We start from the raw sequence: 71,508 nt of genomic DNA on the forward strand, positions 1-71,508 counted from the left end.
GGGCCATGTTACCCTGGGCAGAGCTCCTTGGGGTCTGGGGTGGCTCCAGGCTCAGCCCCCACGTGCACTCCCCACCCCGTGCCCCTTCTCAGAGGTCTCCCTCTGGACTGTGCCCTTGTGGGCAATGCTGATATTGAAAAGGGACAGGCAGGGGACGGGGATGCTGTGCAGAGGGGACCCAGGTCAGGGTCGCTGCCACAGGTGCCAGCAGGAAGGTCACTGGCTACTAGGCTGGGAGGTTGGAGACAGAATGTGAGTAGAACACAGGGTGCTGTAAGCCCACATGGAGGTCAGGGCACTGTGGAGGAATGCAGAGGACAGGCTGGTGGTCAGCACCTGCCTCACCAAGGGGTCTCCCTGCTGCCTCGACCTGTCAGTACAGACAGGAATCCCAAGCCTTCCTGGTTTCCACAGAAAACCCCTTCATGGCAAGCAGTTCATGAATTCCAGGAATTTACTGGAGCCTTGGGAAGTCTGAGAGGGGCTTTCTGGCCTGGTCTCTCTCCTCCTCCCATCCCTTCTCCCCCACACCTCGCCCTGACTGTCCCTGGGAGCCCCTGATGGCCTGGACAGTGCAGTACCCGATAGCACCACCCACAGGCCCCCACAGCCCCACCCACACCCTCCTCAGCCCCCCACAGTCCCTTCCCACAGCCCTCTCTCAGTGTCCCACACCCCCCTCAGAGTCACCACACTCCCCTCTTAGTGTCCCATAGCCACCCACCCCATAGAGAAGGGCCATGCAGCTGGGAATGGTACATCCTTTCCTGTCTAAGCAGCCTAGTAAAGGTCAGGACAAGATACCATGGCTGAGGGGGCCACCGACCGACACTGCCTGGGGACAGAGACACCAGGAAAAGTGGAACAGGACATGACATGTAGCCCAGGTCTTAGAGGATGTGTGAGATGTGGGTAAAAAAGCCTGTTCCAGCCTGGGGGGCGGGGGACAGCAGAGTTGGGAGGGGGAAATAAACACAGAGCTGACCCCAGCAGAAGAGACGAGAGACGCACAGGCTGAGTCCGTGAGTCCACGTCCCACTAGTACAACTCCCAGAGAGGAGAGAACGTGGAGGGAGGAAAATCAGCAATAAAACATAAGAAAACCTTCTGGACTTAAGAGCCCTGCGTCTTCAGATGGGGCGGTGGGTGGAGTGCAGGGTACAGGGAACGGACCCGCCCTGAGCACTGTCTGCATGAGCCTGCCCAGTCATGGGGACTGTGCCCAGGTGACTGATGTCAAGGGGGGTGAAAATGAAATGTCTCCATAAAGGCTGAGAGCTGCAGCACGGTGGATGTCCCATCGGTAGTAATGGTGTGAGAAGATGATTGGGAAGTAATTTTGAACCTAGTTTTCTAGACTGGGCCAAATTATCAATCGAGTATGGGGCATAATATAAATATTCTAGGACCTTCAAGGACTCAAAAAAGCAAAAACCCAACTTTGCTTGCATCCTTTCTTGGACAGTTACTCGAGGATGTGCGCCAGCAAAGCGAGAGAGAAAACCAAGCAATGGAGAGACGAGGGATCTGGGCTACCAGGTGCCCACCAGTGGGTCGTAAAGGGACTCCCAGGCATCAGGTGCAAGCCCAGGCCAAGGAGCCAGGTGGGGCGTGAGTGGCGGGGGAGGTCTTGGGAACCAAAAGGAGGGGAAACTGAAGCCATGGCAGAGGCCTGCTGGTATTCTGTTCACAAGAAGGAACACAAGCAGTTAGAAGCTACAGAGGCAGACATGTGTGTAACAAAATTAAGCTCCACCTGTATAGTAAACCGAAGTGTGATAGGATCTTCAGTACCGATGGAGTGTGAAATGAGCTCGTCTCATTTGTTCCTGATGCAAAGAATATCCTCCTTGAGTGGTCCGAAGTAGAGACGATGACTTTAGGCCCACAGAGAAGAAAATGTCCTTCTGGCCAGGGATTAGCCGTGCAGTGAGTCACATGTGACACTGACACGCTTAGCCCTGGGTATGTAGAGGCCCTGCTGCTGTGCCACTGGAACCCACCCTCACTCTAGACAAAGCTGCAACAGGAATCAGCTGAGCAGGCTGGGGGAGGGGCTAGAAAGAGGGGGTGGCAGGGGTGTCCTACCCTCACCTTCTGTGAGGTGTGACAAGGCACAGACCGACAGGGTAGGAGCAGATATAAGCGAGTAGCAACCACTAAGCAAAGTTTCAGAGAGAACCTACAGAGTTAACCCTCTCCTGATGTAAAGGTGGGGGGAGGGGGAGGTGATTATTCATCTTTCATATCAGGAAACCAGGATATTTTGTCAAATACTTGTAAGTCACAAAACAGGAGGACATGCATTTTATTAAGGCTTAGGGCAGTAACCAACAAAATATTTAAAAACAGACATGATAAAAAAGGTTTAACCCTAGGGTGGTGGAAGAGGTCAGGGGTGGGAGGGGGTGAAGAAAGACATTTTATTGATAGGATTTTTTGTATTATTTGATTTTTTTAAACTTTATTCATATGTATTACTCTGATTCGAATTACTACCTTTAAAAATAAAAGCAATAATCAAATTACTTCCAAAGTCCTTGAACACCATGACTTAACACTAAAATAAACAACATATTTTGCTGTATAACTTTTTAAAGCATTTTCACTGGCACTTTCTCACATTAGTTTTACAACCACTACCAAAGGTATACAGAGTGTGTGTTCTTTACCTTGTTATATACATGAAGGAAAAAAACACCCTGTTGCCAGTGCTTGCTTACCCACAGGCACAGCATCAGCTGGTGAGAATAACAATAACTGCACACCCCCACCTCCAGGTACCAGTGCAGGTGACTTCAATACCTCTCTGAAGCATCCTTCAATAGTCTCAGACCAATGAAATACCTTGTTTTAGAACCTTTCCAGCAAGGAGCTCAGTCCCCTCTTCTCTCTGGCTGAAGTAGTTCTATTTTTATTTAATGTTGTTGGATGGCTTGTGTTCAAACCAGTGGCTGTGCTCCAGGTGTCAGACTCCCTGGCATGCCCATATTTTGGGGCAAAACTCTGCCCAGTGCAGGGAGCAGCCTGGTCACAGCCCAGTCACAGCCATCTGTGCACACCCCAGTTTACACATGGTAGGACAGCTTGCTGGCCTGCCTGGACGAGCCTAGATGACACACAGGAGCCACATCCCTGGACCATGCCACAGATTGTCAAATTGCCAAACATTTCACATCTGGAGCAAATGCGGAGAGAGAAAGGACAAACCCCTCTCCCCCAACCATCCAGTTCTAATAAATCCCAAATAATGGGATGTAATGTTGCAGGCACAGCTGAAACCCCCTGGGGCCCTCTGAGCCCCCTCATCCTGACTTTGCGGTTAACCTTCCCTACATAGTTTCATTCTGTGTCTGCAGGTATTAGTCAGCTCAGGTTGCTAAAATAAACTACTAGGTGACAACAGACATTTACTTCTATGGTTCTGGAGGCTGTAAGTACAAGTTCAGGGTGCTGGCAGATCCGGGGCCTGGGGAGGGCCTTCTTGCATCTCCCATGGCTGAGAGATCATCTCTTTCGTGTCTCTTATGAAGGCACTAATCCTATTCACGAGGATTATGAAATCATGAGATCCACCCTCTGGACCTGAGCCCTCCCCAAATCCCTACCTCCTAATACCAGGCCATTGGGAGTTAGATTTCAGCACAGGAGTTTGTGGGGTCCATGGCAGGTGGATGCGAGAGCAGCACCCGGCACTGTCCAGTGTGTTCTGGGCTCCTTTTGCAGCCCGCTTTCTTGAGCAGCACTGCTTTTGGATGACTGTGGATGACACACTCAGCTCCATATCACGGCCCCGCACTGCTGTGCAGGCGGCCACTGGGGGTGTCCATCCCGTGGACACACGCTGGGGCATGCGAGGCGTGTCCAGGTTCGCTCACCTCAAGGGCGAGGCCCTGAATGCTGGTGGACGCCTCCTGGGAGTGGGGTGGAGGTGGAGGTGGGGCACTGCACTGGCTCACCTTGGCAAGGTCTGAGCCTCACAAAAGTGCTACTGTGGGTTTTGGTGACAATAGTTATACCTGAGTAGCTTTGAAATTTTAGAAAACAAACAAAAATAAGTAAATAAAAGTCATCTGTGCTTTCCACGAGCAGAAGATAACAGCTGCTTGAGTTTATGTCTCTTACCTGCCTTTTTCCTGGGCATATGCATAAGTAAACATAATTATATAGCTATAGAGAAAATGCTTTTATACAGCGTGATGATACTTGTACACTGTTTTGTAACCTGCTTTTTTCACTTAATAATATATTGGGTATTCATGATATTAGATATTACATAGCTCATTGAACTAATCCCCTATTCCTGGACATTTAAGCTATTTTAAACATCTTGGTAAGTTTAACAGATAACTTTCTTTTAAATTCTTTATTATTTAATACTTGCTGCATTCACAAAAATATATGTAATGGAAGTGTGGGTTCTGACACCCCCAGCACCAACCTGTGGTCATGCTCACTGTATATGACTCCCCCAGCCCTGTGTCCCCCACTGCAGAGGCACCACTCTCCTGGATTTGGGGTTCGTTTTCATTAAAATCCAGGTTCTGTGAGCTGGCAGCTGCTTGTTCCAGAGGGAAGGTTCGTGTGAGAAGCTCACAGGACTGTGGTGGGAGAGTGCTGCAGAGCCCAGGAAGGAGGCCATCCTCACAGCTCAGAGAGTCTGTCCCAGGTTCCTGGGGGAATGAGTGAATAGATGCAGCACCCAGACCACTGACCAGCAGCCTGGGCATGGGAGTCACAGCCACGCAGGGGAAAGGGCTCTGCTTGGCTGCCTGGAGGGCCCTGAGGGAGGCCCGGGTCTCATGGTGCCTGAGATTGGGTGCCTGTGGGGACAGCTTGCTCATCATCTGAAGGGCACTGAGCTGGACACACGAGGCTGCCAGGTGCAGGACCCCCACATTAGCTGGTGTCCTGGCTGCAGAAGTGGGGCAGTCAGAAGAAAGCTAAGCAACGCATCCTGCATCGTGGGGGTGACAGCCTTCCCAGCCAGCCCCACAATGCCAGAGAACAGACATGGGTACCCCCAGACAGGCTAGAATAATCCTTTAATTAACCCAGAGCTTAAGGCAGCTGTGGCCAGTGGACCAATCAGACCAGGCTCCCTCTCTGACTTTTGTCAGCTGTGTGACCTTGGGAAGGCCACTCTACCTCTCTGAGCTTATATTCTCTGTGCCCTAAATTGGGTCTACTCATACCTCCCTCTGAGAGTGCTCAAAGGGCATGCATCAGCGAGCAATGTCCTTACACAGTATCTGGCCCGGGGAGGGCAGACACGCGACAGATGTCGGTGGAAAGTGTGGAAGCCCAGCTGTTGCTGCCTTGCAGCTATCCGGAGAGGGGCTGCAGGGTGGGCCAGCCTGCCTCTGCGTCCCAGGTCAGTCGTGGTCCCCATCCATGCTGAGATAGTCTAGTAGGGCTGGCCCCCCAGTGACCCGTTTCTGAGGGGGCTGAGTGTCTGGGCCTGGTCACAATTCAGGCTAACGCAGCACATGACATCCTGTGCCTTGCTGCCAACTTCACAGTGACCGTCTACAGACCATTGCCCAGCCTGCTTCCCCAACAAGGAAGGCGTGGCTCAGAGAAGGACTTCTCAAAGGCTGCACAGGCAGTCACTGGTTCACAGCTGAAAGCCCAGGCTGGTTGAGACTGACGCCAAGACCCAAGTCCTTTCTTCAGCACCATGGCCACTGCCATGAGCAACAGTGGCAGGTCAACCAAAGTGCAGGTCTGTGAGAATTAATCAGTTTTTAAGAACAAAAGTGTAGAGTGACTAATATTTTCATTGTTATTTCTACTTTTCAGGGCTGATTGACTGAAGGAAAATACTGCTAAGGACTGCAAAACACAGGTGGAAGAAATGCTCAGGCCAGGTTAATTCAACCACATTTTGCTGCCCTGTTGGGGGACACCCACCCACGCGGGCTTCATCAGGCCCTGCATTTCTCTCATTGTAGCCTGAGCAGTCGCTGTGCTCCCCCTGGCTTGGGGGGTGTAGGAAGTACATGAAAGCTGGAACAGGTGGGGAGATTGTCCTGGATTCTCCCAGCAGGGAGGCAAGAGGTCAGAGAGAAGATGCAACCCTGCTGGCTTTGAAGGTGGAGGAAGGGGCCACACACCAAGGAATGTAGGTGGCCTCTACAGGCTGGAAAGGGAAAGAGACTCCAGAAGCACCAGCCTTGTTGACACCTTGATTTTACCCCTGTATGACTCATTTTGGACTTCTGACCTCTGGAGCTCGAAGAGAATAAGTATTCATTGCTTTAAGCCACTGTTTGTGGTAATTTGTTACAGCAGCAACAGGGAATTAATATAGATCCTATGCTTCCAATGCTATCTTCTGTGCCCACCTGCCTGTCCTGTGTGACACTGCTGTGGAATCCTGGTCTCTTCTCCTTGATGGGGGAGGACAGTTGGTGCAGACAGTGCCCCTGCCAAGAGCACCAGGGTGACTTTACTGGGCTGGACTGCTTTGCACTTAGAAGACCTTAGGAGGGTTGCCAACAGCAGTAATTTTATCATGGCATAGGTGAGGCTTGATTCAGGGGACCAAGCCACCCATGATCCCAGAATAAATTACACACTTCCTAACCTGTTATTCAAGGCCCTCTGCAGTTGAATCCAAACCACCAAAGGCCAGTCCACACCCCAACAAGGCTGGAAAGAGAAAGTTTTGGAGGGTCTGGATGATTGTGCCACAGTGAGCCCCCTTGGGACATATGGTGGCCTTCCTTTGCGTACTAACCAGGCTCCCTCCCAGAATGCAAATCCCTTTGTGGCAGGCATTCATGGTGGGTAGTATTTCAGCCTCTGTTGAATGCCTCCAGCAATAGGGTGCTCTTGCCTGTAGGCCAGCGCCAGGTAAAGGTCAGTTGTTCTTTAGGGAGGCAGACATAGTTTGTGAGCCTTGGCCAGGCTGTGCCCTCTGGGATGATGGGAGGGCACCCCTCCCTCCGCCTGATGCCACCCCTCACCTGGTCAGTATGCAGCCAGCACTTTACCTAACTGCCACAGTTTTGATTTTTAATCCAAGACCTGATAGAAATGCCAAAAGGAGTTGGACCCAGGAGCATCCTGCCCACTGGCCTGCCTCCAGGACCCTGAGTCACTCACTGCTCAGTACAGAGGTCCTGGCAGGCACAGGCCCTCCCCCACGAACTGCTTCATTATTACACTCATTATTACACTGCTTCATTATTACACTCATTATTACACCCACCTTTCTTCACCTCATCCACAGGACAGTGAGAAGAAAATGTTCTGTGTGTACGCCACACACACTAACACATTCATTTTTTTAAACACCAGGAAAAAACCTTTTGCTTGCTTGTTTTCTTCCTCCTGCACTACTGGGGGCCTCTCAAGGGCTCAGGAGACCCCCAGTCCCTGAGATAAGGTTCCATGAAAGGCAGGCTCACCAGTCTCCTGATCAACTGCAGTGCCTGCATTTGTTAGTAATATTTTCAATTTCTTGGTGGTTTTCATTTACTCTACAAACAGGAGGTGATAATGTAAGTTGCAGTGTAGTCTGGAGGAGGCCTGGGCCCACCCCAGCTTGAGGGCTGGGGACACAGCCACACCCACACCTTCCCCCTCGCCCACCGCCCCTGCAGGCTTCCTGTTGCCTCTGTCTGCACACTGCCTGCCTCTAGGGCAAGCTGGAGGGTACGGGGGTGGGGGGAGGGGTAATGATCGCAGGGGACTTAAACGGGCTCTGGTATCCACACACGCTTTCCTGCTCCCCAGACCCCCCGGAACTGTCCCTGGCAGTGCACTTTGGGATCAGTGCCCAGTGAATTTCAGTAAATTCAGTGGCTAGAAACAGAAGCATTTTCTAGACTCTGGGCAGAGGGACAAAGGGAACAGGTGTCTGGGGCTGAGATGTGGCTGCTCCCCAAGGAGAGGAAGGTCAGGTGTTTATTCGGAGTTTTAAGGAATTTGCTGTGTCCTTCAGGGGAACCTGTCACGGCCACCTCCCTTTCTTCTCTGTGCTCTCTTGGATGGCTGGAGAGTGGGGATGCTATGAGCTGAAACAGCCCCTGTAGGCAGGAGGGAACAGCCTGTCTGTTTCAGCTCCCTTCCCTCCCAGAGCCTCCGCAAGACATGTCCTTCAAAGGAACCAGCTCCAGCAAGTAAAATAATGAATCATAAATTTTATTTCAAAATGTAAACGTCACTAAACATGCATACACATTAAAACAATAAAATTTTACAATTTCATTAATTTTTTTTTCTTTTTGCATAGGACATCATTACAATATAGAATCTATGCCATACAAAATACATACAAAGTTTTATCCGAGCAAGCCAAGGCCAGATTGGGAACTGTACACCTGTAATACTTCACTGTAGTGATCTGGGAAAGATGAAACATGGCCTTCAGAAGCATGGTGGGGTGCTGGTTAAAAAAAAGATCCTACAGAAAAGGAAAACATGAGCTTGATGGAAATGGTCTTGGACCCTTAAATTCTGCCATAGGATTTTGGCAAACAATTCCAGAGAAGTTCTACCAATGGCTTTGGATGGGAAGGGGTTGGCTGTGTGGGCCTGAGGGCAGCTAAGACCCCCACTCAGGCACCCAACACACCCACACAAGTGATTCCTGGTCACCAGGGAGCCATCGCACATCCCCCACCCCACAATGCATAGGTGCTCAGCAGAGAGCTTCGTACTGAAGCTGATGAGCCCTTGGGGTCCCTCCAGGGCCAGGCCAAGGAGCCAAGTCTCCCCCTCACACGTTCAGAGACAGGCACCCTGACCTGGGAATGGACGCTGGGGCAATAACCCTGCACAGTGTCTCAGCCACACTGGGAACCGGCCCTCTCGCTCCTCTTGGAGGGCATGCTGGGGAGGGATGGGCCAGGTGCAGCCGCTCCTGTGCTGGGTGGGTCGGCCTTCATTCATCCAGCCGTGCACTGGCCTCCAGGCATGCCACTCACACTGGGTGGCCAAGTGAGCGAGCACAGTGGCCCGTCATCACCAGGTCTTCCAGGAAGACACAGGAACAGGACCAACCCTGGAGAAAGCTCCTGTGCCCCACCTCCCTCCCCCATAACTTATGACTTGCAGTGCAGGGGACACGACCTCTCCATCCTGTCCATTTTTTTAAAAGTTTTAAAGCTGTATGAGAAGGGGAGAGGCCGGGCAGGGCCAGGTGGCCACACTGCGAGTCCAATATCTTAGTAGGGGGCAGTGGAAACCAAGTGTGGCCCCTTTCCCTCGTGGACACAGGGTTTCCGCTGTGTGCTAAGTCCAACTCTGATGCAGGGCCGACAGCGGCAGGAGGACTTCTCCCTAGACGACGTTCAGGCACCTATCAGTAGTAAACTGGATTGTGCACCCCAATTCTGGTACAAAATTCCCTGGAATGTGTCTAGGGCAAACTTTCAAAGCCTCAGAAATAGAAAAATCAATCATAAGACCTGGCTCTTCCCAGGACGATCTTGATTTCAAAAACCACTAGCCCACAGCTTGATTTTAACTTTGGAAAACACAGTCACCAGAATCGCACATGGAAACTCTGGACAGCAGACGTGGTGAACTACGAAGCATTTCTTACCGGTTGTGTGACCTACACTTTAAACCCTTTAAATCTTCTACCGCTATCTTTGACTGAGTGACGATTTTTAAAAAGAGTGGAAAAAAAAAATTAGTGACACAGTGACACCTGTCAGAAATCAAAATAATCAGATGGCCCTGTAAACACAGCCACAACCAGGAGCCTGCTATCACCCAGATCCTGTCTTGCTGTTGAGCGGCACCCCTGACCAGTTGAGATCCCAATGGAGTGCTACGACCCTGTGGCAGCACCTGATTCTGGCAAGAAAGTGGCTGGATCTTTGGGACACACAGGGATGGGGGCAGAAGACTTAAATGGAGACCCCAGTTCTGCCACACTTCACTTGGGACTACAAAAAGCCGCAAGACCTCTCTGCCGGTCCCCATCTCCAAATCACCCTTCACTGGCCTGAGCTGTGGCCCAGGGTATAGTGAGGTCTGGGGTCACCAGTGCTGAGGACGTTTGCACCCAGAGCCTATACCATGGTGAAGCCTGCACCTGTCCGAAGTGTGGCCTTGGAATAAAGTCGGGGTGGGAGGTGGCGGGGAACTTGCACCGCTAGTGCCACGGTGGGGGTGCAGCAGGATGCAGGTAGGACACTTCCGGACCACATTCCCATTAAGGGAATCACTGTGCATTCCTATGTAGCACCTGGCAGGAGAGGGCCCCAGGGCCCTTTGTGGGAAGGGCCGTGTCCATCTGTGTTTCTCCATATGGCTGTAGGATTCGGGGAGCTGACATATGTTCCCTAATATGGCTGATGCAAAGAGAGGCTTCTCGTTGAGCTGACCACTACCCCAACGGCTTGAGTCCAGAGTCACTTTTAGGACTTTTCGTGAGGAACTCTCCCTTCCCTCTTGCGACCTTCATTTTGAGATCTCTGTCCCTGTGGCCTGATAGAACTGAAGTCTGCCCCAAAATAAAGGTTTGAATTTTCACTATTATTTCTAGGAGCCCCAAGAGTTCCTCGATCCCACCAAAACCAGCAAGCATGGCCATAAACCACAAAAAAGAAAGACCAAGAAATAGACCCAGGCTGGGAAGACATTCTACATGTTAGAAGAAATGAATGTTGTCTCGAGGGTCCTCCCTGTGTAACTGCTTTCGGGGGGTGCGGCTTCTAAGGCCCACCGCCCTCTTACACAGACAACCCCATTTCATGATGAGATGGACATCTGCTAATGAGAACCCATTTGAACTGAGCCTGAGATTCACGGATCCCGTGCCTCCTTCAAGTGAGATGAATTTAAGCCCCAGATGACTCAGGAAGGTCCGGCCTGGGGTGCCCAGCAGGAATTTCCTCCTGGTGCCCTGCACCCACACCCCAGACCAGGCCCATAGCAGAAGGACCACACACCCTGCCATTAAGGAGAGCCACTTTGGGAATAAAGACACGCTTATTTGCCAAAAATAGCCAACGCCTGCATATTTCTGTTTTAAGGCAACATTACCCTTCCATCTATCAGACGGAACAGCCCTGGGTCATTCAGAGGAAAAATTAAATTAAGTGCTCTCTTTGGAAACAGCCGACGCCCGCTTTCCCTCCCCCACCCCCCACCCTTGCTCTAAAATACACCAGCTCTTTTTTATTCCAAGATGACTGGGTTTAGAGTCCTTTTTTCCCCTTCCTATGTGCAGATAGCTGTGGAGTTAGAAAAGCTCCTTCCATGATGCCGTGGGCAGATCACAAGGGACACCTGGCCCCTCCCATAGAGAGCACTTTGCTCGGCTCGCAGGGTTGGGTCACTCCCTCTCCCTGCCTTCGGAACCATGGATGGTGAGTGCACCAAAGGACTTTGGAATAAAATTCCTGAATCTGGAATGTGAATTCCTGAGACATGAAATGTATTCAGAGTGTGGCTTCCTTTGCTTCACACAGAAATAACTTTGGAAGGTACCTTGCTTCGGAACTGGGCGTGAAAATCTTTGCACCCCAAGTGCCCAGGGCTCTCTTCTGTCAAGGTCCCTACCACTCATTCCACCCTCTTTCCCATACCAAGCACAAGCAGGGCTATCACAAAGCCCAAACGCAGCACAGCAGCCAGGGTGGCCAGCCAGCATGCAACCAGGGCAGGGGCTACCCGCATCACACCAGTTCCCACCCATAGCAGGAACAGCACTACTGACCAACTCAGCACCCACCTCTCTCCTCGGAAGCCACCGCCACGCCACTGACCAATCCCAGCAGAATGGCAGAGTTAGAGATGGGTGCTGAGAACCTCACAGATGGCACACTGCCACCTGCACAGTGGCTGTCGATAGAGGGCACCCATCTACTGTGGAGCTGGCCCAACACAGTGGCCAGGAACCATGGTCACCAGCTAGGCCTGGGTCTCTGGGGTTTCTCTGTGCTGCACCCCATACCATAGAATGGCCAGGGTGGAGACAGGATGGCCACAACCAAGGCACTCTGGGCCCAGAACACCCATGTTTGGCCCTCTGAGGTGCCAAGGGCCATTCCTCCCTGGATACCCCGAGTCTGTGCCAAACCCACCCTCCCCAACACAAACACACACACACATACATACACACACTGTTCTGGGGCCTTGTATTTACAGACCCCAACTCTCAGGGGGAAGGGAAGGTGGTGCCTGAGCTGCAGGGCTGGGGTGGACACTCCAGCTGTCTGCAGAGGAGTTCACAGGGCCATGGCCCAACTGACCCAACCAGGGTTCAAGCTCTGACCCAGCCCTGGTCACAGTTCTGGGAGAAACTGCCCCAGCTGTCTGCTCCTCCTCTCCTACCAGAAGAAGGCTGGCGATTGGCAGGGCATCTGCAGCCCTGATGCTCCACAGGCTGGGGTGTGGTCTCAGGCAGCGGGGGAGAAGTGGGAGGGAAAGGGAGGAGTGGTCCAGGAGACACGGAGAAGCTGGAGGTTTGTTAAATCTACGCTGGGGACACAGTGGGCCTGAGAAAAGCACTTCCCACAACTTCATGTCTGGAGTTTCCTCTTTCTCTGATAGCATTTCCCATAACATCCGCTGCGTGACTCCTGAAAGTTCCAAGTCACAATCCTCTGGTCTCTCCCTTCACACCAGTCTCTGTGAAGTACCATGGGTGCCAGCACATGCACAGCCACTCACGCAGATCCTCTGATGAGGCAGCCTGATGACCTCACCCACCGGTTCAACCAAGGTGCTTCTGCAGCAGCGCTGGTGCAGGGGATGTGAGAGCTGGGTGCACCAGCCATGCTTTCTGACATCTTTTTACAAGATGAGAATTCCCAGGTTCTGTTTTCCAGTCAGAGAACATGGCATAATAGTGAAGGGTCCCCCTTGTGCCTTCTGCAGGGATACAGAGCAGCCAGGTGCTAGGTAGGTGTGGCCCAGGCCCTGTCTGGTTGAAGATCGGGTGGTGCAATGGTGTGCCCAGCCGAGGCTTGCATCTCTGCTTCCAGTTCTCCAAGGGGTCGGGCAAGCGGGCTCCTGGAGGCAGGAGTGAGACAGGCAGGCTAGGAGGGCAGCCGCCTCCCTCCACAGTCCCCTAGGAGTGTACTCCTTTGCCCATCATGGCTTAAAGGCATCCCGCTGAGGTGGCCTGTCTCTCAGAACCTTCAGGGCTCTGAGCCCGCGGGGCTGTGGCACAGAGGCTGGGCAGGTGGGCAGGAAGAGGATGACACAGTCCCCTTCCCCCCGCCAGGCACCTACTGCAGAAGCACAAGCAGCAGTGACTGCACCTGCGAGGGAGGACAGGATGGAGGGACCTGCAAAATGGGGACTGAGCTCTGCCTACGCTGGTTGGCCTGCTGTGTCCCCAGCGTGTTCCCAAACCTAACAGAAAACTCGAGTGCAAATTTATGTACAAAGTAAGGCGGCAGGAAGGGTGTCCTCGCTGACCTCGTGGACCGTGTTCATCCCTGAGAAAGGGGGTTCAACACCGCGGAATCTCAACTATGTGGGTGTGTCTGTTGTGCAATTTGTGGATGTTGTGTTTTGACGTTTTTGTTTTTGTTTTTTTGTTTTTTTTACAAATTTACTTTGACACCTGAGGTGAAGAAAAGTGTTTTTTTCGGGCCTTTCCAGAACGTTCTCTCTGCGGGGGAGGGCGTAGGGGCTGTGCCGGGGTACACTCAGGGAGAGCTGGCCGGGCTGATGGTGGGGCTGCTGGCGTCCGAGCGGCTGTAGTCGCTGAGGGAGCCCGCCCGCGAGCCGCCGCCGCGCCGCTGCAGCATGCCGGGGTGGAAGTTGGCGTGGCGGCGCGCGTGCTTGGTCAGGTGGTCGCTGCGCATGAAGCGCTTCTCGCAGATAGGGCAGCTGAACTTCTTCTCGCCCGTGTGCGTGCGGTAGTGCCGAGCCAGCTCGTCGGAGCGCGCGAACTTCTTGCTGCAGTCCTGCCAGCTGCAGGCGAAGGGCCGCTCACCTGCGGGGACAGGGCACAGAGTCAGTCCCGCACCCGCCTGGCCCTGCTCCCCTCGCCACCCCCACCTCTCATCACCCGTGCCCCATCCTCGCCAGCCTCTGTGACAAATCCATTAGGGTCAAGGCAAAGGTGGGCCAGGGCCCTCACCTCCACAGGTGATGGAAGCAAATGACATCTCTAGGAGGAAACAGCAGCATTGCAGGTGCTGAAACAGCAGGGGTCACGGGGTGCATACAGGTCAGGGCCTAAGGCCCCTAGCAGTGGACCCCCTAGGTATACCAGCAGCACCTGCCCAACATGCCCAGACAGAACCAGCTGTCCCCAGCCTGTGGAGGTCTCCGGCTTATGCTCGCTCCACACACCTGCCAGAGTCCAGCCAACCTACACGGGCCCCAGGGGAGCCACGATTTGGACTCCTGCACCCCTGCAGGGCAGAAGGCAATCCCAAACCTGAGCACCCTGACAGTTCCAACCTTACGCAGTCTCGTCTATGACATGAGGGAGTCAGACTGGTCATTTCCAGGTCTGAGATCCCACAACCAATAGTGTGCTGCCCTTTCTCACACAGAAGTCCCAATACGGCCAGGTGGTGATGGCCAGCTGAGCGGGAGACCGCAACAGGCTCCTGTAGGTCTGAGCATGGTGACAGACAAGACACCCTTGAGGGATCTGTGCAGGCGGGGAGGAGAAAGTACATAGTAGGGAGAAGGTAATGAAGGTCGGCTGCAGTCAGGACTCTGCACCTCCTCCCATACTCTTGCTCAGAGCAAGGGACCAGTCAGCTTTTGCTCAGGCAAACTCTGAACCACAAACGACATCAACTGCTCAGGGAGAACCAGCGGAAGGGGGCTGGGACCTCAGAATGTAGCCCTTCTGGCATTAGAGGTGGCTTCCTGTCTACCTGATCTCTCTCCCCCTCCTTTCCCAACACAGACCCCAAGCAGACTGCCAGTCCTTAAAGCTGGCCCACCTATGCCCAATAGAGGAAATCTGTACCACCTCCCACTTTAAATGTAAACAGAGACCCAAGGGTGGCCAGACTGCTGAGGGAAATCAGCAAGATGAAAGGGAAAGGCCATGAGCAACAAAACTGTCACCTCTAGAGGAAAAAGAGTGAAGCCAGGAAACAGAAGAGAATGTTAACCTGAAAATTCGAATTAGCATTCTCAGAGACAAAAATGTGACATGTAAAGTAAACAGGATACCATCAAGAGGAACTTCAGACAACAAAAAATAGCATTCAGAAACTAAAAATACAGTTGCCCAAACAAAAATTCCACAGAAAATGTGGAAATACACTCAAGGAAATATCCCAGAAAAAAGGGAACCAAAAAATAGTTCTAGAAAGTACGTGAATGTTGCAATGCTCTCTTAGTGTGCTGAAGCTGAGGCCCATGGTAGCTGTATTTGCTCCTATACTGATCTTACATTTTATGGGCAGGGTGTTGTGGGGATTGGATATCAAGCAGCCACCACTGTTTCCCAAACTTGTTTGACAGTTACAGACAGGAAAAGCTAAAAGCTGAGAGCCACAGGGAATCAACAGAGTGAGTTTAACATCCAACTAACAGAAAGCGTGGAGTGAGAAAATAGAAAAAAATGGGGTAGAGGAAATTAACCAAAGAAATAATAGAAAGTATCTGTCAAAGTGGAAAAAAAGAAAAGACAATGACAACAGGATAGTAGGATATTAACAATGGGAAGGGTTGGCACAGGAGTTGGCATGGTGAGTGAGTGAGTACAGGCCCATGCTGGGAGAATTTCTGCAATGTCAGAACACTAGGTAAAAAGAGAAAATTCTAAAACTTAATAGAGAGAGAGAAGAGAAACAGATACCGGGTTGTCCACAAGGGAGCAAGGCTGGGACTGACACCAGACTTCTCCTAAGTCACAGTGGATGCTAGAAAACAGAGGAAAAGGGCCTTCCAAGTTTACATCTTGCTCAGTCCAACAAAAACAAGAGAAAACCAAAAAGCCAGGGACATGAGTCAATAGTGAAAGGGCATCTAAGGACAAGAACAAGGTGGAGGACCAGGATCAGGATTCCCACTGGATAGTTCCAGGAATAAAGTGAGTTCTGTGGATCTAAGAATATGATAAAGAGGATGCATAAACTTCAGGACACAGTTTAAAGGAAAAAAGAGAAGCAATTACAAACTCCAGGAAAAACAGACAACACATAAGAGAATTACGGTCCAAGTTAGGCACAAACTAAAATGTCACATGATTACGAGTAATCAGTGAAGAGCTCTGAACCAAGCACTGTTTTAGGGGCTTCTCATATGTTATATTATTTATCCTTCAAAACAGCCCCACAAGACAACAGAAAGAAATGTAATCCTGATACAGGCCCCAGCAGATGGAAGCAAACTTTACACAGTCATGTTCATGTCAACTTTAGCACTAGTTGTCAAGTGTTCAAAACCAATGTTATAGACAAAGCCAATTCAACTGACTCATGGTCCCAGCAGAGGATGTGGATTTAAGGGAAAGGTGGGAACACATAGTGAGCCATCAAAGGATATATCTACATGAAAAATAGAGGTTTAAAGTCACAAGAACAGTCAACAAAATAATTAAACAATAATATATTCATCAACTCAGAAGGAGGTGGGGGGCAGGTAAGAATGAGGGAAATCCTTAAATTTCATGGCAGGAAGATAACATAGAGTACCTAAATTTGATAAATAAAGAAATAGCAATAAAATCATTTAGTTCACTTATGGCAGTAACCACCAAGACAACTAAAGTCAGAAAGACAAGTGTTAGTCTCTAGGGAGTGGGGCTGGGGTTTTTGTTGTTGTTGTTGTTGTAAGCTCTTCTGTATTATGGGTCTTCAAATAAAAAAATCATATGAATTATTTCTTTGAAAATAATTTTAAAATGCTTAAATATAATTCTTTAAATTTCCAGCGCAATGTTTCCCAAAAACGTTAGCACTGAATAAACTGTTAATTGGTTCCAGGAAAAAAAAAAAAAGAAATCTTTTCAACAAAAAAGTTTGAAAAATGCCACATGGTAATTCCACTCTTGGAGATTCACAATGCACATTAGTCATTAAAAGCTTGGAAAGGTCCAGCATTAAATGTGTCAAATCAGGGAGATGAGGTTCAGACCTGTCTCCACCATGTATTAATGGTGTAGCCTAAGACAAGCTCCTCACTGCCTGCAGTTGGGTGAACAGTGGTCCCCAAAAAGATATAGCCACACCCTAACCCCCAAACCTGTGAATATGACTTTGTTTGGAAAAAGGGTCTTTGCAGATATAATTAAGGTAAGGATCTGGAGATGAGGTCATAACTGTCTTTTTAAGAGAAGAGAAGGGGAAAGGACCCAGAGAGGACAAGGCCAAGTGAAGGGAGTGGTAGGGACTGGAGTGATGTGGCTTATAAGCCCAGGAATGCAAGGACTGCTGGTACTGGAGCTATGTTGCTCCCTCCAGAGAGAACTGACTCTGCCAACGCCTTGATATTGGACTTCCGGTTTCAGGAACTGTGAGAGTAAATTTCTGTTGTTTTTAAGCCAACCAGTTTGTGGCAATGTGTTACAGTGGCCACAGGAAATGAGTACACTGCCCATCCTCACAGTGGGGTCCACATGGCGATTCCACACACCCAGCCTTGGCACTGTGCCTGGCATGTTCCAAATGTTCACTCCTGAAACGTTAGCTATTACAACTGGCCTGCGGAGAACCAACTCAGATTCATCCTTGCATCCTAATTGTTCTGGGCCCTTGTTGAGGCTTTGTCCTTTTCCAAGGTCCTTCTGCTTACAACCTTGGGAAGCACGTGCAGGGGTATAAGTACCGGTGGGCCGTGTGATGTTGGGGCTGCAGAGAGTAGCAGCACCCAGCAGGCTGGGAGACTGGTGCCAGACAGCCTGGAGGAGAGGACGATGAGGAAAGCCCAGAATCACCACTGGGCAGCACACAGCTCCTGGCCTCTCTGGGCACCAGCAGCAACCCACTTTCACAGAGTACATAGCCGGAGCCCACCCTGATCCACACAGGCACTGTCCTCCCTGCTCCATTCTCTATGCTCTGTCAGCCTAGCTCAGCAGCAGAGATGGCCAGTAAAACGGTCCACAAATGGAAGTTATAATCCATGCTGGAGGGGGGCGGCACCAGGGCTTGCTAGATGGCCTGAGTGGTGCCATGTGAGCAGCACCCAGGAGGCTGACAAGGAGCAGCCAAGAAAACCGATAAGGGCAGGGGAGGGGTGCTTTCACTCACTTCCAGTGAGTAGCCCAAGAGCTTTGGCCTAATGTGGGTTATATCCACTGATGTTTATTGTACTAGAAATTAACTGGAAAAAATCTTAAACCCAAGCACACATTCCAGTAGCTATCAGAGAGATGATGTCATCACACATCATGTAGCATCTGGAATATTCCATCATACTCTTTCGGGAGAATGAAGGCAAATAATGCTATTGCTATGAAAAGTTTTTATCTCATGACCCCCTGAAAGGGTCTCAGGTGACTGAAGGTATCATCCGGCTTCACTTTGAAAATTGCTGTTCTGGGGACTGGCCTCAGGTGGGTGTGGCTGAGCTGAGTGAGCACGCTGGGGGGGGTACCCAAAGGTGGGGGGGGCAGGCAGGTTAGCCCTACACAGAGTGAGCCCACCTCCCATTCTAAGGCAAGGGGAGCCCATTGGACTAACTAAACCTGAGTGTCTTTGCTGGGCTCAAACCCTGTGTCTGCCTCCTCCTGGGCACATGCTGGAGACAGCAATGATCCAGCAAAGCCCTCATAAGGAGAGGGCCAGTCTAGCTCGGAAATGGCACAGGCCCTCTCGGGAAGGGAAACTAGATCTGCGATTCTAGACCCTGCAAGGGAGCCCAGCCTTCCTGCAGTACCCCGAATCCACTTGGGGTCCCAGCTGACCCTACTGTCAGAAGCCAGAAACCCCCTCCCCTGAGGGCCATAGCTGTATATGCCTATACATGGGGGATGGGGGGAGTGTCAGAGGCCGTAGGACAAGACAGGAACTGGGTCTTGTGAAGGGGTGACCAGGGGAGAGGAAGGGAGATGAGGTCCCTTATCGGGTGCATGTATGCAGGGATGGGGAGAGGGTTGGGCCATGCTGGGGTAGGGGAACCTGTGGTGCCAGGTAGTGGGGCTGCAGGGTGGGGACATCTTTGGATGCCAGGCCAGGGGTGCACAGGACAACTGTTGTGGGGCCAGGTGGAGAGGAGCTGGAGGGCGAGTCTCAGGGACACAGCATAAGGGTGAGGTGCAGGGGCCGGGGAGCAGGACCGGGGTTACATAAACGTTCACTGGAGCCACAGCAAGGCCACCGCAAGCCAAGCAGCAGCCGAGAGGGATTGCTTCATCTTATAAGGGAACACGGTGTCCCTCAGGCCCTCAGGCTCCTCTTGCCCAAGCTGCAAGCCAGGCGGGGACAGCATGTTCCTTCTCAAGGGCCGGCCAGTAGGGGCAGCAGGGGCTCTCCTCCCACAGACCCCCGACTCAGCACACCTCCCTGCTCCCCAGCTGCCACATGCAAGTGCAACGGGGCTCAGTGGCGTGCGTGGTCCAGCTCAAAGCCTGAGCTCAGACTTGGACCATGGCAGAACTCTCTTCTGCTCTGCCCTCTTGTCCAAAGGGCACACTCCCAATCCTCTCGCAAGATCCAGCCCTGGACAAACTGTCACCCTCCCACCCTGCCCCCCAAGATGACTCCTGTTCCAACAGCACCTGTGCAAACCACAGGGCAGTTCTTTGTGTCTGTGAGTTTCTTGTGGACAGTCTGGGGGTAGTGGGGTTATTTTTCACTATCTCCCCAATGCCCAGCACTGAGCTGGGCCAGAACAGTATCTGCCAGCAAGGGCCTTTTCTGCCAACCTCCTCCTCTGGGCCAGGGCTGACTGCTCTGGGAAGCCTGGCTGAGCCCCCTCTGTGGAAGGGAGAGAGGAGGGGACAGACATACCTATAAAAGGCAAATGGATCTACGATCTTCACGGGGATGTCCTACGTCACAAGAGCAGACGTCTGTGGGCACAAGGAATCCATGTGGGTGTGTGTCTGGGGGTGATGGTGAGGGGCAGGGCTGGTTACAGTCAGAGGGAAGCACAGGGAGGACCTCCAAAGAGAAAGCCTCTCCCCGGGCTCCCAGGCCATAGCGCCCAGTCACCACCAGCATTCATCAGTAGATAGCTTTGATCTGCAGATGCTGGCGTGGGGCCATTTCCAACTCCGAACCTCTAGACTGTCATGCTCTTCACTCTGGGGAGGCTTGTTCACCCTCCTGCTCTGGGATAGCTCAGCAGATGGCCAAACACGGGGCTCTAGGGAAACAGGCATATAGCCTCAGGGGAAACATAAGACCTGTCCTGTGGTGGGGGAATGGACTCCTGATTCCTTAGGAGGTCATGTGGCTGCTCTACTAGTCACTACAAATGCTGGTGGTTTATTAGCCATGTGGAGCTGACATGCAGGTGACCTGTCTCCCAGGACGTCCAGGCTGGAAGCTCTTATCCGCCCACTGGACAGTCAAGGGAAATGATGCCCGGGAAGAGGGAGAGAGCGGCCACTCAGCTGGCTGGTGGCAGAGCCAAGGCCACAGCTGGGACCCCTCCAGACTCACCCTGAAGCAGGGGAGGTGCCTGCTACAAGGAAGCAGCCTGCCCCACCCCCACCTGCTCCCCCATTCCTTTGTTGATGCCTGGGGCAGGGGGAGGAGTTGTCATCTTGCCTGTGGGAGAACACACTCAGGCAGGTGCCTGTTGCACAGCCATGCTCAGAGGAGATATGCCGTTATCACATATGGCCCTGGAAGGTGTGTGTGCATGAACAGGTGGCGAATGGGACAGTGGCCAGAACCGCTGGCTTCAGGTTCAAGCTCTACAGCAGACAGTGCTCATCCCTCCTCCTGAAGCTGCCCCAGGGTGCTCTGGTCTGGTGCTGCTGTTGTGGGTACGCATGTGCAGCTGATCACACACTACTATACACTCCTGCAAGAGCTGGTAGGACGCTGAAGGAACACAGGCCTGGCTGGAGACAGCCACAGACAGCCTTGGAGCCCCACTGTAAGAGAATCTGCCTTGGACAAATGTTTATCTCCACATTTTTACAATAGATGCAAAGATAGTTTCTAAAGTAGGTTTTGTGCTGCTGTTTTGCTTTGGAATAGGTTAATGTGATACTAAAATTCATAAAGAAAAATAAACAAATAGAAATAGCCAGAAAAACCTTGCAAAAGAAGAATCATATAGGGGAAACAGACCACCAGAAATTCAAATATGTGAGCAATAACTGGCCTGTGAAGTGGAACAGAAATGCCAGAACTAGACCCAAAAGACAATGGCACTGTGTATAGGATAAAGCAACATCTCAGACTCCTGGTATGGGGAAAGGGCCAATAAATATACTGAGACAACTAGGTGGAATCTGGAAAGAAGTTTAGATCCATACTCACAACTTACACCAGGATAAATTCCAAATGGGTCAAAGATTTAAATGTGAAAAATGAAGCCAGAGATGTTCTAGGAGAAAACATGAAAAAAATTATTTTATAATACTAGGATAAAAGTTCTTTCATGAATCAAAGTCCAGCCATAAAAGAAAAGATCAGTAAATCTGACTACACAAAGTATAAAATACACATCATAAACAAAGACAAAAGATAAATAACAAAATGAGAAAAAATATTTGCAGCTCATATCACAAAAGGCTAATTTCCAATCTAGAAAGAGCTCACAGAAATTCAAAAAAAGAAAGAAAAAACACACAAACAACAGAAAAATGGGTAAAGACAGTTCATAAAAAATGAAATACAAATGGCTCTCAAACCTCTGAAAAGATGTTCAACCTAACCCGTCAGGAGTTAAAGGCAAAGGAAACCCCACTGAAATACTACTTTTTCCCTATCAGGCTAGTGAGTCTGCAGGTAATTAGGCACTTTCAAACTTTGCTGATGGGAGTACAAATTGCTACAACCTTTGTGGAGGGCGACTTGGCAATACCTATCAAAACTACCAGCGTGAGCACCCTTTGACCTTACAACTGAACTTCTGAGAACCTATCCTACAAACAACACCTGCACAACTACAAAATAGGATATGTGCCGATTATTCATTGCAACAGAAGCCTGAAAACAACTCACGTCCTTCCAGTGGGGCCCGTTAATAAATTATGAAACACACACATTAACAGAATACTATGGAAAAGAAGTACAATGAGTTCTTTATGAACGGATATGGAAAGATCTCCAAGCCATACCGCTGAATGAGGAAAACAAGATTTCAAGTGGAATGTGGGAAACAGGAGGACAGATAAACAGTAAGGACGTGTGTGTGCTTTTGCCTGTATGTGCAGAGAGATTCTGGGACGCTATCTGGGAAAGTAAGAACAGAGATTATCTGGGGGGAAAACTGAGCAGATGGAGGACAAGGAAGGTTGAGAGAATTTTCCCTGTAAAATAATTTTAATTTTTTGGATTTGGAAACACACAAATGCATTACCTATTCAAAAAGTTAAATTAAAAACAAAACCCATACCAAACTAGAAAATGCTAGCCTTAAATAATTTCAATTAAAACTCATATACTAAACAGTTTCCCCACGTTCCCAGTCAGGCCCCCATTCAGGTGGCACACTTCGGAACAGCATACCAAGAGCGCTCCTTAAAATAACAACGGTCACCTGCACAGATTCTTCCCAGAACACGATCGGGGTGGGAGGAGCTGTTTTTGAGTACAGAAACACAAAAAGTAATAAAGTCCAAACTGCCTCTCTAGGAAGTGCCCTGGGGGTGGGGCAGGGCTCCAGAGCCCCTGGGTCACACAGCAAATTGTTTAGTGGGAGAGTGCTCTAAAAAGCTTGACAGGCCCAGCAATTTAGACAGTTTGGAACTGGTCAGACTTAAAAGACTAAAAAGGCTACAAATATTCAGCAAAGAATTAAAGCAGCATCAGATCTAGGGTTCTAATTATGTGTTAGAGGCCCTCTCCAGGCTCCTGAATACCACACTCCTGCCATAAAAACCATTTTGTGCATGGGACAGGTGCTGGCAGCTGGGAAGCCAAGTCCAGCTACCAAGACCCAAGACCCAAGTTCAAGGCAGGCAAGTCTGCCCCTCTGTGGGGGCTGGTGAGGAGTGGGAACCAGAGAAGTCTGTAGACTTCTGGGAAAGGGTTTTCTCTTGGACCAAAAAAAGAAAAGGAAGTAAGGAGAGAGGGGTGGAGGAAATGTGGGGTGGGGGAAACAGGCACAGAAAAAGCCTCTTGTTCTGCCTCTGGCAGGCTGCGGTTGGCTAGGTTGTGACGTCCATCGCGGCCACACGGGGAGGTCTGCAGAGACTAGCAGAGAAGTCCAGCAGCTCCTCAGCCAACCTGGGGCCGCCCACACCGCCCTGCCGAAGAAGCCGCACCGGGCAAGGTCAGCCGGGGCCTCTGAGAGAGGGCGTGGCTTGGTGGGGTGGGGACAACGGATTCCCTTCCCACCGCCATTTGCCGGCAGCACGGCCGCTGCTCTGCACCCCAAGGCCCCTATCTGCGGAGCCTTTGGCAACCATGTACCCCACTTCCTCTTCCTGTGTCCCTCCTCCACTCCGCCTACATTTCCTCCCACTGCCCCTTGCCTCGGTTCCTCCCGGGTGGGCCTTGCCGACAGGGATCCAGCCACTAGCTGCGACGGCCAGACAGCTGCAGGCACTCCCTTCACCTAGGCGCAGCTTTACTTTCGGCCTGAGCCGGCTCATCTGACTCTACCTGCCGAGGGACAGGAAGGTGTCAGTGTGAAACCCATCTCAGACGAGGAGTCAAATGACCTCACCAAGGTCACACACCTGGAATGGAGTGGCTGGCCTCAGAGGCTGGAAGCTGGATTTTGCCCAGAATGAAGTTCTCCCAGCCCCTCCCCGCCGCGGAATAGGAACTGCGGTGGCAAGCTGCCCACGCCGTTCAGCCTCCAGAGGTGAGGCAGGAGAGAAACCGTGGAAGCCGATGTTGCGCCCGGCAGACACCGGCCGCGCCCAGCGCCCACGCGCGGCAAAGCAGCCCCCAGCGTGCCTGCCAGGCGGGGGCATCCCTGCACGGGGACCGCCGCTGAGGATAGGAACCTCGGTGGTCACCAGTTCCCCTGCAGCAAACACCTAATAGAGGAAGGCGCTGGGCAGCTGTTTCCCAAGAGGCCCCGCCTGTTTGAGACTCACGCACAGCAGAGCGACGGGTGGCCCCCCGGAGCCCGGCGCGCAGGTGGGCGCTTCCCCCAGGCCCAGCACCTGCCACCTGGCCTTTTCCAGGCTGGTGCAGCAGGCTCCGCTTTCCTCAGGAAAAAAGACAGGAGGTTTCCAGCAGAATGTAACAAAACAATCTACTCTTCAGAGTTGGCTTCACCAAGCAAAATTAAAATGAGTATGTCATTTTGACAGTGGGCCTAAAACACCTTTGGTTTTTGAAGGAGCTGATGCAAAAAAAAAAACAAAAAACCATCACACACTGACCTGTCCTTTCTAGAGCAGACCGGCAGTGCTTCAGACACCTGGGAAGGGCCTCTGTGTCAGCTTCCCAGGCCACTGGCCCTCCGGGTGCTTCTGCTTAGCCACTGTGGGCGATTTACACCCAAAATATTCTGGGAAAAACCACTGGGTTCAAAAACCCTCTTGAAGAGAACAGGCTTGCCTGGCTGGGGACCAGGAACCCCAGGCCTATCCCTCAGCCCTGCCTGCAGGTGCTCCAGTCACCCCCTGAATTGGGCAAAGGCATGGTCACTGCCTGTGTGCTGGAGAGGAGGACAGCCTGCCTCACCGCCCGGTCCTCCCCCATTTGGAGAAATCCACACTGCTGTGCAAAGATTCATTGCCTGTTCTCACCTGGGGAGAAGGGTGCTCCAGGGCTGCCTGGACTCAGGAGAGGAAGCCCAGCCCCTTCCCTGTCACAGGCCTATCCGTCACTTGCGCACAACTTGTCCACACCCGGCCCTTCCTCCTCACATCCTGCCTGGCCCTCCATCCCACCTCCTATGCCCTTCGCTGTCCTAGCCTGGAACAGGACCCAAGGGAGCTGACCCCAGGAAGAAAAGTGAATGCCAGGCTCTGTACTTCCCACCCCCCAGAAGCCCCAGAGTTTGAGTGACCGCTTCCTCAAGCCACCAGGGCAGGAATCTGTCCTGCCTGTCTCCCTCACTGGGGACCCCACAGTGAGGGGTGGGGGGTCAGGCTCTGTGCTCCTTGGTGTTGTCCCCAAGGTCACGGAAGGAGGCTGCACCTGCTGGGTGGGGCAGGGTGGACAAGGGAAGGGTAAGCACACGGAGTCCACTCAGCTGTCTCCCCTAATACTCTCAAAAGCCACAGACAGGAGCTGCTTATAAACAGTCTTGTTCACATGGATAGGGAAGAAAACATACTACCAGACACTGAGCCCCACTGCTCAAACACACGCACGAAATGCACGTGCTGTGGAGCTATATCACAGGAAGGAAGTGCAGCAGTTATCTTGGGAAGACGGATTCCTGCATGATTGTCCTTTCTGCATTCTTTTATTTTTGTAACTGAAGTGCTTTGGGCAGTCAGAAAAAATGCAGTTAACATTATATTACTAAGTTATGTATGTACACACACACTCACTCCACCTAAGCCCCAGCTCACAACTGGGACTGGTTCCATAGAATCCAGCACTCCCAACCTCTGTTAAGAGAGTAGCAATAATTTGCGTGCACTAGTACACTTGCCTGGAAAGGTCAAAAGGACTACATGCCAGGAATTTTATAAAGGTGTGTTTCCCTCCTTTGGTAAGGGTTCCAAAACACATTTGAAAATTTCCATTCCCAAGGTCCCTTTTAAAACAGCAATAATAAAATACCTATGGTTTCTGCCAGCAGAAGGTCAGAAGCCACCCAGACAAAGGCTCTGGAGTCTACCTCCCTCTCCCCCCTCCCCCACACAGACACATGCACCCCCAAGTCACACTCCTTGTCACTCCTAAAGGGATATGCAGGTAGAGGTATATTTGCCCCCTGTCGGGTTAAATGACTACACCAATTGGAAGGCTAGGCAATTGTATTGTTAAAGCAATTCGTAACTAAAGTCAAAATGTTTCATTGTTTTAGTTACACTAAGTTTTCCAATTGTATTGATAGAGCTAGGGGTTAGGGCCCATAGACCCTTCAAACCCTTTGTACAGACTGGGCCACAGACTCCTCACACGCAGGTCCACGCTAGGTAATTGGGAAAGATCCTGGGAGCCATTGGCAGACAACATGAGCTTAGTCCTCAGCTTCCTCGGCTGTGGCAGCAGTGGCAGCAGTGGTGGCAGCGGCAGCAATGGTGGCGGTGGCAGTGGCCTCCCCGTGGCCCTCCTCAGGGACATCCCATGGGGGGGGGACACTGTGGATCAGAGCCACTCATCCTTTATACGTAAGTCCATAACCCAGGACACCTCGGTGTACATGTGCAATTACATTAGACAATAACCAAGGGACACCTGGGCACATGTGCATATTCACATCAAATGCTCGGCAAGATTATGAACATCTGAGGGGCCCTGACCATTTTCCTATATTTTCCCTACAACCCCTGCACCAGAAGCTTCCAGACTGCGAAGGCCTTCTCCAGGTGATGGATGCTACGAGTAGACTCATACGAGCTGAACCCAAAGAGTAGACATTTCCATTTCTTCTCTCTCTATTCTGAGGGTCTTAGCACTAAGTGCCCCCCCAAGGGAAGCCACGGGCATCTGAGCTGAGTGAAATGGTGCATCAAACCCCCTACCTCTTTCCTTTGCCTTCTTGGAGTGAACGTTCCCTGCTTTGGGGGCCAGGTGCTGTCAGCAACTTCGCTGTTGGCATCACAGCATGACTGCTGCACACAGACTCTGAGCCCTGACAGCTGCTGACAGCCCAGGGATCTCTTTTCAGAGATGTTCTGAAACACCAAAGGAAGACAGGAAAATGAGTCTGGAATCCACAATTAAAGATCCACGTTTATTGACTTGATAAAAAAAAGTAAAGGCAACTTATATCCGAATAAATAAAGAACTCTTAAATCTCAACAATAAGCAAACAATTTAAAAAATGAACAAAAGATGTGAACACTCAAAGATGATAAACAGATGGTAAATAACTACGTAAGGAGGTGATCAATGTCATTTGTCATTACGGAAATGCAAATTAAAACAATGAGATACCACTACACATATTTATGAGAATGGCTAAAATCCAAAAAGCTGACAATACTAAATGTTGGTGGAGCAAGTGGAAACCTCATCCACTGCTGGTGGATGGCACAGCCTTTCTGAAGACAGTTTGGCAGTTTCTGAGGAAGTCAAACAGACTTAATACACAACCCAGCAATCTCACTCCTAGGCATTTACCAAGCAAACTCGTGTTCACATGGAAACTATACGTAAATATTTACAGCAGCTTTATTCATAATCATCAAAAACTGGAAGCAAGCACTCTCTGCAGCTAAACAGAATGGGTAGACAAATTGTGGTATATCCATTAAATAGAATACTACCCAACGATAAAAAGGAAGGAGCTACTAATTCAATGACAAAATGAATAAATCTCAAATGCATTTTGCTAAGGTCAAAGAAGCCAGACTCCATTCAAGACATTTTGCAAAAGACAAACTATAAGGGCAGAAAACACTTCAGGGGTTGTCGGGGCTGGGGGATTGGGGTGTGGCTGACTATTATGAAGGGGTGCACAGGGAATTTTTAGGGTGATAGAACCATTCTGTCTGGTAACAGGATGGGAGATTCAAGACTGCATTTGTCAAAACCCACAGAACTGTACCTCACAGAAAGTACTCTTTTACTGTATACAGATTTAAAAAAACTCAACCCAAGGTTGAGGAATCCCGTGATGGAACACCGATTATGACAAGAGACTCTCCTGGTATTACAAATGTGTGATGTGTGACGCTGTGTGACTTGGCCTCTGCGAGGGGGAAGGGAAAAGAAGCTGACCTAAGTAACTTAGAAAATGGTGTTTTGAATGGAAACTGTAAGATTACAGACAGAAAGAACTGTACTCTAATTCACAAATTCAGTTCAAGACAGAGTAGGCTAACAATTTTGAAACAGCCTCACATGACACGGGGTTGAACACAGAGGTACAGAGATGTTGGGTGGTGAGAGCCAGCATCTCACTGTTGGGTGTGGATCAGCAAAGGGGAGCGAGAATGAGTCCAGAGGATGGCCCAGAGTCTGAGACGTCAGTGTGAACTCATGCTTAGTTCAGTGGACATACAGAAGGACAGAGAAGTCATCGAAAGCACATGACATATAAACGGGAACATACACATACGTGTATCCTAGCTCTGTCCACTGAGCGGGAAGAGGAGCTCACCCAGCACTCAGATCTTCGTTTCCAATACCATTTTCCAGTAAAAGGAAACAGGGCTCCTTGGGAAAATGGCAGATTCTGAGGCTGGAGCAGGAAAGATATGAGCATGAAGCATCTCACAATGCCAGAAGTCAGAAAGCACATAAAAAACCAAAATGATGGGAGCATGTCAGAGGGACACAAGAACCAGGCTGAAAGTGTTCCCAGCCAACTTGGGGACCCTGAGCGACAACATAAACAACAGTGATGAGTCACGTGGCTATCACTCCCCCACAGACATGAAGGGCTGAGAAGGGTGCTCCACCTCTACGGTGTTTTTCCCCAAAAGCCATAACCCAGTCTAGTCATGAGACAGACATCAGACAAATGCAAATTGAGGGGCATTCGACAAAATATCTGGCTAGTACTCCTCAAAACTGTCAAGGTCATGAAAAACAAGGAAAGTCTGAGAAACTGTCACAGCCAAGAGGAGCCTAAGGAGACGTGACTACAGTTCAGACAATGAACTACAGAAAACTTATTTCACCCCCATTTTGTGATGGCTATGACAACGACCATGTGGCTGATTTCTGAGTAATAAGCCAATACTGCTTGGATAGTGCCAATGGTAGTAAAGACTCAATTGCTGGGAAAAAAGTAAATGCTGGAGAAAGTGAGTGATTTCTGAGGTTTCTCAAATGCTTTGGGAGCACTGGCTCACACGTGGTCACCTCTGTCGACTGGATGTTTCCCTGATCAATGCTTCCCCACATTGAGGACAAAGGCACAGGAGCCCCAGCCAGGCAGCAGCAACCCCTAAGTGTCACCTGCCCAGCAGCCATTCTCCCTGTCTTTTTTCCCCAGAGTTTGTGACTCTAGTTTGGAGCAGCCATGCACCAGGTAAAAATGCTTCCTTCCCAGCTCCTTTGCAGTTAGGACTGGCTCTGTGAACTGATTCTGGTGAAGGAATTCTACAGAGGCCACTGGATGTGCTTCCCTGACAAAGGGAATCCCTCAGCCCATCCCCTGGCCCTTCTTCCATCCTGAAGCATGCTCTGATGCAGTAGGAGCAGCAGCTATTATGCATCCATGCAGTGACAACAGTCAAATCTGTACGTCAACCATGACTGAGGAGCCTCGGTCTCCAGTGGCATCCTGGGGCTGCTACACCAGCCCTGGATTGGCCACGTCAGGACAAATCATCAGAGAAAAAGCAACCTGCCAACCTCAGGTTTGGACTCTCCCCTTTCGCTGCACAATTGTCCACTTGTGAGCTGCCTTTAGTTGCTTTGAAAATATTTCTCTGGGTAGCTCTGGCTAGTTCCTAGATAACACTGCTGGGCAAGAACAAATGAAGGATACTGGCTGTCCAGGGGCTGTCCTCTCCACACCCACCCCTGCCCAGTCCTCATCTTACCCTCTGATCTCTCCTCAGACTTCCTGCGCCAGACTCAAAGCCAAACACAAACTCTAGATAAGGACAGCAGATCAGTTACAGGCATCTGCCACCTTCCTGGCCCCAGATCCCCTTAAAGAGAAAGGATTTTATTTTAACACAGAGTGTGAAAGGGAAAGGGGATGATGATAATAATTTGGAAGCCAGAAGTTAGAAAAACAGCAGAAAAAGTGAAGAAATAGCCTTTGTAACTCCTGCCCAGCGTGTCCCCCTAAAGGCTCAGAAGCCTCTGCAGTGGAGAGATGGCTGCCTGCCCTTCCTGCACTTGCTGGAGACCAGAGGATGACAGTCTAAGAAGGTCAACGTGGGGAGTGGGGGGGAACTCTGAATTGGGGACCCTGGACACAGCTCAGGGCAGACAGCCTCTTGAACAGTGGTGAAGAACAGCTCACTTACTGGACACTGCTGTCCCAGCCCCCTCTCCCCCCCAGTTCTCTGAACAGGGCTACCAGGACCCTTTCTCTGGGGGAACCCCTGAAGGACACAGCCCAGCAGACCACCTGCTGGAGCCCACCATCACTGAGCTGGCTTGGGCGCCCAGGACCCCCAACCTCCCAAACAGCTATCAGCCCTCTGGGCAGCGTCACCAGACACCAAGGATCAGCAGACAACTCAGAAGAGCCCCTGACCTGGGTGGGCGAGAGAGACTCACAAGCAGCAGAGGCCACGGGGGAGAAGAAGCCTTCCAGAGCTGCCACTAATACCCTCACAGATGAGATATGGGATGTTCCTCACGCAAAGGAGGCCCAGAAACTTCTGCCTGGAAGCAGAGATAAGCAGGGGAGAAAGGGCAGAAATGGGAATCCCAATAGAAGGGTGGAGGAGAACATGGAGAGCATTTCACAGAACATGGAGCAAAGAGACGGACGACAGGAGGGAAAGATAGGGACATGTAAGTGTGGTCCGACAGCTCCAACTCCAAATAAGAGGAACCCAGGGAGCCCTGAGAACACAGGAGGGGAGATGATCATAAAGAAGGTGGGCAAGGACGTTTCCCAGAGGCCATGTGGGGGCTGCTGCAAAAATAGAGCTCGCCAGGCACCTCCACATGTGCCCATGCCCCAGAGCTCTGGGGTAAAGGCACAAGCCCAGAAGTTTCGGAGAGGGACAGAGTACGGGGCAGGTGCAGCCAGCCAGAAGTCAGAATAGCTTCAGCCTCAGCATACAGCACTCCACGATCTGGCGGGGGTCTCAGCATGAGAGCCAACCCCAGGGGACAATGCTTACAGGCCACACTGAGCAGGCTGCATATGGCTGGGGGTGGGGTGGGGTGTGCTGTGGGGACAAGTCAGTGACAACAGCACCAAGAAAACCAGGCAAAAAAGGCGGTGACTAATTCTAAGGAAAAGAAATGTGCACTGCATGGGTTGCCTGTGCCCAGCATTTACTCAGTCACATCATCGACACACTGAAGGCAGACCTGATCCTCAATGTCCTGCGGGTACCCCTGGGTGCCTGCAGGGGTGACAGGGAGCCACAGCCTCATCTTCCATCACAGCAAATCACAAAACAGCGCCTAAAATGGAAATGCCAAGAAGAGCCCTATGATCACAGGGAGGGGGGTAGGTAAAGACCAGAGGAAGCAGCTGGAGATGCTGGCCATGTTGCCTCAGGGAAGGGGGGACTGTTTATCACAATAAAATGTGCAGAACGATTTGATCCTTAAGCTACCTATACAGCCACATGGCTACTCTAATAACAGTTTTTAAATAATTGACAAAATGGGACAGGTGCAATGCTCTTGGCAGCCCAGCCTGTCCTCAGAGAAGCATACTTCCCTCCTAGTTGGCTCCTCTTTAGAAGCCACAGGAAGGTGCTAGCCCTGCTGTGCTCCAGGGTGAGGGACCCACAAGGGGGCCGCTTACGGGGCAGCTGGGCCTCCCCATCACCTATCTGTACGACCACGGCAGCATTTTTGATTGCCATTGCTGCTTCTGGTTTCACAAATATCTGTGTCCAGAGCAGCTCCACATGAACAGAATGGATGTTTTCTGGGTGCCTTCTTCTACCTGCAGATAGTTACAACGCGAGGCCAAGGGGCAGTGAGAGGGCCCCATCTCATCTTTAAGTAGTGGCTCCAACCTTGTAGGGAGGGGCCCAGGGCTATGGACTCCACCACTCCCTACCTCAAATTCGGATTCTTCTTTCCACACTTACTTAGCCTTATCTTAGCATTAGGATTAGATATATTGGGCTTTCGTTTAAAAATGCATGGCAGTGAAATACCTATGGATATAAGGATAGTGTCCGGGATTTCCTTTACAACAATTACGGAGGGGCAGGAGGATGCCGGGGTTGGGGCGGAGGTGAGCCAAGCCCACAGGAGAGGGGAGGAGGTGTGAGATGTGGCCCTTGCTCATCTCAATCATATGTCCACCTGACGATTTCCACACAGAGGTTTAGCAGTTAAACAGATGCGGATTGCAGTGCCTGCCTCGGGCTCGGCCTGGAGGCCACTCTTCTCACTGGATTTCATTCCTCCTCCAGCTCTCCCAGGGCCTGCTGGCTACCCCATGGCGTGGGGTTGGTCAGCTGTGGCTCTGCCCACCCTCCTGGGGACCCCATGTCCTGGCCTCGCCGCACACTCCTGCAGCTGGACAGGCAGAGCCGTGCTGGGCAGGGACTGGACAAGCATGGTCCCTGCAGCCTGTTGCTGTCTCCTGGGCCTGGCTGTGGCCAAGTGCCACATCTGACCCCAGACTACAACTTGGGTACTGGGGGCAGCCAGGGACTCTCAGGGGTCTGCGAGCTGGGCAGGGCTGGGAGGGCACACCTTTTCCCCAGAAGCAGCCTGGTTTCTGTTTGAAAGGAGAAATAGACTCAAAGAGGAGTACCTCTTCTCCTCTGAGGCAGATCAGTGCCCTGAGGGTGCAGGGTCCATGGTGAGAGAGGGGTGGGCCATTCCTGCCATGGAGATCTGCCCCACACGCCCTGCCAGATCACTGTGGGAACTCTGGCCACAGCCACTGCAACCCCCTTCCCAGAAGCTATTCTTGGGCTGTGTCTCCCCTTTGGGCAGGAGGATAAGGGTGGAAACGATCAGAAGTTAAAATTAGCAAACAGCAAACAATTGAGGCCAGAAATCCGAGGTCAGCTGAGGACAACAGTTTGTTCTCTGTGGCTCTGAGGTGGTTTTAGCAATAAAGGGAATTGAAAATGAAAACAGATCTGGAAGCAGCGCAACCCCCGCTGGGACCAGGCCCGACACTGGGCCAGCTCCAGGTGGGCCAGACACATGGCAGAGACTTTGCCCAGCCCAAGATCCACCCCCAGGGCTCCCCTCTTATATGGGGGCCTTCTGCAGTAGGAGGCTACACTCCAGGCCACCTGCAGCTATGGTTATAGAACATTTGAGTCAGGTTCCCTAAACCCTAACCTGGTCATGACTTCCTTTCCTGGGCGGACTGACATAGGTGGCTGTAAAAGCCCCATAAGTATGCTGTGTAACCAGACTACAAATTCCTACTCTGACATCACTGGGTGCTTGCCTTTTAAAAGGCCCAGTAAACTCCCTAAGTGGCAGGCCAGACATCAGGCTCAAAGAGGGTCTGAGGGAATGCCAGGTCACACAAGCAGCAAATGGTGGTGTCACCCCTGAGCCCAGGTACCTGACATGGCACCCTTCCCTGTCACCACCCTCTGCAGCTCCTCCTTCTCTGGAAGGCCCACCCAGAGTCTGAGCAAGCCATATGCTCAGAAGAGGTGCCAACAGGGCCCACAGTCCAGGCCGGCTGCATGGTGGCTTACAGACAGACAGGGGGGGACAGTCCAGCCTCATCATGCTGCATGGTCAGGGAACTGCCCTCACACTCCAAGTAGCCACCTGGAGGTGCCGATGTTCAGCAGACTTGGGGTTCTAGAAATGATATCCTCCCTTCACTCCTAAGAGAACTTAGCCTGGCCTTGTGACACAGGATTTCATGCATCCTTTTATTAAGTTTCTACTCATTGATCTCTGCCACCTAACAGTTTGCAAATGTCAAAAGAAATAACTCAGCCCGATGCTCATAATTCAGAGCCAGGAAGCACACAAGGAGCATGGAAAGGTACAGGCTAAGTAGAGGGCCTGTTCTGAGGATGTGCTCCCATCCCTGGGAAAGAGATAGACACCAAGAGTTCCTTCACAGGGCCAGCCCAGAGCCACATGCCTTTGCAGGCTCCTCAGAGTTCACACTGACAATAATGAGTATGGACACACTGAGGACAGCTGTCCCGGGGCTGTTGGAGAGGAGCAAATCATCAGAGACACTGGGAGATGAACAGAGGAGGGCATGTGGGGCAGCCACCAAGGTTAGGTTAAAACCAGCTAATGCCTTGGGGATGTGACCGTAACAGAATGTTAAAGAAGGAAAATGTAGAACATGAATGACTCATATGGGACAATCCCCAGCTTTATATTAAAATATACATATGCAAAAACATTAATTGTGGTGACTTATGGACAGTGAGATGACAGTTACTGATTTTCCTCCTTATTAATTTTTCTCTTGATATTTTCCTGTTTCCCAAATCATCTTTAATTAACATGCTTAACTTCTACAATCAGAAATAAAAACAAATGCAAGGCACTCAAATCATGGTCTTTTGTCCAGACAACTTCTTGCAAGAACAGGTCTCAGGCACCAGAAGCAGGTCTATTATATGGTTGCACAACATTTTCTGACTGTTGACTTGGGTTTCTCAGGCCTTGCCCCAACTTAGAATCTGCCATCAGGTCCAAAAACGGTGGAGTTCAGTCATCTTATAAAGCAAGTCATTCTTGGAGACACTGTGGAATTCTCTATTGGAGGTACATCAACGTTCCCTCCTAGCTCCCAACTCCTGCCTTCATTATCACATTTTTACAGAAAGGCCATTAAAAGCTGGACTCCTCACCTATTCAAAACTGCCGAGGCCCAGAAAGGACCCTGGGCAGTGAATGCTAGGCCTGCATTCTGGCCTGGTCATGGAGGTATCCCCGAGCTCACTGGGCTTTGCCATCTCCACTGGCCTGGGCCACCTCTGAGGCCCTTCTAGAGGGCTGCACCCAGGCCAAAGATGCCCTGTGGATCCTTTGAGGTCTGGATCAAAACGCCAGGCCCCATACAAGTCCCAGACTCTAGCAAAAAGTAGAGGAAGTTGGACCAGAGACCGCTTTACACACCCTGAACCGCTTTCTCTCAACACTCAGTGGGTGAGACAAGTGCACAAGGCCACGCCCTGTGTCTCATTTCCTTTCCCCTAAACCCTGAGGGGACATAATTTCCCACACCCCAAATTTTAAGCATCTGATGAAGACAGAACCTAAGTGGAACACACATACTTCCTCCTTTTAGATCTGTAATGAGATGAAGGTCACAGACATCACCTGTCCAGCTGACAGACAGTTGGTCTCATTCAAACCAGGACAGGTTCTGAACAACGGGCCTACATGGCCTGCAAGTGGGCATCCAGGGGCCCTGTGTCTCAGGGGCCTGTTCTGCTCCTCCTCTACCCTCCCCAGTCCCAAAGCCTAGTCTCCCTGTCCAGGATCCTAATACCCCACTCTGACTCCAGCAGACGCTGACCTGTCCTGGGATATAAGGTACACATTGGCTTAAAAACAGAGGGCACATGCCATACCCTCTCTAAGTTCTGGAACGGCTGAAGGTCAGGGGAATTTCTCTAGGGCTTCACTTGGTAAAGAGCACATCATCCCATGAAATGCTCACAAATCCTACAAAGACTACTCCAAGGACTTGGCAGCTTCCCTAACCCTCTGAGTACTTTTGCTTCAGCCAAGAACATATGACTGATTACACTTTACCATTTAACTTTATATGAAATTCCAGGGACATTTGAACTCACTTGCTTTTCATTAGTTCACACTGGCAGGACAAGCACTGGAAGCTATACCCCTGGTAAGCCCTCAAGACCAAGAGAAATGGGCTTGAAGCAGCCCCAAGGACCTGAAGTCCCTCTCCCCTGGACTGAGTGACAGGCACAGAGGCACACACCTGGGCATGGTGGCCTCTCCTGCAGCCATCCCCCTATTTCCTCCCCACTGCCCACTTGGCACTAAGAAGAGGGCACCACTTGCATGTTCAGTTAGCCAGGAGCATGCCAGTATCAAAGGGGAGGTGACTAAGCAGAGGCTGATACCAGCTGGAGCCAGCCCGGGCCCAGAGACTAGGGTCCAGGGTCAGCATGGCATGAAGCAAGCAGCTTGCAATCCCCAGGCCCCTGGCATGGCCACCATCCAGCTGCCGAGAGGGCTGCCGCGCCCACTGCTGACCCACAGGATACATGCCTCTCCGCAGGCAGAGCGGCTCCTATCAGTCTATCCCCAGCTCTGGGAAAACAGTGTCCACGTGATGACCTGCACAGGTGGGCCACTGAGAAGCAACATAGCCTCCCCTCCCTAAATGGGCAGCAGCAAAAGCATCTGCCCAGGTCCTGGGACTCCCCTCGATGCAGTGACAGTCACGGCCATGATGCCCCCAGGTCAGGGGACTAGAAGGCTCTGAGAGTGGAAGAAGTAGGCCTGCGAAGGATACAGTGCTCCACCCCATCCTGCAGCACCCTCTGCACTCTGTGGTTCCAGAGAGAACACCAGGTGCTGTAGTCAAATGTTTGTGTCCCCCAAAATTCCTATGTTGAAACCTAACCCCCAAGATATTTGCAGGTGGGCCTTTGGGAGAGCTCCACCCTCATGAAAGGGATTAGTGCCTTATAAAATAGACCCCTTCCACCATGAGAGGACACAGCAAGAAGGCACCAAATCTAAAGGCCTTGATCTTGGACTTCCCTGTCTCTAAAACTGCGAGAAATAAATTTCTATTGTTTACCCATTTTGTGGTATTTTGTTATAGCAGACTGAATGGACTAAGACACCAGGCCTCTACAAGTGGCCCTGAATGATGCTAAAACTAGTGCCAGCAACTGAGGCTTCCCGTGGGATCCAAGGCATGGAGTCCGGAGGCACAGTTTGTACCCCCCGAGCTCTTAAAAATGCAGCTGTCAGTGGCCAGGGCAGACAGCTTGCCCATTTGCTGTGCCCACCTTCTGCGACTGTCATGCCTTGGGCTGCCAGGAAGGGCTTCTTGGGCTGTTACGTTTATGAATTTTCATTGAGAACAGGGCCTCACAACAGTCCCATCTGGGAGGTAAAACAGCAAGTGCCATTTAACTTATTCTTTGAGCTTTTCTGAATTATCCAAATTGTCTGCAATGAATGTGTCGCTTTCAGGGAAAACGTGTGTGCGCGCATGCGCGAGTGCCGTGCTAGTGTTTTCCCTTCCAGGAGCCGCCAGCACGCAGGTCCTTGGCCCAAGCCCCACTGTCACTTTGGTGCAAAACCAAGTTAAAGAGAGCAGTGGGAGGTGCCTGCTGCGCAGTTGTCTCTTCTAGATGTCGCCTCTCCCGCGGTCGCCCTGACCCATGGGAAGAAGCCCAGCATCCTCTCTCCAATGAAGCCCAGCGTTTTCCACTCTCCTCCACCCGCAAGAAAACCTGGGGCTCGGGGCTCGCCTCTGGCCTTCAGAAGCAAATGAGATGTGCCAGGATAGGGCAGGAAGAGGCCTCCAAAACTGAGGCATACCCACGGGCAGTGGCCACAAGGGCCAGGCCAGAAATACCCAAGGACGCGATGCGGGAGAAAACAGTAAGAGACGCGCTGGCTGCCTGCGCTGGGGCGTGCAGTGGGGAGATGCACACACTCGTGTTCTACCAAAACTGCAGCCACGGCGGGGGTGGCCCCACCTGTGGCCTGCACGCAGCCGTGGGGCCCTAGAGGCCAGAGGGGACACTGAGAGGTCGAGGTCCCTCATGCTACTGCCACGTGGCTGGATGGTGCCTTCAGCCTGGCCACTGTGATACCCACGTCTCCTCTAGCCATTTTTTTCCTTGGCTTCCCAAATCATGTTGCCTACCTCCCTGCTACACACACCTGGGCATCCCGTCCTTCCACCCATCCCCGGCTGGAGAAGGGCCTGCCACAGAACTCCATCTCTGATGGGGAAAACTTCCACATCTCAGAATGACCCCCTGGACCCCACACCCCTGCTGTCTCAACACCACGGTCAAGGCAGCAGCCCCTCCCCAGCATGGCCGGCCTCCGAGGGTCCCCTGATGTGCAGATACACGCCCAGTTCCAGAGGGTCTGCCACCGGCCTCTGTTATGTCACCACCCTGACCCAGGAAGGCTCCAGATGGCTCCACTCTGTCCCCGTGCCTCCAACCCTCTCAGGACGCACCTTGTGGGCAGCTCTGGTGAGATACCCTTTCCCTACAAGTGCCAAGGACAGCATTTCCCAGCGTACACTGGGCCAGCAGATCTCAGCAAAGAAGGTGCTCACCCTGGTCTCTCCCGGAGTTTCCCAGGCTCCGCTGCAGAAGGCTTTTTCTTGGGAGGCTGGTGCTGCCAACAGAGCAACATGGGGGCACCTGCTGGTCCTGGGAGAGTGTCCTAACCCCAACTCCCTGCCTGACCTGCCAGTTTCTCAAGCCCTCAAATCCTCCCAGCTGCTGAGCTCAGGGCTGTGACCCCATGAAGGCCTGGGGCCACAAACTGCTTCTGCCCCAGGCTCCCCACCCCTGGATTTGGGACCCCAGGCTGCTCCTCTCCCCTGCTGGCCCACCCAAACTGCCCAGCCAGTCTGCACCTATCTTGACGCTGCTGGCATGGACAGGTACAGAGTGGTGCGTGAGGAGTCAACTGGCCAGGCCACTAGCCCACCCATGGTGCTGACCCCCATAGGGCCCAGCAGGAGCCCTGGCCCCCTATCTAGTGCCTGGGATGTCCCTATCTAGAAACTGAAGATTTTGAGGCACAGGTGGTGTTTTCATTTCTTTTTCTAGCTGAAGGTGATACCTTTGAAAGTGAAGAAGAGGGTGCATAGAGAGGGTGCCCCTCTCTGTGAGGGGTGCGGTGTGAGGCTTTGGGGTGGGAAGTGGTTCTGCCAGGCTGTGGCCTGGGGCTTCTGCAGCCACATGGGTGGTCTATGCTGATGGTGGGGCTGGGGACATCCTTCTCACCAAAGGGGATGGGTGAGGATAGAGGGAACCAAATCCAGGAAGGGAAACTGTGGCAGCTGCTATGCAGGAGTTCAGCTGCTTCTGGGCTCAGAAAAACAGACAACAGGAGAGGGAGAGAAGGCTGTGAGTTTCAGAAAAAGGAAGAACGTGCTTTCCGGGAGCCACAGATGGGTGATCTTCCCAGCAACGTTAAGATCATTGACCTGGTGCTCTGAGCAGAACAGCCCTGGGGCCCCATTGGGACCAGGCTGGGGGTATCTGACCTGAGGAAGGCACCAGCTGGGACTGGGGCCCTTGCACGCCTGCGCCCTGCGCTGGCAACCACAGGTGCTCGGGAGCCATGCTCCTCCCTCCAGAAGCAGGAACAGAGGCATTTGTTCCCTTCAGCGGCTGCAAATGACACCCAAGGGACATCAGCAGCAAACAAGGGGGTGGGAGAGGCAGATGGAGCCCCCCAGTGGGTCATCATTCCACTTTCATGAATGGATGGTGCAAAGATGATTTCATTGGCTAATGACATTTGAAGACCCTACCCCAGGTCGGCCGGGCAGATGCACCTGTCAGAGTCAAGCATGAGGCCCGCACTGGCACTGTCAGCCCTCTGACGCTGCAGCAACACAGCAGCAGGAGGGTGCTGCCATGTGGCGACATCAGGGCCCAGAAAACAGGGGAGAGGTCACCAGTGGGGGTCTGGAGCAGCCCAGGAGCAGCTCACCACACGCTCACCCAAGGGTTTCCTTTCAGTCTCAAGATGAGATCTGGTGACACTGCCCAATTGTCCCCTTGCTGCCCACTGCTGGGCAAGTGGCGATCACTCAGGCCTGGATCTGCCCCACCCCAGTGCTCTCTAGGCAGGAACCAGAAGGAGGGAGGCCGCTAGGGACCCAGTCCAGGTGGGGTGGGGTCACCTGCCCTGAATGGAGCAGTGCAAAAGTGTGGGCAGGGGGCACGGGCCTCCCAAGCCACTAAGCTGCATGTGGGATGGGGCCACAAGGTGCTGCCCTCACAGACCCTGGTACTGTCTGCTGACACACCCAAAATCAGCTTTACACAGCTGGGTCCAGCCCCCACCCCCACTGGCCTCCATCTCCACACCTGTGTCCACGGCAACCCACTCTTTTCTCCCTTTTGGAACCCAGAGCTTCCCAGCCCAGCATGAGATGCAGGGTAAGGAGATCCCTCTGCCCACCACTGCTGAGCGTACCTCCACCCCTCCTTCCTATTCTGCCTCTTGCTCTCACCAGGATCTCACTGCTGCCTCCTCCTGCCCAACCCCTAGAGTCCAGACCCAGCCACCACCTGCCCAAGGCTGGGAGGCCAGGATGGTGCCCCTCTGCAGGGCCAGGAGAGGACACCAACCCCACAACCATATCCCTGGCCAAGCCCCAATGGTCAGCCTGCACCTAACTGGAAGCATCGTGGGCTGAACACCCAGGAATGAGGACCTAGGGTGGGTCCCTGGCCTCCTTTGGTTACCTGCAGCCCCTCCCTCCCCACTCCACTCAGCTGGCTTCCGTCCCCTCCACATTGGAGGTAGAGGGAGGACCCTGTGCTTGCCTCAGGACAACGCAGCCACCTCGCTGCAGGCAGTCCTCAGGGTGAGTGTGCAGAGTGCCCGGGTGTGCATGGAGATAAATCCTCCCACCTCAGCAATCCACCCAGCTCTTTTCCACACTGCATTCCAAGATTTTGTTTAAAAGAAAGGTTCTATTGCCTTTAGAAGAAAAATCTGCAAACCCAAGCACCAACACTTGTTCTCCACATTCCTAGCACAAATCCTCTGACAGCCCAGTCCTGATCTCTCCCTCCCACTGCCCAACCCTCCCCACACAGAAGAGAGACAGGCCCCTCAGCCTGTGGGCCAGGCCCACAACAGTGGGGAGAGGCCACTCCAAAGGCAAAGGCCACCAGCCAGGGCACCCAGGAGCCAAGTGTGGTGAGCATCCAGGTGGCTGGGGATTCCTGGCCTAGGTCCCCAGTATACCTGTCCCTCCCAGCTGGCCATGGAAATGCCTAGCCATGGCCTACTTTCAGTGTGCTCTGGTATGAAAGCGCAGGTGAAGGCAGGTAACAGAAACATGCTGGGGACCACTGTGCTGACACACCTCGGGCTGCTGCAAGTGAGGGCGGGAGACCAAGTGCCACTGCCCTCCTGCTGCAGGCTGCTGCCGGGGCACTGCTGGGGTGGCCCCATCTGCATGGGCATGGGGGGGAGCCCCACCTCTGGGCTAAAGTGACAGGCCCGGGGACCCTACAGGTACGAGGTACTAATAGGAAGTAACTAGGAAAGTGCTGGCAGTGTTTGTCCAGGGGGCTGGGGAGCACCCCTAGAACCAGTCATCCCTGACAGCCAGGCCATTATACACAACAAGTGTTTCCTGCACACACCCAGGCACAGGCCACATGCCATGCACAGCTCACATCTGCCTGGCGATGTGCAGCCTCATAGGGATGAGGGACACTAAACATGCCATCACACAAAGATGACTGAAGACCAGTAACACGCCCAAGGAAACACGCGTGTGGGGCAAGAGGCCTCCCAAGGAAGAGATATTTAAGTGGGAGCCCCCTGGGAAGACTGAGGAGGCCTCAGCCGATTCAGTCACCTGTGTCAGGGACGGCTACTTCTGTGCCCTCGGGCCACCTGCCTCAGGCCTTTCCAAGCAGACCTTTTGGTGGAATGTCCCCACCCAGGCCCCAGGCTGGCCGCTGGGCTGCATGCGCTGCTGGGAAGCCCTGAGCTCACCAGTTCTCCATAACAATGAGCAGTTTAAGCAGAAAACTTCAGGTCACTCCTGCAGTTGGAAATCATCTCCTAACATGAAATCTAGTTCACATTACTGTGGCCCAGGGTGCTGCCGGCACAAGAGGGCTCATGGCCCCTGCCAGGGCCCATCGGCACCCAGGCCACATGCTGTCCCCACAGTAGGCTGGACGCACCCACAGGGCCTCCCCTGCAGGTGAGCAGCCTAAAGGCAGGTCTCCCTCCCCTCGCTGGGGGCTGATGCTTGACACAGGGTGGTGCAAGGCCTGAGACAATGCACATACTGACTTGGGGTTCGCAGGGGCTGTTTGGGAGGCTGCTTCCCCATCCCCGTGAGAAGGGCTGGGGCATGTCTGGAGCCGCAAAGCCACCCGACTCTGCGTTCTGTAAGACATCCAAGCATGCTGCCTTGGGCCTTGTCACTGCTTCTCCCAGGGCCCTGAGCAGGGGAGCAGGACAGCCCCCCGCCCAGGGGCTATTCCATACCCAGTGGCTCACAGCAGAAGAGGGAAGAGCCCCACTTGAGACCACATGAGCAGGGCGTGGAAATGGCACATACACCTCAGTGTCCTCCTCTGTCCAAGTACTGATGAGGGCCAGCAAGAGAATGCAGAGGAACGCCCCCTGCCCCACCTGGCAAGTGGGCTCTGCCTGGTGGAACAGTCACAAGTGTCCTCTGAGACAACTGGATGCCAGGGGAGAGAAAAGAAGGCCATGCTCTTACTTACAGTCATTGGAAATATCCACCTTAGACCCACAGGAAGCATTGTGATGCCAAACACACTTAGAGGAAGATGAAAGGAATGCAGGAAAGGGGCGCAAAACCACAGCAGGCCTGAGAAGCTGGCCTCAAAAACTTTCCCGTGCTTCCTTTTGGGAAACAATTCTCATCTTTGCAAACACAGAACCGCTACCCCAAAAAAGAAAGGAAAGGAAAATAATATATCCGCAGACGGCCCAGAGCTGACGAAGGCAATTACTCCTGTAAACAAGAGTGGAACGCCTGCTGAAACCGGAGAAGCCCGGGCAAGTAACAAAAACAGCAGGCGCAGATCCTGAGTGGGATTCTCTGGGCTGCTGGTGTCTGAGGAGCTGGGGTGAAGTGATCGAGTGCAGCAAGCATCTCTGCCAACAGGAGCTCTGTCAGTCGCCAACTGAAGCAGGGCTATCAGTCACAAAACCTGTGGTGGTACCTGGGCCTGGGAGGACAGGCAGCACCCTCGCCCAAGATGCATGCTTCAGGAAGTCTTGCCCAGAAAGTTTTACCCGGGCTCAGAAAACCCTTCCCTTTGGGTGGTGTCGCTCACAGGACTGGCAAGGCCACCTGTCACCAGAGACTCTCCAAGACTTTTGACATGGGGGAGTACCTCTGAGCCCACCTTGGGCAGAAAGGCTCATCCAGAAGTGCTCTGAAACCAGGGACCAAGTGTTTCACCTCGATGTTGAGGTTTCACTTCAGCTGCTTCCGCTAATTAAAGAGCCCAGCCAGGTACAATGTGCCAGCACCTGGGAGGGCTCGGTTACCTGGTAATAAAAGAGGCTCACCTTAGATGGGGGCTGCCACACCCTAGTCTGAGCACAGCCCAGCACCTGACAACAGAGTCTCCATAGCAACAACAGGATGCTCACAGAAGCTCAGTCTGTACTGCCCTCTGGCAGTCTGCTCCTGGTTCATCCTCCCGCATCCCCAAGACCGGCACTTCGCAGACACGGGAGCTGAGGCTGGGCACACATAGGGCCACACTGCTGTAAGGCTCACCCCATACATGTGCCACAGGGCAGATCCAGAGGGCAGGTCAGGGCAGGCTGTAAGGATCCTGTGGCAGACCCAGCACCTACTTCATAAAGGTAGTTCTAACTTGTCTTCCCATTTGTTTTTCAAGAGTAGGCAGCAAAAATGTCTGTTCATCCAGGTGCCTGTGAGCAATAGTGCAGCAGATGAAATTCGGCTCTTGCAGATTAAAAATGCACGTGCACTTGTGTGTGCACGCACACACGCACATGCACACACACACTCCTCGGAGATCAGCATGACCAGGCCCACTTTATTTATTTATTTATTTATTTTTTAATTTTATTATGTCGATATACATTGTAGCTGATTATTGCTCCCCATCACCAAAACCTCCTTCCCTTCTCCCTCCCCCCCTCCCCCCCAACAATGTCCTTTCTGTTTGCTTGTTGTATCAACTTCAAATAATTGTGGTTGTTATATCTTCTTCCCCCCCCCCCGGTTTGTGTGTGTGTGTGTGTATGTGTGTGTGTGAATTTATATATTAATTTTTAGCTCCCTCCAATAAGTGAGAACATGTGGTATTTCTCTTTCTGTGCCTGACTTGTTTCACTTAATATAATTCTCTCAAGGTCCATCCATGTTGTTGCAAATGGCAGTATTTCATTCGTTTTTATAGCTGAGTAGTATTCCATTGTGTAGATGTACCACATTTTCCGTATCCACTCATCTGATGATGGGCATTTGGGCTGGTTCCAACTCTTGGCTATTGTAAAGAGTGCTGCGATGAACATTGGGGAACAGGTATACCTTCGACTTGATGATTTCCATTCCTCTGGGTATATTCCCAACAGTGGGATGGCTGGGTCGTATGGTAGATCTATTTGCAATTGTTTAAGGAACCTCCATACCATTTTCCATAGAGGCTGCACCATTTTGCAGTCCCACCAACAATGTATGAGAGTTCCTTTTTCTCCGCAGCCTCGCCAGCATTTATCGTTCATAGTCTTTTGGATTTTAGCCATCCTAACTGGGGTTAGATGGTATCTCAATATGGTTTTGATTTGCATTTCCCGGATGCTGAGTGATGTTGAGCATTTTTTCATGTCTGTTGGCCATTTGGATATCTTCCTTAGAGAAATGACCAGGCCCACTTTATAAATGAAAACCCAGAGCTGCGCTCAGTCGAGTCTGACCCTAAAGCCAGGGGTCCCCATCAATATGCCACATTGTCTCTGGTTAAAGAACAAAGCATAATCAGATAAAAAGGCCTTTTTCTGATAAAAAAATAAACCATTGAGAGGCTCCTAAAGAAGGTTGGTTAGTAAAGCACACAACACCTACGGAGTCTAACTTCCATGCAGCTGTCTGGGATGAGATGAGGCGGCGATTCGAGGCTCATTAGAACTACGCAGGGCACAGAGGTGCTGAGAACCTCACACAATGCCCCAAAGCGTTCATGCTTTGGACTCCTTTAATATTTTTCAGTACCACTTCAATAGCTTTGAGTGTTTTCTCAAACACTATAAAAAAGTAAATTTTTCACGAAAATGTCAAACTCTGTGTACATCCTTGAAAGGGGTTGTGTTACGAGGACTGTCTCTGCCTTGCAAAGAGAGAAAGGTGACAAGAAGTTTCTTGGTGCCCAGGTAAGGAAGGATGCTGTGGGGCGGAGACACCAATGAAACCCTCACGGCAGCCCTGTGCCACCTAGGACTCTACCGCATGCTAAGGGACAGCTGCCTGGCACTCAACAGGGAAACCCAGAAATGCTGAAGGGCTCAGGGTGTGCACAAGCAACAGCAGGGACTCATTCTAAAATAAATGCAGCACATTTGGACAATTCCTTTAGGGCTGGGCTGGTGGGCCCTGCCCTCACAGTGACTGCAACAGGCGCTGCTTCAGGGAGATGCTTTCCACGCAGGTCCACAAAGCCAGCCCGGCTGTAGTTATTCAGCTCGTCTGCAGCCTTCCCGTGTCAAGGGAAGCAACCCACAAGGCCCTGCAAATCCATGACAAAGTCGGGACCCTGGAAACAGGCCTAGTGTAGCTTTGCAGAGCAGCCCATGGGACCCACCACCCACTAGGGGGCCTGGTCAGCCTTACTGATGGTAAAATGAATGGAGTTGCTTTCTTGTGTATTCATTTGGCTCCTCACTGGGGCAGGTGACTCTGTGCAAGGGAATTTACAGGTGGATAGAACAGGGATGCCCAGTGGAATCTGAGGTGAAGGGCTAGGCCTGCACGAGAACTGCTCCTGAGCAAGGAGCCACCTGGGACATTGCTGCCGAGATGGCGGGCAGGTGGGCAGAAGGACACCAAACGGGCACAGCCGACCCAGGCCACCTGCATGACCAAAAACGTCACCTGCACCAAGATGTAAAACAAGCTCACACCTTGATCTCCAGGGAAAGGTCTGGACCTCTCACAGCACAGTTGGCATGGGGTAGGGAGGGTACTTCTCGGGCTCAGACAGACTTATTGGCTTCTGGAAGCTCCCATTGTAAGCCTTTGTCACTCCAAAAGGAGAGAGGCATCTCCACAAAATTTTCCATAGGACTTAATCACTCTCAAAGTCAATAAATCCTGGTGTGGGTCCCTGGACCATGGCTAGCACTGTCCCGCCTGTGGCCATGCCAGCTGCAGCGGTGGGGGCCCCTGTGCTGCCCCCACCCTGCCTCACCAGCACCCTGCCACCAACTAAAACAAAAAGTCAACAAATCACTGAAACATTCCTCCTGTAAAGGGGAGACAAATGTTTACTAAGAAATTACAGGAACTCAGTCAGGCATTTTGGTATCTTAGTCATTCTAGTTAATGAAAAAATAAAAAATAAAAACAGAAACCCATCCCAGAAACTTGAGACAATGGGAACCTCTCTAGCCACAGCACTTGGAGCCTGAGAGCTGCCCAGTTGCCAAGGCAACCCAGTGTTTACCTCCAGTTCTGCTGTGTAGGAGGACCCTGCCTATGACCAGAACAGCTAATCAAGCCACCTCGTACCAGCACCCCACAGGATGCACCGCCAGGACGTCCCCAGAGTGCGGAAGGAAGAAGCCACAGCCTCTCTCGAAGGGTCTCTGAAACTGAACCAGGCTATAGCACACAGGAGAAGCACCTCCCCTCCCTCCTCATGCCCCCTGGGGGCCTGCTCACCAGCCAGCCCACCTGCTGCTTGTCCTGAGGGCTGGAAAACCATGAAGGCAGTTCAGAAACATGCTCAGATCCCAGAATACAAGGAGGAGGAGAGAAGTGACGATGGAGACAGGCAGAACCCTCTGCTGGACAGCCGAAGAGCTCAGCTCCCATCCACTGGCCAGGGCCAGAACACACACCAGGTACCAGGCACCCGCAGGCCTAAGGAGGAGGAGCAAAGAGACACTGAGGGCAGAACTGCCCAAGATGGAGCTCCCAACTGCCCAGAGTGCCCCAGGGGGGTCGAGTATGCACCCTCCTGCTCAGCTCCAAGGTGTTCCCTCTACCCTGAAGGCTGGTCCTGCCTGCCCTTTCCCTCCACCCACCCCCGCTCTTGCAGGGCACTGGCCCTTAAGTGATGCAGCCCCCTAGGGCTCATGGGGCTGTCCCCCTCCTGCAACCTGCACCACCTTGCCAGAGGCCTCATGACCGGCTCACTTCCAATGGAACGATGTCCTGAGCGTTGGCTACACAGCTGACCATGTGTGCACATGCATACCCACACGCACACATACATACAAAGGCACACACACAGAGCACATAAATATCCATCTTCCAAGGCTACACTCAGTGCTGAACGCGCAAAGGAGTTTATATGCTTAGTTCATAATTCAGGGCAGCGAGGAAGATCAGGGAAAGGGGACAAAAGTTGAGGTTTTTCAAAGGCTAGAAATGAGTGAACTAAAGAATGATACAATTTATCCAAAGCAAAATGCTAACAGGTGATAACCAGCCCATCACCAGGGTAGCTTCAAATCAGAACCTTTGAGACCCCGAGGCCTGACAGTAATTCTGGACACCCACCTATTTCCTTGCCAACACAGCAGCACGATGCCTGTGACCACAGGTGCTCACCAGCTCCTCGCTCCGGCAGCTGGACCCCACCACAAAGGGGACACGGCATGAAATGCTAAAACTGCATTTCAATCTTGACAAAAGATGGGATCCTGCAAAGCCCCTCTGACTCAACCAAAAAATGCCCTGGTACCTTAGGTCAAGTGGCAAAATAATTTGAGAGAGAAGGACCTGCCCTGCAAGCAGACAAAAGGGGCACTCTGGAAAGGACAGTAAAACCTTGGGAACCGCCCTCAGCATGCACGGCCGCAGGAGCCACAGCCCCTGTGGGCCCCGGCGGCTGAGGTAAGGGGCCTCCTCCCCACACCACCCGCACCGGGAGACAAACCCAGCAACTATGAACAAGCCGGGAAACCCTTCCGAGAGCCAAGCTGGGGAGGAAGAGGGGCGACCTCAGTGATGGCACCGAGGGGACCCAAGTCCACGCCCACCCCGCCCGGGTCACTCACCATAGCCAGCAGGAAAGGACAACGGGGCGAAGACGCAGACACCACCAATGACCAGTGGGCAAACCACACCTGGCTGGTCATGGGCTGAGGAGATGGCCACACGCCAGGAAGGCACAGAGCTAAAATGCATAAATCAAGACAACAGAGGGCCTGCCAGACGACCAGCCTGTCTGTCACTTGTACATGTCTTACATCTGTGTGAGTGGAACTGTGTAACTAACTCCAATTTACCGTTTCTTGTTCAATGAAAACCTGCTGGGGTTTGTTGTTGGTAGGATGCCCAGGTATACCCATGGAGCTGACTGCAGCTCCCAGACACTCTCCTGGGGCCAGGCTTGCCCAGCCAGTGACCCAGATGAGCACCCTGAACCCTCCAAGAAACTCCAGGCCAATGGCCTGCTGGGCCCGGGCCCTTTGCACCCCTCCTAGAGTACACAGGAGTCGGGCCCTGAGACCCACATGTGCCTGTTCTGTTTCCTATCTTCCTCCCAACATCCTTGTAAAAACCCCTATTCATGCTTTGCCATCAACTTCAACTTCTACCTCTAGCCCCCAAACAAGATCCCTTTATTCTTTTTCTTTTTAGTAAGCACTTACACAATAAAAGAGAGTTATGCACCTTAATTTCTAAAGGGGAAAAAAAATGTTAGACAAGTGAAAAGGCTCAGAGAAGGAATTTACAGAAGGAGGAAGTTCTTGGCTTGATTTCTCATAGGTCCTGCACATACTCAGGCGTGGACCAAGGAGAATGACTCTCAGGTCCCCTTAAGCCACCAGCATATCTGGAAGATCTCTGCAGAGGACCTGGCCACCTCCCACCCTGCCACAACCCTCTGCGCCCCACCCCATCCACAGCTTGGACCTACCCCAGCAGTGACTCCAGCCTCTGAGAAGAGCCACTGACCTCTCCTGGAATCCCGTGAGTGAGTGGGAGGTCCCATGGTTGGAACCACAAGGCTCCCGTAGTCCCAAATCACCATAACGCTCAGGGTCACCGCTGTGTTCACAGACTGTCCTTACTAAGGGAGGAAGGCAGATGCATCCTCCAACAAGCCAGACTGGGGAAGGATCCAGCACCCCTCATGGTTAACAGCTACCCCTCCAAGAGGGACTGAGGAGGCCCCACCCAGGGCCCCTGACCACTGGCCAGGCTACTCGGCCAACACCGCGCTGAGCTCTCTCATGTCTGTGTAGGGGACCTAGGTGTGGGGTAGGGAAGTTCCCAGACTCCTCTGAGCACACGTCATCCTCTCCCCATTCCCAAGCTTCCTTCCAACTGGCCTGTGTTTACAGGAGACAGGCACATGCCAGAACTCTACCTGCAGAAGCTCCTCTGAGGCAGGAGCCCAGAGCAGGCACTGAGACATGTACCCTTTGGCAAGTGACTTTTCACTTTGGCCTCCATTTTCTGCAAAGCTCTTCTATGATGTACCCTGAGCTCTGGCTCCAAGGAGATAAGCTTCTGTCCTGTGCCCAGGTACCAAGGGTCACCCATCCATGCAGAGCAGGTCATGCCCCTATGGCAATGGCACAAGGACATTTAATCTGAAGCATCAAGCCTCAGTGCTTTTCCAAACAGGTCACCTTGGGACAGACTGGCTGACAGCCGTGGTGTGTGGCCAAGTTCCTGGTTAGCAAGTGTTTTTGCATCATGAACTTCAAAAAAGGAGAACAATAAACAGGACTCCCCACCATGGTGTAGTGGAAGTGCTCAACATCAGCAGTGTTGCATTTTTGACCAAAATTATTTAAGCTGGACCCCTCCCCAAAAACAAAAAAAACCAACCAACCACCAATAAGCCTGTTGAAGTGTGCCCTCTGTGGTTTGTCCAGAACGATGCTGGTAAAAACTAGGGACTTGTCAAGGCTGTGTTTCTGGCCCTCGGTGCCATCCTGTGCCCCCCTCCCCACACACATGCATAATGCCCAACAGAAAAAGGTGATCGCCACCCTGCCCTGGATCAGGAGGAGATGGGCAGCAGGGTGGAAGACCACCAGAGCCAGCTCACTAAAAGAGGTGAGGGCAGTGGAGGGTGGGGGAGGGCAGACAGGCAGCCTCTTTACCATGGCCCAAGTTCCAACTGCGGGAACTCCGTGCCTCCCTGGGAAGCCTGAACCACAGTTCCTGGGATAAGGGTGGATCCTAAGATCTAAAACTGAAATAGAAATCAGAGTCCCACAGAGCCACCATGTTCCAGGTTGGATGCTCAGTTCAGCCATAACAATGAACAAGACACCATATTTACATACACACACACACAATGTATGTATGTATACTCATATACATGTATGTATGTACATGTATGTGTATATGAGGGTACATCAAAGAGCTTGTGGTAAAATAGAATTAAAAGATAACATGAATCTTTCCGTGAACTTTTTGAAATATTTTCACACATATATGTATACACGTGTGTATATATGCATATGCATGTGTATACATAGGGGTGTGTGGGGGGGTGCCAAATGGCAGAGCTTTTGGTTGGGTGAGGATTTCTTCTGTCTTGGAATAAGTGCCTAGTGTCTAATCACTGCCAACAAAAATAAAAAGTAAGAGTTCAAGTCTCCATTATATTGGCTTGGAGCAGCAGCTGAAGCCTTCTGAACTCATCGCCTCCTGCCCTGAAGACTGCACTGGCGGCTATCTCTCCCACCCCAATCCCAGCCACACAGCACAGCAGCTGCTCCTGAACTGCCAAGCTGGTGATAAATTTATTCCCATCTTGACCGGAAGCTGACTTCTCAAGAAAATAATCCCAGTTGGGGCTGTGAAAGGAAAGAAAAGCAGGCTAAGGTGTGTGGACTTAGATGAATATTTATATTTTTCTTGAAAGCACATAGAGACAAACCAAGACTTTAGGGGTATCACCAGCTGCAGGCCTCGCCCAGGCCTGGGAAACAGGCTGCATGTGACCACAGAGCCAGGGTATGGGGGCCAGTGAGCAAGAATACACTAGCAACTACCTTTCCAGCTGGCTATAAATACCATCTGGAAACCTTTTCATTCAAAGTAAAACCCAGGTGTCTTGTTTGTTTGGGGAAAGGAGCACCTAAGCTTCCCCCAACCCCACTGTCCTTTGACTTTAAAAGCCCTCCAAAGCAGAATCCCCAAATCCCAACATTTGTCCAGTCAAGGAAGTTGAAAGATGAAGTAGAAACCAGCCAGGTAAACAGAAGGGAATTCAAAATCTAAAGGAGAACAGATGTCACACCTGCTGCAGCATGGCACCTGGTTGCACACAGGGTGGGTGGCACCCTGGCCCTCCAAAAAGCCATAACCTCAGATCATCAGCCCACAGGTTACTCATTAGTTAAAAGAGGACAATGTCCCTCTACAGTATGAAAACCTGGCGGACACCACCTTAACCAGCAATGGAGCAAGTGACATTGTAATCAGCAATGGGGCAAGCTGACATCGCATGCCCCCTCCTTGCTCCTCAGCATGGTGTAATGGAAGGGCCCAGCATCAGCAGTGTCATATTTTTGACCAAAATTGTTTAAGCTGGACCTAACCATAAGGAAACAATCAGAACAATCCAGACTGTGAGATGTTTTACAGAACAACTGGCCTCAATCCTTGAAGTGCCAATTAATAAAAGACCAAAAAGATGGACTTTTCTGAGGGAGAGCATATAAGTGTTCACTGCACTATTCCCTCAACATTTCAGGAGCAATAAAAATTTGTGAGGGAAACAGTGTGCTGGGGACATGCAGGCTTCTAATACCATGGGGCCTTGCTCACCTGCCATCACCTGGAATGCAGGTCCAGACAGGAGTGGCATAGCACACAGTGGATACAACCAAACTCAGGAACACAGGTGCCCAGAAGCAAACCCCAGCTCCAAACCTAGCTCCCCCTCACTTGCTGTGTGACCTTGGGCATCTGTCTTAGTTTCCTTACTTGAAAATTAGTAGTGCCTATTTCATACGATCCTCGTGAAAATCAAACAACTTAACATAAACTAACGCAAATAGAACAATGCCTGGCCCCTACAAGCAATCTGACAAGTCTTAGATACAACTGTGAGAGCTGAGTGTACCATTCTAGAAGCTTTTATTTTTAAAACTATTTTAACTGCTATCTTAAAGCACAAACTGGACACCCTTCACAGCACCCTGTTATCACAAGATCCCTGCTATGAATGGCAATGATTACGGGGTCTCTAATGCAGCTGCCATCACACACTGCTAGGAGGAGCAACATGTCCCTCCACAAATGGCCCCGCTTGTCCCAACGCTGCTTGGATTTGTGGGACTTCTTCACTTACATATTTAAACACACACATATACATGTGTGTATGCATTAGTAACTTGCTAGTTTGTTTCCTCCCTTGACTTTAGTGCTCTCAATGTATTTTGCTTTCCCCATTTGATTTGCAACTCTAAAAGCCAAACAACCAACTGGATTGAAGCTATGTGTAAAGTACTAGCAAACAGGACCTAAGGGTATGAAGAGCTGTCAGAAGCTCATTTTGATGTGTGGACTTCATAGCACCTCCTCTGAAGGGCAGGGCCCTACCTCCCTCATGTTCCAGAGACTGGAAGCCCTAGACATGGGGCCTCTGGTTAAGTGACTGCTCTTAACTGCTCTTATCCGAACAGCCTCCAGCCCTCTTCCAACCAGGGACGGAGGGAGGAGGGAGATGGCCACCCCAGCCCCTGCCTGCCCTGCCAGGAGGCCACACCTAACTGCTGCAGGGGCTGAGCACTCCCCAGACTCTGGAAAACCAGAACTGAGGAAGGCCAGGAGAGTCATCCACAAGGCGCACAGGAGTGACAGTTTGGTTGGTGTTATTTGAAATGTTCTCAATATGGACCCTGATGCAAATGCTCTCACATGTGCAAAAGGACTGGGAGAAGTAAAAAAAAAAAAAACTTTTTTTTTTTTTTTCTGACCGGTAAGGGGATCTCAACCCTCGGCATGGTGTCTGCACCACGCTCAGCCAGTGTGCACACCAGCCATCCCTATATAGGATCCAAACCCGCAGCCTCGGTGCTACCAGCGCCGCACTCTCCTGAGTGAGCCACGGGGCTGGCCCAGAAGTAAAAATTTTTAAAAGGTAGGGTAGAGACACAGCAAGTCTCCCTCAGCACAGGGGACACCAAGAACTGCAGTCTATTTCCTCTAAAAATATGTCTTTTAAGTTAATATAGTAGCTCCATGTCGGATTTAACCAACACTCATCAACACTGCTGATAACACCACCAGGTCTCCATCCTACAGAAATGCCAGCTCCTCTGCACCAACACAGACATACAGCACACTCCATTGTTGCACGGCTTATCAGAGAAAAAACCAAAAAAGGCAACATAGCTGTCCGTTCAATAGATGAGAGGTTAAGTAAGTTGTGGTACTGCCATATAATGACACCTTGGAATACCATGTGGCCATGAAAAGGAATGAAGATGCTTCCTTTAAGCAAACACACAGAACAAAAGCCTGTGGTAGAGTATGTTTGCTAGGATCCTATTTATGTACTTTTAAAAATGTCTATGTAGATGCAGGTGTATGCATACATACAAATCCATGGAAATGGTCTGGAAACACACACACTCACATAGCGTAATGGTGGTTAGTGAGGGGGCGGGGGAGGTCCTCACATGCTGTGCACACACTTCTGCCTTGTTTGAAGAATTTCACAACTGGGCCTACAGGCAGCCTGGGGCTGTGGGGACACAAGGGCAGAAGCCACTGGCCTGGGCATGTCGCTGGCCATCTGCGAGCCTGGCTTTGCCCTGGGTAAAGGAGATCCAGCCCAGTCACCCTGTGCTCTGACAGGCTACCTCTTGGAGGCAGCTGTACCAGGGAGTACCTACAAGCTGCCTGGGTGACAGTGTGCTTGGAAACAAGGCTCCAAAGCTAGAACGCTTGCTGGGGAGGGGGCCTACATACCCTGCCCCAATAATCTCACTCACGATCAAGTCCCTGCTTCGGTGGCTAAAAATAAACTTCAGGCTGACCCCACCCAAATTATCACACGAAATGGCTCAGAGAATACCATCTTACTTTACTTCCCACTCCACCCCAAACAGGGCCAGGTAACCCTGAATGTCACTCAGAGCCTGTAGGAGGGAGGGGCCACCCACAGAACTGTGACCACCTTCCCCACTGGGCCCCCAGAACCAGTGAAATGGCCCAGGCAGGGCAACATGTAAGAAAATGTTTTGGCTCCCAACGCTGGAGGGAACACAGGGCACAGAGCCGTTTTGAAAACAATTTTTTGTAGGACAAATAGGTAGGAATGTATTCAGGGTGTCTCTGACAAGAAAGACCAAGTGGCCACTCACTGGAGGCCCACCAAGCCCCACTGCTCTAGATAACAAGCAGAAAACTCCAGATGCAGGACCTGGCCAGCTCAGGGGCACTGGTCTGCTATCAAGAGGGCCCCTGCCAAGACTGTCCTTCTGCAGGTCCTCGAACTTCCACATCATAGCCCCTCAGCCTCCAAGAAAATCTGTTCCTAGTCTTGCTGCTCCCCAAAGTTACTCTCAGCAAACTTACCACGTCTGAGCTGGGAAATTCTGATCAACCAAATCATAAGTGGCTTGAACTGCAAAAGTGCTTGTTCCTTTGTCTTGCTTTATCATACATATGCTATAACATCAACAATTACCTAAATGTGACAGAGGGTAATCTGTTCACAGGATGACTATTGAGAGTGACAGACCACAATGCCACACAGCTAACCAGGACTGCAGCTCTTTGCAAGCAGCTGTATAGGGGGCTGGGGTAGAAGAGCAGAGCAAAGCAGAGCCTTGCCCAAGGAACACCAGGTGCCCCCAGAGTCAAGGATGACCCTTGCACTTCCCAAAGTGTTTTCACATACACCATCTCACTTCCCCCAACACTTTCCAGGAAGTCAGGGCAACTGTCACCAAGTTGCAGGGAGGTCTGGGAATCTATATCTGGTCACAGAGCTAAACAGCACAGAACTGATGGCTACCTTCTTGGCTAAAGTGATTTTTAATATTCTTCCCCTGCCATGAAATCACTATGGGTTCTGAGAGGGTGGAGGTTCTAGTGCAGTAGAAGGCCTGGCATGACTTCAGCCACTGCCTGCAGAGACCCCCAAAACACTGCTGGGGTCCACAAACAAAACAGCCACCCCAGAACCAGGGTCTACAGTGAAGCCTCCCAAGTGTGGCCTGACCCCTCAGTCACCGCCTTGGGCCAGCCTGGCTGGCTTCTCTCTTCTGTGGGCCGCTGCTCCACTCCCCCCCCCCCCCATGAACACCAGTTACTTACACTCTGCACACCTGGGTAGGGGTTGGGACTGGGCTTCCCAGAGGTGCCCTGCACCAGAAGCTGAGTCAGACTCCCTCCAGAAACAGGTTCCCGGGATGTAAAACTCTCACAATCAAATTCGCCCGGACAGCAGTTTGCAGCTGCAGGCTGGAAGTGCATGCAGCAGGCTTGAGCCCAGGGCCTGGAAATATGCGTTCTTCCTACCCCCCTCCCCTGTCCGCGGAAACCCTGTGCACCCCTGACTCGGAGGCCTGCATCCACCCATCCTGGAGGTCGGGCCTCCGATCTCTACACACCTGGAGGGCGGAGCGAGTTCCCTACTCTAAGAATAGGCGTTGTAGCACTCTACCCGCACTCAGAAAGTTGGCTCCAACCTCTTTTGTCTGCCTTGGGTTTACAGGTACTCCCGACAGACCGACCCCCACCCGCCGCGGAAGGCTCGGGTCGCCAGCGCCCCTGCCCCAATCCTCAAGTTAATGGTCTCGCTCAGGGATAGCAGAGCCTGAATGAAGGGACGAGCCAACCGGGAAAACATTCCCGGGCTGAGGCCCCGGCCGGACCGACTCCGCCCACGACGTCGAACCCCTCCCCTTGGCCAGCCCCTCGGCAATTCACGAACCGGCTACTGGGTGCTGCCTGGTGGGAGGCCACCGTGAGACCGGCTGCAGAAGGATTTCCCAGCCAAGTTCCCCGCCCAGTACGGGCCTCGCCGCCCATGGCGGATCTCACCCCGGCCACACCCCAAGCGCTGCCCTCACCCCGTATTCAGGGTCCACAGGAGTTTCCGAACCTAGCTCGGCCTCTCCCCCATGGCCATACCCACCCTTGCAGGAGTTCCCAAGCGGATCTCAGACCCCTACACTCACCCCATCCCACCCCCCACTGGACCCACACACCCTTTATTCTGACCCGGAACGCCTAGAAACAGCCCACTTTCATCTTCAAACCCAACACCCGCCACGTGGTTTGGGGTGGCCACAGCCAGGAGTTAGGTACCCGGGGGCAGCCTCGGAGGGGAAAGAAAGTTCGTCCGAGATCTGCCGGCCTCGACACGTGCAACTTCGGACGCACTAAGCTCCAAATGTACGGGAGAAAAGAACCTTCAGCTCCAGGTTCTCGAAGACTACCGTTTAACCCGCACGTGAACTATTTTACAAATGAGAAGAGGCAATCCTTGGAAACAAGGTAACAATATTAAGTGTGCAAGTTTTGAACCCGCCACCAAGGTGGAAGAGTTAAGTGTAAAATAAGAGTTCGCATGAGCTCAGGAGAAATAGACGATTTTTTAAACCAAAGTGGAGAAGGGAGGGTTGCCATCCATTAAAATGCCTTCATTTTAGTGTTGAAACAAAACAAAAATGAAAAAAACTACCCCGATGAGTCAACTACAAAGTACCAGCCCGTGCGATAGCAAGTGCTGTCGCGAGGTCGGTCGCGGCGAGCAGCGGCCGGTAGCTCCCAGACTGCGGGCTCAAGCCGCCCTCCCTCGTGCAGGTGCCGCCGGCCCGCATCTGGCCCCGGGGCAGGTGGGAGGTGGCGGTGAAGAGGGCGGCGCAGACCGACGGGCGCGGTGGGCAGGGCGCTCCGTTCTGAAGAAAGCGCCGCCAGATCGGGGAGCCCCTCGAGCCGGGCGCGCCCCCGCCGGCCGGATGGGCGGGGGCTCCCACAAAGGGAAAGGGACCCAGGACCTCCCCCCGCCGTCGGCCAGCGCCGCTGCTGGCTCTGGTTACGACAAATTAAACCTTAGAGCGCTGGAAAAATTACAGGAAGAGGACAGCGAAGAATGTGCCGAGTGGCTGAAGGGAACCCTGTCCCCGGGTGAACTTCACCCGCCGCGCGCCTGGGCAGGCCCCTCCCCTCCCTAGCGCGTGCCCTGCCGGCGGGGGAGGGAAGAACAAGCACCAGGAGGGAGTACCCACCCCCGGCTCCCGGGAGCCCAGGCTGCCCACCGCCACGAGCGCCGCCCGTGGACCCCACCCAGGCGGCCCGCACCTGCCCGCGCGCCCCCCGGCCTGGGCGGGGCGGGCCCCAGCCCCCGGCCCAGATGACGACATCCTCCCCCGCGGCCCCGCCCGAGCGCGCCAGGGAGGGGGCGTGCCCGGCGGGGGCGCGGTCGCCTGGCGGGCGCCGGCTCCAAGAGCGGGTACCCGCTTCACGCGGCGCGCGGGGCCGACCGCGGGACGGAGCGGCGGGGTAAGGGGCGAAGCCCGGCCTCGACCAACCGTCCCCGCGCCGTCCCCCACCTCGCGCCCGGCCGGCGGCCCCGGGGGCGTGGCCGAGCAGCTGGCGCCGGCCCGCGTCCGCGCGCTCGGGGTGCCCGGGCGCCCCACTGACCTGTGTGAGTTCTCAGGTGCGCCTTGAGGTGCGAGGATTTCCCGTAAACTTTCTCGCAGCCCGCGTAGTGGCACTTGTGCTTTCTCTGCGGGGACTCCAGGTCGGCGCGACTTCGGCCCCGCCGGCCCCTTTGTCTGAAACTGGGCTCGCCGCTCCCCGCGGGCCCCGGCTCCCGCTCGGGCTCCAGCCCCACCTCGGGCTCCGGCTCGCTCCACGCGGGGCTGGGGGGCGCGGCCGCCGCACCTTCGCCGCGGGGGGAGGCGGGCTCGGGGGCCGGCAGCGACGCGGGCGGCAGGCGGCAGGGGGTCCTCGCCTTCCGGGCCGCGGCGCCCTCTCTGCGCTCCGCCGGGGCGGGCGCCGGCGCTTGCTGGTTGAGGTCCGCTAGGATCCGCGCCACCACGAAGAGCGAGGCGCTGTCCTTGCCGTCCCGGCGCTCTTCGGCGCGGGGCAGCGTAGGGGCAGCGGCGACGGCCGCGCCCTCGGGCCGGGGCTCCGGCCTCTCCCGCGGCCCGTGTACGACCGCGCGGCTCGACATGGACACGAGGCACTCGGCGGCGAAGTGGTCCACATAGGCGGCGGCTGCCATGCTGCGGGCTCGGCCGACCGTGGCGGTGCTGTCGCTGCGAGTCGTCAGCGGCGCATCCGCACCCACGGCCTCGGGAGAGCGGGCGGGGGCGGGGGCGGGAGCGCGGCGCGCCTCTTCTCGGGCTGGGCTGGGCTAAGCAGGGCGCGCAGCCGCCTCTGCCGTCACCCGCGCGGCTCCGCGTCCACGAGGCGCCCTCCCGGCCGGACACCGAAGAGGGAGCGCATGGGGGGCGCGGGCGAGTGGGGTCCCCGTGGCGATAGGGGCGGCAGTCCTAAGGATGCCGAGCGGCGACGTTAGGGATGACTGCGCCGAGTCGCGGTCGCAGCCTAACCGCGCGTTGTAGCTGGCGGGACAGCCGCCGTGCGCGCCGCTGCTCGGTGTGGGCGGCCCGGCCCCGGGGGTGGGCGGGGCGGGGGCCACATCTGGACCCGACGTCAGCCCCCAGCCACATCCTGGCGGCGCAGGTTACAGGAGGCGGCCGCGGGTAACTGCGCGCGCGGAGGGGGCGGGGAGCTTGGAGCGCGCACCGGCGGGACGGTGTGGTCGCGGGCCCGCGCCTGGGGAAGGGGCGTGGCCGGGAGCAGGGGCGGACGCCATTGGTCCGTGGGTACACGGCACGGCCGGCCAATCCGGGCCGCTGGAGAGGCCTACCGGGCTGCGGGGCGTAGGCGCGCCAATGGGCGTGCCCGCTTGGCCGGCGGGAGGAGGGGCGGAAATGGGAGCCGGGCGCGAGGCTCAGTGACGCAAGACGTCCGAGCGCGGCTGCCTGGCTGTGGGTTCGCGGGCGCGCTGCCAATGTCCCCCGCAGCGGGGACCCCGCCGGGCATTTCCCTGCTAGGGCTTTTGTGTGATGACAGCCGTGGACCCCGGCGTAGAGGGGGGCGCTCTGAGGGTCCCTTTGTCTCAGCCCCGCCCGCGAGGGCCGCCGGTGAGGAGGCGTGTCTGCTGCGGCCTAGCCCTGGGGCGGAACCTCGCATCGTCCCCCAGCGCTGCCGGTTCCCGGGACGGCCGCGCCCGGAGCCTCCCCTGCTGAGCTCCGGGCGTCCGTGCGGCCCGACCGGGGCTGCTGTCGCTGGAGGGACCGGGAGCTTCCCCGATTCGTCCGGGGTAGTCGGGGACCTGGGATGCGGCCGCGCTGCCCTTGAGCTCGTGTCAGCCGGGCAGCCCAGGTGACGTGCCCACCGTGGCCTGTGCTTGCGGGAGTGAACTACGTGCTGGGGCGGCGGGCGCCGCTGATGAGGGAACGTGTGGCCTCTTCCTACCCTCCCTGCCCCAGGCCCGCTGCCAACTTCCATAGGCTGCCCCTCTCCTGCGCTGTCGCGGAGGCTTCAAACGCCACCAGCTGCGAGCGCCCCGCCCCGCCCACCCGCTGTCCGGCCTCCCGGAGGAAACGCTGGGCTGTGCTCGCCCGCGGCCTCCCTGCCTGGGCCGGGCCCGCCTGCCCTTGACTCCCCGGCGCACCCCGTCCCGCGGCCCACGCCTTTCTCCAGGCCTAGGCAGTCACCGAAGAAACCCGTGCGTAAGAACTTCCTACGCCTCAGAACCGTGTTCAGCAAGCCCCTTACTGCCTCTCCTTTTCCAGCCCCTCTCTGGCAGCCCCCGGTACCTGACCCGGGGGTATTGAGACCAAGGGGTGCGGCTCCCCGTTCATTGTGCTTAATGGCCATTCCAACGAGTCAGCGGCCTGCCGAACTCCGAGAGAAGCCGGGAGAGTGAAGGTAGCCCAGGCACTCGGCGCCAGTGGACCCGAGGAGGGGGAGAGGAGAGTCATCCTGCTCACAGAATTAAGAGCGATGGCCGAGTTCAAGTTCTCACCGAATTAATTTGGGGCCCAGGTAGAAAAGACTTCGCTTTCCAGGTAACAAAGGACAGCTGAGACAGCCATTCTGGGTTGCATGTTATGATGAACTGTAAACATGCGTGGACGTTTGAGCACCGGGAGTATCTAACTCAAGCCCTAAAATTCCCTGTTGCTGTCCTCTGAGCAGACTACAAAGTGTTCTCGGCTGGGTCAAGTTTCTAGGAGGGTCTCTGCTTGGCAGAAAGTAATCATACTTCTTCCAGGCAGATTGTGTTGATGACATTTAAGAGACTTGTGTCCTAACCAAGTACTGATTCAGAATGTTCCTCTGTTCCCACCACATGTCACAGTCATTCAATTCGTTAAAGAAGGAGCTGGCCCTACACTGACTTACCAGACACCCATCCCCTCCTTTCCCCTTTCCAGCTAGTAGAATTCTGCCCAATCTTCCAAGTGCCACATCCACCACACTCAGGACCACTGCTGGGTTACCCCAGCCTGCATACACAATGGTGGGACTCCTACTACTGTGCACTATTCTAGACCTTGGGCTGCTACGGCCATGAACAAAAAACAGACTTGTGTCGGGTGAGGGGAAGCCAGCCTGCACTGGGTCCTCTGCACTGACACATGCTATTCACGGGTTCCCCACGAGTGTGGCCTCCCAGAGGGTTTCAACTGTCCGCAGTGGCGTTCTGGATACAAAACTCAGCCCCTTGGCTGGTTTCTCAAATAATCCACTCATCAACCATTTGATGATTGTTGTGGAGTGTGCTGATTGGCACATCCACCATGGCAGCCTTCATCCCAAACCCACGTGGAAGTACCTTCCAGGTGGATACAGTTCTCTTCCCCAGAGAAAATCTCACCATAGATACAGGTCTAGTTTTCCTTGCTAAGTAGGATTTTGACAGAAATGGCCTATGTACAGTTGCTCCTCAGCATCCACGGGGTATCAGTTCCAGGACCCCCCGAAGATACCCAAATCCGTGGATGTGAGCTCAAGTCCCTTATATAAAATGGTGTATTTGCATGTAACCTGCACACTTTCTCCCATATACTTTAAATCATCTCTAGGTAATTTATAACACCTAACACAATGTATATGCTGTGTAAACAGTTGTTGTACTGCACTGTTCAGGAAATAATGACAAGAAAAAATGTCTCTACATGTTTAGGACAAATGAACCATCTTTTTCCGACCCTCCCCCCCGAATATTTTCTACCTGCAGTTGGTTGAATCCATGGATGCGGAACGCTTGGATACGAGGGCCGACTGTAGACTATATGTGTGTTTCAGATGGAAGAAACAAAATAAACAAGAGCAGTGGAGAGAAGATCAGGCAGGAGTAAGTGAATCAAGATGTGTCTGGGGAGTAAAGAGACTAAAGGCTGAAAAGGTGGCTGAGGTTTCTGGGTGGAGGTGGTGGATGGATTGTATGTGTTGACTTTAACTTCCTTCTGGAGCCTCTGAAACAACGTCTATTTGTTATAAAGCAGAAATCCACAAGGACAGGAGAGCAAGAGAGGAAGTAACAGCAACACAATTTGTGAAGCTAAAATACTTAGCAGACCTAAGAAAATAAAATCCTAGAACAGTAGCCAGGAAGGAAAGCTAAGAACAAACCCTAAGGAATCCCCAGAAGGTTCGCGAATGGGTGGCACTAGACACCTCTAGATGTGGGAGTGAAGGGGGCTGTCATACGAATGGCTGGCTAAAAGTCTGTTCAAGGAGCACACAGACGCCCAGGTCCCTTCCCCAATTCTGTGCAGCCTGACAACTGCCCCTTTTCTGTCCCGACAAAAGACTGGATGTTTACTGTCTGGAGAAGGTAAAAGGGAGTGTCCTGGACTGGGGGACACCAGGCACAATTAAGGGCAGAGGTACCATAATAGGATCAGAAAAATTAAATGCACATGTGGATACTGGATGCTGAGATCCACAAGGCTTGCTGGTATTTCAGAGTGCGTGTAGCCAGGAGAGTGGAAAGGTCTTTCCTGGGGGAGCAGGCCAGGTGAAGGGGAAATATCTAAACATTCTGACATCTGTGTTTGCCCAACTAAACAGTCAGCTCACTCTATTAGAGAAGGCCACAGTTAATACAGCCACTCATGTGCACAGAACTTCTAATCAGCCTCTCAGTCCTTCCCAGGCAAATAAGAGCAGGCAGCCAGAGCTGACCCGGCATCTCAGGAAAGCCTGTGTCATGAAATATAAAGCCACAACAGATTTTTAAAAGGCAAGTTGGAGGAAACAGAGACTATGCAGAGAGAAGAAACATCAACAAAACTATCAATAATGTTATTAGAGAAAATTTTTTAAAATATCGCCACCCGTTAAGGGAGAACATATATAAAGAAACATTCACAGGGGGGAAAAAAGATTATTGGGGATATAAAATAAGGTAGTAGAAACAAAAGACAAAACCTTCAACAGAACAATTGGAAGAGAAAGTTGAGAAAACTTCTGTGAAAGTAGAACAAAAAGTAACTACAGAAAAATGGAAAATAGAAGAGAAAAGTTTTAAAAAATTAGAGGACCAACCAGAAAGTCCATTGGTCAAATAACAGGAACCCCAACGGAGTGATCAGAGAAAACACAAGGGAGAAAATCAGCAATGAATTGATCAAGAAGGGTCTTCATTACTGAAGAACATATGTTGAAAGGGCCCATGGAAAACCCAGCACAGTGGGAGAAAATAGCCCTATCCCAAGGCAAGTCACGGATGAGTTTCAGAATATTGAGGACAAAAATGTCCTGACATTAGAAGCAGGTCACGCACAGACAGGAGTCAGAATAGCCAGGCACTTCCCTTAGCAACAAGGGGAGCCTTGGGAAATCTAAAGGAAAATTAATTTTCAGCCTCACCCAGCCAAACTATAAACCAAGTATTTTTAGATGCACAAGGTCTCAAAAAATTTACCTCTCCTGCACCGTTTTTCATGGTAGGAAGCTACCAGAGATTATGCTTCACCAAAATGAAGTAAACCAAGAAAGAAGCAGGCATGAGGTCCAGGAAGCAGGACCTTCAACCCAGTGCGGAGGGGAGAGGAAGTCCCAGGTGACAGCTGCTGTGCCTGGTACAGAGGGACAGCAGCCCAGGCTGGAGCAGGTCAACAGCTCTGGGGACACTTCTTCAAGAGGTGGAACGGATAGAGTTCCTGTATCGGCCAGGAGAGGCTGGATCATGCTGCAGATCTCAAAGGTGCCATGTGGTATGTGTCCATAGTGAGGCACCTGGGGACAGCAGGCTGATGGAGCAGGCTCTGTCTAGAACATGCTGGTCGCCACGGCAGAGGGCAAGAGACAGCATCAACCCAGAGGTGTCACTCATCCCTTCTTTCCCACATGCAAAACAGCATTTGCCCCTCCCTGGGGGGACCTGACCAAATCTCATGGGCCTTTTTAATCTGAGTCTAGAGGCCAGAGACGATAACAGTTCAAAGCAAGAGACATTCTGTGGCATCCAGCTCAGAGTCCAGGACCTCTGTGGGAGGCCCAGTGGTTTCTTCAAGTGGTTCCTCCTGGTCTGGAGACCTATGACCTAAAGATAAGTTGTCTGGCCCCTCCCCATACACACCCAATGCACAGTGGTGCAAAGGGACAGAATGACATGACAAACAGCCCTCTTCAGAGAGGGAGGGGAGTGGGAGACGCCCAGCAGGCGGTACTCTGAGCAATCCCAAAATCCTGCTGGGCAGATATCACCCCCCACATTGGAATGAGACTATTCCTCAAATAGTCTCAGTCCTGCTTGCTGGGCAGGCCTGGCCAGTCCCCTGTTCTGGGCCTTGCTCCTGCCCTGGGAAGTTTTTCCATGGCCATTATCCTCCCTGGCTGCACATGAAGTGGACATGAGGAAATATGCCTTCTTGGGTTCCCGCCTGTAGAAGGCTGGAGACCAAGGGTCATTTTAAGTTCCAGCCGCAGACTGTATTAGTTGTGGTTCATGGTTTTTCCAGCACTATTACTTTCTCAAAAATATAATTAACTTCCTACTAGTCGGTCTGAGTCCACTTTGCATCATTGTCAACAGCCACTGTCATAGTGCCACTCAAGACAGGCCTCTCTCTCAGCTTAATTACAGGCCCTCTGAGCCTCTCAGTCTTTGATGGTAGAGTAACACCCTTAGTCTCTTTTCTCTGAACCTTCTAAGTTATCCCAGGTGACAGTTTACCAAATTATATATTATATTATTATACCATTCAATACATGGATGGTGTTATCAGTCTGTTTTCTGTTGCTTATAACAGAATACCTGAAACTGGGAAATTTATAAGGAAATAAAATTTATTTCTTACAGGTTGGAGGCTGGGAAGTCCATGGTCCTGCAGGTGCATCTGATGAGGGCCTTCTTCTTGGTGGGGGCTCTGTACAGTGTCCCGTGGTGACAGAGGGTATCACATTGGAGAGAATGGCAAGAGTTCTCTCATGTGCTCTCCTTATAAAGCCACCACTCTGTATCAATGATAGTCCACTAAACTATTAACCCATTAATTCATGAATGGATTAATCTATTCATGAGGACAGAGTCCTCACTATTCAATCACTTCTCAAAAGCCAAACCTTCCAAATACCATAATCAAATTTCCCACCCTCTCGACACTGTTACAATGGGGATCAAGCTTCCAACACATGAGCTTTTGGGAGATAACATCCAACCCATAGCAGTTAGCCATGCTTCCAGCCTACAAAACCTGTTCTCTCAGTGTGAGCTTGATCAGTCTTTAAGCCAATACAGCGTCTCTTGTTTTCTGTGGCAGCAGCACCCCAGTCCTGGCTACCATTCTCTGTATCAGTCAGCATCAGCTAAGCTATGCTACAGTAACAAATAGTTCCAGAGGCTCAGTTGCTTGAAATACCAAGAGTTTGATTCTCAGTACATCAAGGGTTGTCTGGGGACTCTGCTCTGTGTCATCATCACCCTCACCCCGGATCAACAAAGCACCCACTCGCTGGAACACTGACAGTCACTGTGGCAGAGGACAAAAGGACTTCCAGGAAGGTCTTACATGGGCAGTTAAATCCTTGGCCCAGAAGTGACTCACATCACTTCTGCTTGTAACTGGTCATGTGGATCATCTGATATAGACTGTGTCCCCCCAAAATTCATATCTTGAAATCCTAGCCCCTAATGTGATGGCACTTGGAGGTGAGATCCTTGGGAGGTAAGGGAGGTAATTAGGTCATGAGAGTGGAACCCTCATGACTGGGATTTGCACCCTTAGAAAAGAGACCCCAGAGAACTCCCTCGTGAGGTTATAGTAAGAAGATGGCCATCTATGAACCAGTAAGTGGGCCCTCACTGGACACCAAATCTACTGGCACATTGATCTTGGACTTTCCAGCATCAGAACTGTGAGAGGGCCGAGCCCGTGGCGCACTTGGTAGAGTGCTGCGCTGGCAGCGTGGTGACGCTCCCGCCGCGGGTTCGGATCCTATATAGGACTGACCAGTGCACTCACTGGCTGAGTGCCGGTCACGAAAAAACGACCAAAAAAAAAAAAAAAAAAGAACTGTGAGAAATAAATTTCTCTTGTTTATAAACCACCCAGTCTATGGTATTTTGTAATAGCAGCCTGAACTAACTAAGACTCCATCCAACCCACTGAGTAAACTCATGATGTCCTCAGAAGGCAAGGAGCTGAGCTATTCGGTAAAGCATTAATGGTTTCCACAATGTCTGACCTGACTTGAGACAGTGGAGAAAACTGGCAGAGTTTTGTCTAGGGTTGAAACAATAAGTAGATAAAAAATGAAATGAACAGGAACGACAATTAAGAGCTTCAAAGGAAATAAAAGGAAAGTCCTTTGTAATTGACTTTACTTGGCTCAGTTGCGGATAGTGTTTTCATAAAGGCGATGATAAACACCAAACACTGATCTAATCAACTTTCTACATCTCTGATGGAGGCATGGGCACTCTCAGATATGCACATGGGCAGAGGGGACGGAAAGTCACATCTACATAATGGGAAGTCAGCAGACAGCATTCCACGCTGAAACACCAAGAAGTAACTAAGCAATCACATATAGTAGGCAGAAGTCTAAGATGACGCCAACAGTTTGCCCTGGTCTATACACACCTTCTCCCAGTTAGTCGAACACTAAACTAGGTGCTTCTGTGAAGGAATTTTACAGATGTGATTAAGGTCCCAAATCAGTTGTCTTTAAGACAGGGAAATCATCTGGGTGGGCGTGAGCTAATTACGTGGGTGGGGAGGTCAGAGAGAGTGGAAGTGTGACAGGGATTTGAGGTAAGAAAGGTGCTCTGTTGCCGGGTTTGCAGAAGGAGGGGCCACACGGCAAGGAACGTGGGCAGCCCATGGTGACAGAGTGGTCCCCGGCTGACAGCCAACTGGAAATGGGGATCCCAGCCCTTCAGCCACAAAGAACAGATTTCTAACACAGCCATGTGAGTTCGGACAAGGATCCCAGCTCCAGAGGAGAACATGACCCAGGCAATACCTTGATTTTAGCCTTGTGAATCCTGAGCAGAAAATTCAGCTGCACCATGTGCTGACTTCTGACATACACAACTGGGAGATAATAAGTGGGTGTTATCTTAGCTGAGAAGCTTATGGTAATTTGTTATGCAGCAATGGAAAACTAACAAACATTCCATCTGAGTCACAGAAGTAATCAGGTAAAAAGGCAAAAGAGATCATCTCTTGGGAGGGGCAGGGAAGAGAAGGGTGGAAGGACTGCTATGTTTCATAACAAACCTTGTTGAACTACTTGTATTTGGCTCTTTAAGCTATCAGCTACGTGCATTTGATGCGAGGAAAACCTAAAACATGACCACTAGCTGCCCAAAGAAATCCATCTCATCTTTCCACAGTAGTGGCTGACTACCATTCCCAGACCCCTTTGCAGTTAGGTATGACCAGGTAACTAAGTTCTGACATGGGAGTATGAGTGGAGGGACTGCCCGACTGCCTCTGCACTGGGGCTTAAGAGAGGGTCTCTGTGCTGTATCTCCTATTTCCCTCTGCCCTCCGGATGCTTAGGACAACAAATCTTTAGGGGATGATGGAGCCACCAAAGAGAAGGAGCCTGGGACCCAGAAGTCACTGGCCTAGATCTCTCTCCTGAACTGTTAGTGTGTTTAAGCCACTGAATACTTGGGGTTTACCTGCTACTGGAGCTTAACCTACCTTAACTAATAGTAAGATGGAAGATGGAGTAGGGGAGAAAAACAACCACCAAAGAAAGAATATAATGCGAGGGCTGGTGCCAAGCGGAGTAAGGGTCGTACTTTGTTCTGTACTGTTATTCACTAGGGTTGGCTTCCTGGTGGCAGCCGGGCTGTGAGATGCCAGCTCTGGGCACTGTCTTCCTCCTTCCTGGGGTAGCCACTGCTTGTAGGTCCTGCATCTGCTCCCAAGGCACGGCCTGGAGCTGTGGGTGGCCGGGTTTATCCAGAACATCTCATAGTGTCAGTGTTCAGCCCCCAACTCACAAAAGGCAAGCCGTGTCCTCCTCACCCAGCAAGGGGTCACTCACAAGCTCTCGAGTCTCCCTCACACTCTCCTACCTGCTTCTGCCTGTCTCCTGACTCAACTCATAATGTCATTAAAGAATCATTCGATCCAAAGAGGACTCTGACCTCAAAGTTTTTGCAGCCTTTAAGACTGGCCTTTTTGGAACTGGATTGTTGTAATGAGGAACTTCTGATCAAAGCCCTCATCACAGTCACTGATGATTTGATAGGTAGAAAAGAGAACAAGCCATTCTCTGTAGTGTGACATGGGATGATGTATGACGTGGGGATGGGGTAGAAAACTCCATTTTCATGTCTCTTCTCCTAGTGGTCCAGAGTGCAAAATAATTCAAGTCTTTAATGACAAGAGCCGACTTCACATCTATAAAGGTGTACCTTTACGTGGGGAAAGGTTAAAACTGGCAACGCTTCTGAAACCGAGCCATCCAAAGGCTGGAGAGAGATTTTTACAGTGTCTGCAACAAATGTACGAAGAAGGCATATTACAACAATGGGTCATTCCTCCCAGGCCTGCCAGAATAGACAGCTCCCACTCCGAAATATGACAATGACATGGGATCCCCACCCTCCTTCATGGCGAGCTGGGAGAGCTCTCTAGTCTCAATGAAAATTGTCCATTTTTCTGTGTGTCCCCTCCCACTCTCACTTTTCAGTCATCTGCTGTTCATAACTTGTGATCCTTTCCCAGGGTGGGAGTCAGGGTCCAATGCTGCATTTTGTCTTTTTGACTCTGAGGTTCCTGCCATGCCCCCAGTCAACTGCCCAACACATCAGCAGTTGCCTGGCACACTAATGCACATAGGAACTCTACAGGAAGGTGCCTTTCCTTCCCATTGTACAGGTGAGAACTCTGAGCCTCTGTCAGGCCGAGAGACTTTCCAAAATCCACACATGGCAAGATACAGAGGCCAGACTCTCAGCCAAGTGTCTTTCCACCTCACCGTGGTGCACCCACACCCCGCCTATGGGAAACTAGCTAATCAGTGTAGGTATTTATCAAATCAATTAAATAAGAGCAAGGTCGGTCTACTCTGGGCTCTTACAGGAATCCTGTTTAATGAGTAGTCCCATTCATGGGATTAGGAGGATTTGCCATGAACGGCATTGGATACGACTGTCTTTGATTCATGTCTATTTGCATCTAGGACTGAAGGATGGCAAGAGAAAGCTGATCAGATCCAGATGAAGCCATTTTCTTTTTTGTTATGCTGAAGTTAGTATCAGGCAATATTTAGGCATCATAAAAGCACAGAGCAGAGCTAGGAGTAAACTGCTGGGCCTCTCACGGCCAGGCTGCACACTTCGGCATCGGCAGTGAGGTCTGCTGTTAACCAGGGCAGGGCACAGAGCGAATCCTCCATCCTTCATATCCTCATATATTCAGTTAGTTTTATGGGCTTTGGGTTTCCTATGTAGACGATATATTGAAGGAGTGAGTAGCTATTAGACCTGATTTTATACTTAAGTTGATTTAAAATATTTTCAAAATGTAGTCTGAGTTAGCCCTTTCTATCTGAACCTCTTTGAACTGGAGCTTTCTGATTTGGTTTGAGGTATGAAATTTCTTTCATACATAAAGCAGAGAGCTGCACAATCAGGGCTATTGATATTCCAGGAAAAAGAAATGTTTTCCCCCAAGGAGAGGGAAAGAAGTTGAAAATGAATCAGATTTAATCACATTACAGGTAATTTGAGAGCAGTCAAGAGGCTGCCATCTCCAATCTGGAGTCAATTCCTGAAAGTCCAGAAATCATTCCTCCTGGAAGCCACTGACTGAGGCCCTCAGAGGGGTCTGCATTGAGTCTCTGGTGGGTGGACATGAAGTAGGCTCTCTGACTGCTCTTCTCCGAGGTGGTAAGCATACCATGGCTCTCAGCCAGTCCTGGGACCAATCACTGGACGGTGCCCCACGCTGTCTCACCCCTGTGCCCAGGGCCCAGAGTGCACAGTCACTCAGAAAGCAGGTGCCCAATGAATGGGGGAACTCTTCAGCCATGTTCATTGTCTCCTTGAAGACAATGAACCCTTGAGACCTTTAGAGACCTTTAGACCCTTAGAGACCGTTATCTGCCCTGGTGTCATGAAGCACTCATGACTGAGAGTTCAGTGCAAGGACTGCAGTCCAGATTCCCAGGCCAGCCAAGAATGAGACAGCCAGGCGGGCAGCCTATTTATGAAAACATCCCAGAGGTACACACAAACTTCTACCTATGGCAGCTCCACTGCATGCCTGCAACACAGAGAGGTCTCGGAGAGACCTGCAGTGCAACCAGGAGAGACCAGGGATCCCCTGAGCCTCAGCTCAGCTCAGAGCCCCCACACTTCAAGGAAGAGATTGTTCATACAATGTTGTTGCAGATTTTTAAAAATGGCCACAAATTTTTTGACCCTCATCCCATTGAAACTGGGCCTCCCTGGAAGGGAGGCTTTGTGACTTCGAGGCTTTGTGACTTCGAGGTTAGGTCACAGAAGGCAGGGCAGCTTCCACCTGGCTCCCTTGGAAGGTCCACTCACACATACTCCTTCTTGGGGCTCTGAGCACCATGTAAGAAGTCTGATCACACCTATCTGGTGGGTGTCTGGGGACAGTCCCACTGAGCTGAGCCCAGCTTTCCCACCATTCCCAGCACAGTGCTGGGCATGTGAATGAAGAAGCATCTGGGCAGCAGGTCCTGCGTCCTCCAGCCCCAACTGTTCCAGCCCTTAGCTTTTCTGGTCACCCAGCCTTCCAGATCTCCCAGCTGAGGCCCCGACCATGGGTGAAGCAGAAACAAATTCTTGATCCACAGAAGCATCAGATCATTATGTTTGGAGTTGTTTTTTGTGCAGCAATAGTGACTGGAACAAACACAGTCCCTATAAACCGAAAAACTACTGACTTGGTGCTCAATCAAAGGAAAATTTTCACTTTCAACTCTGGAGGGAAAAACCAATGATCTTGGCCTTAGGTCTGAGGTCTGTATTCCCTGGGTGAGCCAAGGCATTTTCAAGGTGATTTGACCTGTGTTTGGCTAAGAGTCTAACTTGAGACTTCCTGGTGCTCACGGCTGGCAGGCTCCCAGGTGGCGAGCTGTCTGCCACCTCACAGCCTCCTCTGAAGTGGCGAGGGAGGCCCAGATCCATGCCACTCTTCATCTAGCTAGTGTCCACTGGGGTCCTTGCAGCCCAGCCTCCTCCTCAGGGAGATGACAGGGACTATGGCTGTCCCAGACCTGGCCCCTTTGACTCTCCAAAATCCCATGCGTCAACAGCTTCCTTATTGTAACTTGAAAAATATTTAACAGCTTAAAAAGTAAAAATTGCTGATAATCTCCATTCTCTTTAGGAAAAGAACAATTTTTCTGCTCTTTTTTGCCATCTTTTCTGCCATCTACAGACCAATTTTCTCTTTCCACTCAACCATTGATAGTTGGTTACTATTAGGCAGCTATTAGCTACATGAAAAAATATCCCAAAACTTATTTATTACCATGCCCACAGTTTCTATGGATTCTGGTTCAGTTCTGGCTTCGAATCTCATAAGATTACAATCATGGCATTGGCTGAGGTCCTGCTTGGGCCTAGAGAATCTGCTTCTACAATGGTTGACTTCCATGGCTGACAAGTTAGTAGTGGTTGTGCTGTGGGATGGGTGTTTGTCCCCTCCAAAGCTCATGTTGGAACTAAGTCAGGTTATGTATTTGAAAGGTTGGGACTTTGGGAGGTGACTGGATTATGAGGACTCTGTCCTCATGAATAGATTAATTCATTCATAGATTAATGGTTTAATGGGTTATCAGGGTGATAGAGTTTGGAAGTGTCGTCCCCACAAAACTCATGTGGAAATCTGATTCCTAATGTGGCAGTGTTGAGAGCCGTCTGAGTCATGGGGGTGGATCCCTCATGAATGGATTGATGCTCTCCCTGGGGGCTGGGAGTAGTGAGTGAGTTCTTACTCTATTAGTTTCCGTGAGAGCTGGTTGTTTAAAAGACCCTGACACCTCCGCATCTCTCTTGTGCTTCCTCTCACCATTTGATCTGCTTGTACCTGCTGGCTGCCTGCTGTTTTCTGCCATGAGCAGAAGCAGCCTGAGACCCACACCAGATGCTGCTGTCCCAGAATCGTGAGCCAAATAAACCTCTGTTCTTTATAAATTACCCAGTCTCAGGCATTCTGTTATAGCAACATAAAATGAATAATACATAGGGAGGTTTGGGGGAGGTTATGAAGAGAGTAAGTGAGCACATAAAAAAGCTCTTGCCATTCTCACCACACGACCCCTGCATCACTGTAGAGAGTCACCAGCAAGAAGGCCCTCACCAAATGTGCCTCCTGGAACTTGGACTTCCCAGCCTCTAAACGCATAAGAAATAAATTTCCTTTCTTTACAAGTTACCCAATTTCAGGTATTCTGTTATAAGTGACA

At 52.0% G+C, this 71,508-nt stretch overlaps 1 protein-coding gene across 1 annotated transcript; it reads right to left on the minus strand.

The window, feature by feature from the left end:
• Positions 1-11,172: 11,172 nt before the first annotated feature.
• Positions 11,173-58,174, minus strand: KLF13 (KLF transcription factor 13). The gene is made up of 2 exons (XM_063091307.1): positions 57,211-58,174; positions 11,173-13,915 (listed from the first exon to the last, which is right to left on the minus strand). Exons 1-2 carry the CDS (start codon positions 57,794-57,796, stop codon positions 13,626-13,628), a joined length of 876 nt encoding a protein of 291 aa, XP_062947377.1. The 5' UTR covers positions 57,797-58,174; the 3' UTR covers positions 11,173-13,625.
• Between the last annotated feature and the right edge of the window lie 13,334 nt (positions 58,175-71,508).

This window comes from Cynocephalus volans, chromosome 3, assembly GCF_027409185.1.
Source record: "Cynocephalus volans isolate mCynVol1 chromosome 3, mCynVol1.pri, whole genome shotgun sequence".
NCBI lineage: Eukaryota > Metazoa > Chordata > Mammalia > Dermoptera > Cynocephalidae > Cynocephalus > Cynocephalus volans.

Bases quoted from the DNA above. Each gene is read 5' to 3' on its own strand.
- KLF13 (XM_063091307.1), bottom strand. From the start codon at position 57,796: ATGGCAGCCGCCGCCTATGTGGACCACTTCGCCGCCGAGTGCCTCGTG. The intron at 13,916-57,210 runs GTCAGTGGGGCG...CTGTCCCCGCAG, and splicing joins GCACCTGAGAACTCACACAG to GTGAGCGGCCCTTCGCCTGC.